The 72,089-nt window shown below is 46.0% G+C and overlaps 2 protein-coding genes across 2 annotated transcripts; both read right to left on the bottom strand.

The window, feature by feature from the left end:
- Window positions 1-39,430: 39,430 nt before the first annotated feature.
- On the bottom strand, window positions 39,431-41,461 carry LOC135391824 (uncharacterized). Its single transcript, XM_064622349.1, has one exon. The coding sequence runs from the start codon at window positions 41,459-41,461 to the stop codon at window positions 39,431-39,433; it is 2,031 nt and encodes a 676-aa protein (XP_064478419.1).
- Window positions 41,462-41,751: 290 nt separating this feature from the next.
- Window positions 41,752-45,529, bottom strand: LOC135391887 (uncharacterized). Its single transcript, XM_064622456.1, has 4 exons — window positions 44,693-45,529; window positions 43,511-44,525; window positions 42,342-43,451; window positions 41,752-42,257 (listed from the first exon to the last, which is right to left on the bottom strand). The coding sequence occupies exons 1-4, from the start codon at window positions 45,527-45,529 to the stop codon at window positions 41,752-41,754; spliced, it is 3,468 nt and encodes a 1,155-aa protein (XP_064478526.1).
- Window positions 45,530-72,089: the final 26,560 nt, after the last annotated feature.

A 72,089-nucleotide genomic window follows, 5' to 3' on the forward strand; every position in this document is an offset into this window, starting at 1 on the left:
ACACGGTGAATGTGTGATGTGTCCTGTGTGTGCCCCCGGTGATTCCGCCACTTTACTCTAACTTGGGCGCAGCCCTTGAACTTTTGACCTACATGTTGAACTCCATTATCATCTCTGTTCGTCTCTGGACATCATCCTTTTGCGTTTTCATCATCTCATCATCGGATTGAACTTTCTGTATTAAGTGTACTGGGGTAGCCAGTTTGACTTCGTCGAAACTTACATCCCCATTTTTTTTCTTTATTCACATCACATCACACCTATATCGTATAGGTTCAAAATGTGTGCATATTCGTTGCACAGCAATACACAGAGTTTGCGTGAAGCCGAGCAAATAACAACAACGATGTGCCTTCTTGACTATACTTCTGTAAGTCAAAGGGTACGTGGACGTGATAATCGAGCCAAAATCAAATGGTCAAATTTGGTCACCGATGTAGAGAAATTTGACAAGAAAAACTACAAGCGAAGAACCCACGACATCACACCTAGTAACTTGTCCAGGACACGAATGGATGCGAAGAAAGTGTAAATGCCGGCATCCTTCACTGAATCCCATCGTATTGGCACACAAAACGGAAAAGGCGTCGCCGTACGAGAGATTTCATTCTGCACTGTATGGTTCCCAAGTGGCATTGAAAAAGTTGTTCAATGCCCCTATACAGCATCGTAGGAGAAATAATCCTGTTTTCTAACCTTGAGCACACTCTCTGGAGGCATAATTTATCTGTGTTGTGTTTTATGACACTTCTGGGTCTATCCCTGTATAGCGAATGCGTAGCCGCAAACAAAAACAGCAATGTAAATATATCGACCCTGTGCGTAGAGTCGATATTCTTGAAATAGTCCCAGCAAAAGGGTATTGCGACTCCCAGTTTTATTCAATTGGTCAGGCTAGGACGCTATATTGATCTTCAGCATGTAAAGAGAGAAAGTGAGAGAGACAAAAAGGAGGAGGACTGACAGACACACTGGCAGACGCACAAAGAAGAAAGAAAAGAGCGAAGAGTGAATGTCTATGGAGAAGGCGCAGTGGAGCTTATTTTTGACTTATGCCTCGGAAATGCTTTCAGTCCTGCGTTTGGAACAAGCCGTCAATATTGACCGCCGTAGCTTCTATAAGGATGTTTAAATATTTTGCGTTATACTAGTAGATTTCTTCGTAACTTCGTTCTTGTTGCTGAAATGGCTTAAAGTCTTAGTCGGTTTCAGAATCGTTCAATATCCTTGGAACGGCGAGGTTCTTCCGATATTTGCACACATGCAAAAAAGCAGAATGAAAACAACACTGCAGATTTCTGGCATTTGAAGTCAGGTCATGCGAAAGTTGATTCAGGTCAGCGTTTGTGCTTGGAATTCACGCCTATAAGAGATCGATTCTGCTAGAAAAATAGCGTTGACTTCACGATAGTCTGCGGTGGTTAAATCATAAAGGAACGTAAACACTTGCAAGGGGTCAATCCCTACCGCCTATAGTATATTCTTTGCTCGAGGCGTTCCCAACATACTCTCAAAAGGTGATAGGCGATTCTATCTTTCAGCAATAGTGTCGACCCTGGCCGCTCAACAGTGGCGTCAAGAAATCACACAGTGGTCATTCCTCCGCGCGCTCCTTCAGTATGCCAAGCAAGCTTCCCCGTCACTTCACGTCCCTTGTGCGTCAAGTGCGGCTGAACGTCGCCTTTGTTCCGCTACAGGTTGGGCATCAGCAACTCAATGCTGTGCACAACGTGCGCTATCCCGGTCACCATTGAGCACATCTTCATGGCCTCCCGACGCTTCACGAATGAACGACAAACACTTATGCATCAACTCGAAACCATTGACAAAAGACCATTCAGTACATTCAAGATTCTTGAACCTTGCAGCAATCCCGCTCATCAGCGCCATCTCACAGCCGCCGGCCTACTGGACGAACTCTAGGCAGTTGCCTTGATACTTTCGTGGGCATGCCATCGTGACTAATCAAATCATATCAACCCACTTGCTCTGGGCTACAGTCCCGCAGCCTAAGTTGGGAAACATCCCATGACATCATCATTGTTGTTGTTTTGCTGGACAACCACCAACCAGCGAGAACTGCGTTGATTGGCGGAGCCGCGCGGGGATACGATACAGCCTTCGAGTCGACCCCGGACCACTACGGCGGTTGGAGTCCATTTCAGGGGGCGCTTCTAAAGAATTACGTTTTAATCTATGAAGGGCCTGTTTATAGAACGCCGTGTTTGTAAATTAAGCTTTCACTTACGGACGAGTCATATATGCGATCGTCGTGGAAGTGCACATCGTTGTCCCTGTAAAACACCATGTGTTCTACATTGGAAATGTTCACGGGCTGCAGCTATTATGCATTTTGAACTGAGCCCTTTGTTAAGTAATATCCGATTGCTCATGCTGTCTCGATTAATACTTTAATAAATATTATATATATTTAATTATGATGATGATGATGATTATTATTATTATTATTATTATTATTATTTAACTATTATTATTATTTAATTAATATTAATAATTAATATTTTGCCATGATAATGCGCAGTTTAGTAAATATTCGTGACTCTACGTCGCAAGACAACTATGATTATGAGTAGAGACCGGATTTATATGCGCTAAAAAGTAATGAAATGTGCATGCAACTATGCACTAAACCTGGTCACAACATGCAGTAAAAATGTGTCGTATATACGGTAAAAATTCGAGCTGTATATGAAGCGATCTCGCACACCGCCGCCGAGACGTGTGGTTTCTAAATGTAAATATCCTTTTTATTTAACCGGATATGTTGGGATTACAATGAAAGATAACGAACAGCGGGATATTCAGAAAAAAATAATACAAGGCCGTGTTTCAATGATTGGAATTGTTGAAGAAAACGTTTGCCACCAGATACCCTTCAATATTGTCTGGTGTGAAGTTATGGCGCCTGTCAGTCAAAACGTTCTTATAGTTCGAAAATGACCTCTGTACGTCGCACGTTGTGAGTGGAGCATACTTGAAGGCGGGAATTAGGTGTGCGGGCACAACCTCCGGTAGGGTGGCGTTAGGAACCGAAGCAGATAGCCCACTACTCGGAGGACGGCAAATTCAGGATTCTTTTGTAGCACGGCGTTAAATTGTCTAACAACCTTTGCGCCGACTGGACTGGTAATCTTTGCGAGCTCCTCGCGTACACCTTTCACCACATCCAAGTATTCCACGAGCAGGAGGCCTCCCGTTTCAAGCTATCGGATGGCTCGCGCGAGGAAGACGAAGTGCGTTTTCACTAACTATACCTCCACAGTTAGCACTGGGCTTTCAAAGGGCGCTTGTGCTTCTCTGACAGCGCTGCTGTCCTCGAAACTGAACGTGTTCACCACGTCCTTCAAGTCGTCGAAGTGAGTTGCATAGAAATCGACTGCCTACCCCATCTTGTGACAAGAGGTTCAGGGACAAGCGAACGTCTGGCATCATTGTTCAGCATGTTTCTCTTCGACTTGGCACCTTCACGAACATTTTCTTCACAGATAAAATGGTTAAAAAGCAAGCGAGCTGGTGGCTAAGATCCATGACGAAAACCCGAGACTGGGAAAAAGACGAAAAACAGACGACACAACACAAAGTCTCAAACACAGCTAAAGTTTAATGGACAACTGCACACTTTTAACACATCAGGTGGGGGAGGAGGGACAGTGCAAAAGGCTCGCCAAAGCACGGCCGAAGGTCACAGACGCTTTGCTGACACAGTTCCCAGCCCCCAAAATTGACAACGTTTCTCTCAAAAGCCTCCGACTGAGGTCGGACTCCCTGGCCTTGACAAAGGTCTCTTCCCATGTGGGAGAGGCTCCGGGAGCACGCTTCGAAGGTAAAAAATGAGGACCAGTCGTCGGAATTGGCAAAGCATCTCAAAGTTTGCTTTAATTGTTCTCCCACATGGGAAGAGACCTTTGTCAAGGCCAGGGAGTCCGACCTCAGTCGGAGGCTTTTGAGAGAAACGTTGTCAATTTTGGGGGCTGGGAACTGTGTCAGCAAAGCGTCTGTGACCTTCGGCCCTGCTTTGGCGAGCCTTTTGCACTGTCCCTCCTCCCCCACCTGATGTGTTAAAAGTGTGCAGTTGTCCATTAAACTTTAGCTGTGTTTGAGACTTTGTGTTGTGTCGTCTGTTTTTCGTCTTTTTCCCAGTCTCGGGTTTTCGTCATGGATTTTCTTCACGACTGACACCATCTTGTTGATGAGTGAGTAGAGCCCCCTAACTTCCTCTGCCACACGGTTGAGGCTGTGCGCCAAACACATTACGTGCACGAGGTTTGGATAGAGAAACTTCTGGGTGTCACAAGCCTTTATCATGTACGCAGCTGCATCTGTGTAAAATATCCTAAAGTTCTCTCCGCCCCCACCTGGCCAGAGTAGCTTGAGAGCATCGTTTACGAATCTAGCTACAGTGCCGTGGTTTGTTTTCTCAAGTGTTCGACTCGCAAGCAGATAAGGCCTGGACCTTTGATTTTCATCAAGTTTTCCAACAACAAGATGCGCTACGTAGCGACCGCAAGCGTCCGTCGTCTCATCTGCAGCAGCCCAGATTGGGCCGTTTCCAACAGATCCAACACATCCTCCATTTTGGAGAAATTTTAGTGTCATGGCGGTCCCCAAGGAAAGCGTCAACCAATGAAATGCGCCGAAGTTTGATTGACAGGCGGAGTCTCTTTTTTAGGTTCCTCCTAATGGCCAGACTCCCTTTCATTACACGGTGCTGTGGCAGCGCCTTCCCTCAGAGATTGTGCTGGAATAGTTGCTTCGTGCGCGACACTGCCGATTTCAGACAACCGTATTCCAAGGAGTACGAAGGTCTTACGACGCTTCCTGTGTCCACACGTTGTCGCAAATTTCTCACATGACACAGTTCAGTGAACTTTGTCGCAGAAGGCGATTTCTCATCCGACGCCTGGAGCTCGAACCACATAGCAGGCGGGCAGGTTGTCTAAACATTTGCGAGGGCCGTACTTTCGGAAATAATCACTATTTGCCACTCTGTAGTTGACGCGTGTCAACATTTCCATGACCAAGGAAATTTATTAGATCAAAATTTCGATGAAGAGATAAATAAGAATATCAGCAATGCCTTCAAACGTGCGTCACGGTAATACGTAGTGCACGAACGCATGCAGGGCTGATGACGACGTGGAATGTTGCCCATCGTTCGGATAGCCGTTGCCCCAACGCCATTGGACAGTGATGCGATGATTGTTGTAGATCCGGAGTACTACGACAGTCAACCTAGGTTGTTGTAGACGAGGTTTATTCTCTCTACGACCCGGTTACCTACGGATGCTACGGTAGTCACCGCACAGTCTGATACTTCAGTCTTTTTTTCTGACTATGACTACCGGGGTGGCCAACTCCCAATTTTGCGTCGGCTTCAGGACCCCCTGTGAGACAAGCTTCTCAATCCTGTTCTCTACGGCATCCTGGAGAGCGAAAGGGACGGGGGCGCTTTCGAGATGCATGGCGTGGCGCCCTCCTTGTAACTCCAGTGCAACGGGGGAACCATTGTGACCTCCGATTTGTTCTTTTAAGATGACTTGATACGCCTTGAGCAGAGTATGCACATCCCTGGCCTGCTGGACGTGATGTATACCGCTGATTGTAATGCTCAGTGCTTTGAACCAGTCGCTTCGTGTCCGTTAGTGTTACCATCTGCAATTTATGCACTATACCGTTTCTGTTTCCGTAAGCTTTACCGTTCCCTGATTGCAAGGCTATCTAAAGTTGGGCGCGTGACTTCTTTGCGTGATGTCACATGATGAACAGCATCACCTCCAGAGAACCTTAGAACTGTCCCCTAGAGGGATTTCCCTCTACACCCTCAAAACAGAATTTCACCACATGGCACGGTGGAGGGCAACCATTGCACAGAATGATACCTTTATCACTCCCGATTCGTGGAAAGCGCGTGGCGTACGGCTTCTTTGGAACTGCATAAGTGTTTCAAAAAAGCTTACGCCTCCCGTTTTTAACCAATCAGGGGGCAGAAGGACGTCATTCGGGAAGCTGATTGGCAAAGAGTGCCATTATCATACAGGGTGGTCCGCCAACCATGATAGAAATTCATAAGAAATAACGTAGGCAACGGAGAGACATGCGGTCAAAGGATTTTTTGCCAGGGACATTTGCCACATATTGGTATAATTTTTCTTTCATTTCAATTTCTGGAAATTTAATTTTTTGAATTGAACTCCAAAATTTCCCATGTAAACCTAACATTTTCTTTGCTGGAATGGGTTCCTCGTGGTATAGTGAGTACTCAGTATAGTGAGTATAGCACCTGTGACGCAACCACAATTGTTGAAATAAATTCGCCGAAAATCTGCCGAAATGAGCCCTTGGCTCCGCCTCTTTCTTGTCGGCTCTAGTTTGAGCGCCAAAAATTTATTTCCTTCCCTGCCTGTCAAAAAGTCGGGTGACCTCGTTTTTGATAAGATAGCGCCCAAAACCTAGGTAGTAGAAGGCCTGCGCACTGCCCAACTCACGGGGGCCTGCGTGAGCTTAGCGAGCTGCTTTGAGCTTTTCTCTTGTTCGCTCTTTCATTGACGTCATAGCAGCATCCACAGCAGGCCTTCCTGGTGTGACGCCGTGTCACGTGGGCGCAGGCCTTCTGCGATCTAGGAGGTGTTGACTCACCGCGCTTGTTTGTTCCGTGGGTTGGGAGGGATTCTAACCCTCTGCTCCTCGTATGACGTCGCAATGTACATTCTAATTAATTAATTTGTCGCACTTTGGCGATCAACCTGGAGCCGACAAAAAAGAGGGGGAGCCAAGGACTCACTTCCGCGGTTTTTCGGCGAATTCATTGCAGCAATTGTCGTTGCGTTACAGGTGCTATATGAGTAAGTGTTATTCAGTAAAATGACCACGACGAACCCATTTCCGCAAAGAAAGCGTTAGGGTGACTTGGACAAATTTCGAAGTTCAATTTAAGAAATTAAATTTCCGTCAGTTGAAATGAAATAAAAATGGTACCAATATGTTCCTGACAGAAATAAATCCCTTGAGCGCATGTCTCTCCGTTGCCTTCGTTATTCACTATGAATTTCTATCATGGTTGGTGGACCAACGTGTATATCATATATCCAAATTGTCTGAAAAAAAAAAGGCGTTCTCTCCCTCTCTCTTCGAATCAGAAATGATATCATCCCTGGCAATGGTTGGCACACAGCGTGCTATGCGGCGAAGTTGTTTTTAGAGTGTGGACCACTCACACTGATCTCGCACGTGTATCTACCTAACTGCAGCTAGCTGACTTCTTTAGCCCCCGCACCAATTTTAATGGAGGCTATGGTAATGCATAAAATGGGCGAACCATATATCGAATGCATGTGATAAGGTTTCGTCCTTTCATCTCGTCTCGCTGGTAAATGTACGTCGTTTTAGGCAGGGCATCGAACCGAATCCATTATCAATTTGTGCTCGCAGGATCTGTTCCCCGCAGCTTACCTTTGTTCCGGTTGCATTTTGGCTCGGATTAAGTTTCTGTTCTTGGCGTGGTTCAACAACAAGAACAACTATATTTTGACGATGAACTGGGGAGGTTTTCTACTCTTGGATGGAACGCTACCCCATAGCTACGGGGTCTAATGTGAGTGATGACGATGATGAGAGATGACGATGATGATCGGAGTGGCGATGGCGATCCTCATCGTGATGGTGGGAATGCCCGGCAGTTCCGAGTGGTACCTACCTCATATGACCATTTCGTACGTCTCATTGACCCCCTGCAGGACTTTGCTATTGACTGCCGTTGCAATAGAGCTGAAGGGTCACACCTCCATCGTCTTCGAATGAATGTTGCACGCACACCCTCACTCCTGTATAAAATGCTCCAGACGAACTCCCCTAATTGCCTGACTAACCTTGAAGGTTGAAGGGGCCGCTGCCAATGGTGGCAAGCTGTGATTGCAGTGTACGCCTCTCGGTGGTGTACATCCGACAGCGGAGGAGTATGTGCTCTACGTTGGCAAGTACACCACACTCGTTGCAAATTGGACTAGCCTCACAGCCTACACTCTAAAAACAGAACTTCATCGCATAGCACGCTGTGCGCCAACCATTGCCAAGAATGATAGAGTTATCGCTTCCGATTCGAAGAGAGACGGGGGCGTACGCCTTTTTATGGCAATTTTCATATATCCAAATTGCCACAAAAAGGCGTACACCCACCTCTCCCTTCGAATCAGAAGCGACAACCCTATCATTCGTGGCAATGGTTGGCTCACAGCGTGCTATGCGGTGAAGTTTTGTTTTTAGAGTGTAGGTGGTAGCGATAGAACGGGCTGAAGGCCACGTTCACACGTAGCCTGTGGATGAGCGACTTAAGGGGAGGAAGCAGGGACGATTTTGGCGTGGCTCAGTGCAATTGTCCGTTATTGCCGGTTTGTTGCGCTTCAAAGCGTATAAAATACTACACTTTTAAAAGAGAACTTCAGCGCATACCTCGCTGAAGGCCAACCATTGCACAGAACGCTACATTTATCACTCATGATTTGTGAAAAGTACGTCTTTTTATGGCAATTAACGTAACTGCAGGAGTGTCACAGTAGAGGCGTGCTCTTCGCATTTTCAACAAATCACGGGAGGAGAGAACGACGTCAGTCGGGATGACGGTTGGCAAGGCGTCTGTTACGGATGCAAATGCACAATGAGACTTCGCTGCTGCTACTGATGATGATGATCGGGGTTTCTGTGGCGCACTATCTGCGTCGGTCGGTTGACTTTGCAACCCGGCTTTATACTACACTCTTAAAAATGAACTTCACTGCATAGCACGCTCCTAGCCAACCGTCAACTCGAATGATATCATTATCTGCTCTGATTTGTTGAAGATGGGAGGAAGACGCTCAAGAAGTTCAAGACGCCTTTTTTTATGACACTTATGTTGTTCATAATTCTCACAAAAATGGCGTACGCCCTCCGTTTTCAGCAAATCAGGGGAATGGACGATGTCACTCGGGATGATGGTTGGCTAGGAGTGTGCCATGTGGTGAAATTCATTTTTAAGAGTGTACACTCTAAAAACAGAACTTCATCACATACTCTTAGAAATGAACTGCGCCGCATAACACGCTCCTAGCCAACCATCATCTGGAATGATGCCGTCCTCTGCTCTTATTTGCTGAAAACGGGAGGCGTACGCCTTTTTTGGGACAATTATGAACAGCATAAGTGTCACGAAAAGGCGCACGTCGCCCGTTTTCAACAGATCAATACAGATATCGATATCATTCTAGCTGATGGTTGGCTAGGGGCGTGCTATGCGGTGAAGTTCATTCTTAAGAGTGTAGCACGGTGAAGGCCAATCACTGCGCAGAATGACACCTTTATCACTCCCGATTTGGGGAAAGCGCGGGGCGTACGCCTTTTTTAGAACTCCATATGTGTTCCAGAAAGGCTTACGCCTCCCGTTTTTATCCAATCACGGGGCAAAACGACGTCATCCGTTATGATGATAGGCTAGCCATAATAAGGCTAATCCGTTATGGTGATAGGCTAGCGTGCTATGTGGTGAAGTTGTGTTTTTAGAGTGCACCGACTATTCAAACTTTAATTCTGAAGAAATTCAGAGCCTTATCTTTATCCAATGAATAACAAACACTCTGGCGTACCTAAAGCCTTCTTTTATGCACGGGAAGAGATGACGAAAAGGAGGAGGATAAGCATAGGTCCCGCAGGTTCAGGTGGGCAAGTCCCTTCCGGCTTGGTTCGGAAATGCTGAAATCGGGTGGTCATTGAGGAACAACACGGCCTAGCGCTTGGAAATTGCTATGTTGGCGCCCGCGCTGGATCATGTGACCGTTGACACCCGAACGTGAGTGCCAGGAATGTGGCGGTTTTCGCCTTGAGATCGAACAGCGTCGCCACCATGTGGCTGCTCCGTGAACTGCCTTTAGTGGGGATGCGCGGCTTGAGCCGGTGCTTTCGCTGTGGTCATCGCGCTCGAAAACGTGATTGGAAGGCTCAATTTCTGGAGATTTGTGCTTTTAAAATCGCTTCGAAATAAGTGAAAATGACTTGGTGGAAAACTTTTTTGAACTTTTCTAGTTCTCTTCACCAGCGTGCTTAGCAGGGAAGAAAACTACAGAACGTGCATCTGTTCCAGTATGCGGATTCCACTCGGCCTTTATTAAATTTGTCACTGCGGTTCTGTGTGTCAAACAAAGTGTACCATGACCTAAGGTCAATGTTGTAACAGTTTTTTTTTTAATTATAAGTATAGAACTATGCCACTGTTATTTATAGAATGGTTTCTGTGCTAGCTGTTCTAAGTTACTTCACAATGCTCAGTTAGGATATTCTGCACGCGCTAGACACAAGTTGTATCGAATGTATTAATATATGGAATATATGAATGCATGAATATATATATTTATTACACGGGTGTTTCTAAATGTGTGAATTTCAAGCTTTCATCTCATTTCATCTAACCGTATCTAACTAGATCTCTATCTAACTAGACTTTTATCATTCACATACGTAATCATTAGAACGCACGCATTCAAGGTAAAATGATATCACTACCCCTGAATGTAATATGTAAAACACGCGTGTTTTTTGGGGTATGAAGCACGTGTGCAACAACGTGTTTCAGAATATATACTTGCCGCTGGAACCAAAAACTTAGTTTATATGTAGTTATTACCTGACCGGTAGCACCCCAAAGTCAAGTCCACCACAAAGGTGTGGTCATCTCGTAACATATTTTAGCACCATTTAGTGAATGCCCGCCCAGGGACGAATCAAACCTCGAACCTCTCCTGTACTCGCTCGACGCAAAATTGCAAAAATTGTAGCGAGAGGCTTCAATACTTACTGGGCTATTCTGCCCTTATATTACATTCTTGCACATTTGTACAATTAGATTCATTCTTATTGTTGATTAGTACATTGTACATGTAGATCAGTGGAGACAGGAATTTTGAGTGAGTCTTTTTTTAAAATTCTTGTTGGGGGTCTCAACGTAAGATAAAAAGGTACAGGGAAAGACAGCAATACACAAGCGACGGATAAATATTCGAGCGAAATCAGCAAAAGACAAACAAAATCACGCTTGGAACAAAGGAGGCAGTGTTTTCCTTCAAAAGCACACAGGATATTTTCTTTTCACAACTTCGCGACTTGAGCGTTTCGCAGTGCAGCAATATTTGTCAACTTTCACACTTTATCAGCGTTCCAAGTATCGCATTTCAACACATCCGCAATATGTGAGACACTGACAGCAGCATTTCATCCAGAAACACTGCGATATCTACGTAGAAAAGCCAGAGCCTGCTGCGTCCGATCATGCCGTATCCCCACCAGGGCATCCGTCGCAGCGCCACCTACAGTTCGATCATCGGGGCATCGCAGTCGCCATGGGGACCGTCGCCACCCTCGCTGTGCGGACATGACGACACCGGATAAAGTTGGGCAATCCGCTGCCCTGTCGCTTCGAGGCCGGGAGGAAAAAGTGCTATCTGGCAAATTGCTGGCGCTCGGGAAATGCCACGAGAACACTCGAGATTGCTACGTTTTGACAAAGCGAACGCAGTTACTCGAAATCTGGCGAAAGAATCTGCCAGGAAATGACCACGGGAATTCGCCATAAGACACTCCATAATGAACTTGCCTGAGCAATGGGTAGAATACAGGGAAATCGCAATACGAAGCGCTCAAAAGTTCAGCGCTTCGTATTGCGTTTTTCCTGTCTTCTGCCCATTTCTCAGGCACCTTCAGGGACACCTCCTTTGATGGAGGTTCTGCCTGATAGCAGAAGAACATGTAGGAAAGCCAACTTGAAAGAAAAGTATGAGATGAGGGAGAAGGAAGATGGAAAGAGGCGTGGGCAGACGAGAAAGGGAACATCAGATATCGCGCGCGGAGCTTGGGTATCAGCAGCAATTTCTTAACGCAGAATGAAAACGTGATAATCAGTTCTGATAACTTTTGCCAATCCTTTCCTTGCTGTACTGCTGCTCAATTCTGGGCTGCTACTCGTAGCGTGTGGAACGGGATGATCGGCACTCGTAAGGCTGGTCAATATAAATTTTTGTTCTCTCTGTGGGAAATGGGGATGCCGTCGACGATAAGAAATGTGCGTCCTGGGGCGACTTCTAGGGGGCTGTGTCTGTGTATGTGTGACAGAGTCGGAAGAAAACTTCAGAAATTACCCTACATTATGATGAAAAAAAATATTCCATAGACTACTAAGACGAATTCAGTAACTGCACTTCACTTTGTTACTTGTACCTTGTTACTCTGTTATCACTGTATCATACACTTCAGTTTGTTCTCGGTCTTATCATGAGGACCTTTCAATGCTCAATTCCAAATTTTGCGTGTTACAGTCTCTTCCCGACACCATAAAGAAGGCTTGTCGGCTACCAACGCCCTCCCCTAAAAAATGAAAATAAATAAACAAACAAGAAAGGGGAAGAGTGCTTATTTTCAGAACATCTATAGGTGGCAGCAGAGTCACGTTCAACACAAAAAGTGATTGGTAAACCAACAGCTCCTAGATAGCGTCGGGCTGCGCGCTTACTTCACCTATGGAGGCCTTTCCTATACTTTGCGATCTGCTTCGAGCTTTCTTCTCGTTCGCTCTTTTATTTACTTCATAGCAGCATCCACAATAGTAACAGCGGGCCTTCCTGTGTGACGTAGGGCGCGGGGCTTCTCCTTATCTTGGAGGTGTTGGGTAAACAACAACAACAACTTTATTTTTTACCTTGGAGAGTGGGGAGTTTCATCGCCACAGGATAAACTATGGTCAAATAAGTACGAGAAACCGAGAAAAAGGAAGACAGGTGCAATCGCAAACTGTGGAGATAAGATGGTAGGGAGCAACGGACGTCATATCAAAGTTTCCTTTCGCCGCACCAAGAGTAGAGTCGCGCAAACTTCCGTGATGTTTCCCGCAGATAATCGCCATTCTTCTTGAATTTTTTGTGGGCGTCCTACTCACTTTATTGTGGAATGGGGTGAACATGGTAGAAAATTTTAGCAAACCGTTCATAACGTGCCTTGCCAGTGGATAAGACTCTGAGTCTTACATAACTGCAAATTGGCACCGACAAGCATGATAACCTTACAAACGGTCTGCTAAAACTGCATTTATGCGCTTGCTATTGATAACCATACGATGCTTCTGCCACACCCCTATTCAGCAAATACCGCATTCTGCCTGTCTTTCAGCTCTATGCCTATCGCCTCGCACTGTGCTACAAACAGTCACTCATAGCCGAGAACGATCTGTTAGATCTAGGACACGTCCGCGAAAACACAAGACCCTATCATACCCGATCCCCTGACCCTTTTTTGTACCCTTCTCCCACTCGGGATATGGAACCCAGAGACTGCAAGTCACCATACCGCGTCTACTAAATGTCCTTCATAATCATAATGTCAATGTGCGAACCACATCTTTTCGAAATCTTAAGAAGACGATGCGTGACAATACGTTCTGTATTGCTTGACCCTGAAGCTCGCATTCTCATCCCCAAGGCTGCGTTCGCTTTATCATATCTTTATGTGTCAACTTCTCTCCTATTCCTTTTCTTTCTTTCTTCCTTGTTGTTTGCCCTGTAAACATAAGAGTAGGCCTGCGTGAAGAACTACACATGTGCACTTATTTGTCTATATAATGTGTTGTGCAATTGAATGTACATGTAGTGAAATGTATGCGAATGTATATGTAGCCGCTGGTGCTGGGGGGCCGAGGTGCTCTTCAAGCCTGAAGGCTTTTTTAGCTCGGTCCCTTCACCCAGTAGGGTGCAAACAAGAAATAAATACATAAAAAATTACCTGAAATAAGAGACCTCAACGACAGTTATCGCCAGTCCCATATCAAGACACTTTATAATATGCGAGAAGCGGTAAGGAAAAACGCGGATTCAAGTACAAAGCGGTAACCGCATACGACGAATTCTCGACGGAAAAACGGCCAACTTCCCCACCGGCATGACAACTCGACGGAAAAACGGCGGGATCAACCGCATGCACAGATTTCCACTGCGGAGGACGGTGGCGTCCTAGCGGGCGTTTCGTTACTCCGTGTTAAATTTGGACTTCAAATTAATTGATACATGTTTTCCTACACATAGAAAAGTTATAGTGGCGCACAGAAGAAGTTCTTGCGGTCAAAGCATATTCGCGAAGCGAGCGCTACAAAAGCGCCCTTAGACAGCAGCGGGCGAGCGACAGCATGCTTCCCTACTTCCAAAGTTAGCCATACGGGCGTTCGAAATGCCCGCCACTGGTCCGGCACATCCGCTCGTGGAACGACAGCGCGTGGAGCGGTCCTATTGGCTGCCGTCGAGCGGCCGCTTCCACTCTTCGGCGAATTTTTCTGTCCACCGTTGTAGCGGTAACCGCATACGACGATTTCTCGACGAAAAAACGGCCAACTTCCCCACCGGCACGACAACTCGACGGAAAAACGGCGGGTTGAACCGCATGCACAGATTTCCACTGCGGTGGACGGTGGCTTTCCTAGCGGGCGTTTCGTTAGTCCGTGTTAAAGTTTGACTTCAAATTAACTGACAAATATTTTGCTACACATAGAAAAGTTATAGTGACACACAGAATAGTTCTTGCGGTCAATGCATACTCTCGAAGCAAGCGCTACAAAAGCGCCCTCAGACAGCAGCGAGCGGACGACAGCATCCTTCCCACTTTCCAGGTTAGCCATTTACGGGCATCCGAATTGCCCGCCACTGGTCCGGCACATCCGCTCGTGGAACGACAGCGCGTGGAGCGATCCTATTGGCTGCCGTCGAGCGGCCGCTTCCGCTCTTCGCCGATTTTTTCTGTCCACCGCTGTCGTCGAGAAATCGGTGAAGTTCCCATTGCTCGCGTCGGCTCACCGGAAAAACGGTGACGGTGGCCGTTTTTCCGTCGAGAATTCGTCGTATGCGGTTAGCGCTCAAGTCTTCTCACCCGTCGGGAGCACTGTAATGCTTAATCCGCATTCTCCGTGGGACGCGCATGACTTGACATGACAGTTTGATTAAAATGCATGGGAAGCCTTGTGAGTGCGCACGAGAGCACATTGTTGAGGGTGAACATATACAATTTAAAAAGAGAAACAAGAATTTCGACCCCTCGCGCCTTGCTGTTGTAACGATGGCGGTTAAATGTGCTCTGTCTGCTGCTGTTCTGAAATGTTAAGACCTTGGCATTCTGCAGAGGGGGGGTGGGGGTGGATATACGTTTATTTCGGAAAGGTCAGCCTGACCGAAGGTCGGCTTGTTATTCCTAAAACAAAAATATAGCACAATGATGGAGCAAAACCGAATATAAGATAACGAAGGTGGGTGAAGTGTAGATGACATGAAATGTCAACTCATAATTTCTTCGTGAGGGGACTTCCTATAACGATGTACAGTCGACCGTACAGGCGTTTATCCGGACTTCGTTTATCCGGATTCTGCGCTATCTGGACAAAAAGCATGGGGACAGATTTCTCCCCATGTATTTCGCCTTGGTTTATCCGGACTTCAGCTTCCGGACTCGGAGTAGAATTCCAGGGAACAGAAGTGACTACTACCCAACAAACGGCTTCAGTTTTCCGGTCATTGTCCAGGAAGGACACTTGGCCCACACTTAGTCAAGTGAGGTCGAGGACCTGGCCTCCTTTTTACTGACACAAAGAGGGTGTTGCTATGAAGAATTTTCTCCCTTTCCGACTTTGCACGTTACACAAAAGTAATCAACTGAGCAGTCTGGTTATTGCAGACTGAGAAGGTCCGCAACGAGGACCCCTGCGCTGCAATCACAGATGACAACATCGTCGGTGTCGTCGCTTCCGATTGTGTTCAAGAAGAATCTGATGATGAAAGTGGGGATGGAGGGGGGGGGGGGGGGCACCAGCTGTGACGATAGAAAATCCGCGGGCGGCACTGAGAACAGCGCTAGTATTTTCCGAGCAACAAAACAATATTTCGCAAGTAGTACCTGTAGTAGTAAGTAGTTCCCGCTCGTCGCCAAAATATGGTGTGGTGTCTTACACCGAATGTACAGGGCAGAGCCCAGTTACGCAGCCTGACTCCATCGTTCCATTCCCAAACCTTTTATTGCACGCGCCTCGAGCCATCATGACGATGCCTCGCCGATACCACATAGTACCCTTGTCACACAGGGAGCCTTCAATGATCATTGATACCAATCGTCATTGAAAATGCGCGTAGCACCACCTAGCGTGTAACGAGTCAACCTGTCGGGGAACACTGAATCCAATACTCTTTAAGAAGTTGACACGTTACACGGTTGGTGTCACACACATTTTCAATGGTCATTGGTTTCAATGATCATTGAAGACTGCCCGTGTGACAAGGGTATTAATGCCATTAGCAGAGGTTTGCAAGAACTGAATGCGTGTATTAGAATGAAACAGATGACAATGGATAGTTTTCTGTGTAATGGTCAATAAAGATGTGTCAATGGTGAATGTCCTTGTAGGATCACTCTGGATTTTCGTGTTTCACTTATCCGGTTCCCCCAGAATCCGGACATTTTCACAGGAAACGAGGCCGTCCGGATAAACGCGGGTCGACTGTAGTAGGTTCGGATGCAATGAAAAGTGGTCTACCTTTCACATACTAGTCATGTTATGTCATAGTGCCTAATCATAGGACATCCATGATAAAAATTGCGATGATCTTGCCTTGCCGTAATCATAAAACTCTCTTTATAAAAAGAAGAAAGACATGACCCTCAGATCGAACCAGGGAACATGAAAGCTAGAATCAACTTCTGCATCATTAACCACCAGCCCAGAATGTTGTCATCGTGAGAGACCAAGACGCAACCGCTTTGGAACGCACCCTCAGCAGCCGTTACTTCTTTCATCGTGTATATAATAATAATAATAATAATAATAATAATAATATCTTAATTTTTTTAATTTTTGTTCGGGTACCCAAAAACAAGCACAAGGGTAAAAAAAGAAAGGGTGAAAAAAGACAAAAATTACGTTTATAATGAATCTTCACAATTCCTGAAAACAAGTTGAACGCGCAATTCTAGCTTTGTAGAGCACAAACCTGAGAAGTCTAGTCAGCAACTGTAGTATTTTTCTGTGTCTTTAAAGAATATGCGAAAATGTCCTATCGTTGAGCGTTGGGCGAGTTCGGCTGGTGCTTTTTCCTGTCGTTCTCTCACTGTCAACCTTTGACAACACTGACATCACAAAACATGGGGCACCCCCGCTTCCTAGCTTCCTGGTCGATATCGTCGTTTTTCTTTTCTTGCAGAACGTACACACAGTTATTGAGTAGCAGAATCGGTTTTTTTGTTGTTGTTGTTATCTCTGTGGTACATTGGTAGTTTTATTGCGTGACAGTTGTCACATCAAATCGCGAACTGCCTTGGAAGGTGCTGAGCAGACCAAAGGAGATAATGACGGAAAGAACATTAAACACGGCACGTTTTATGATAATGTAGACTAAGAAATGGCATCACTAATTCCCCTCACGCTTACTTCTGGGGACAAAGCGGGCTGTGTCATGATTGCAGGAACAACCTGATGTCAGTTGAAAAGGGGTGACACTGAGACAGGGAGAGGGGAAATTGGCCGCAAAACCCGCACAATGCTCAATTATTTTGTATTTTCGCCCATTTTTAATAGAGCACAAAAAGGCGCTGTCGTGTCGGTTCTTGTGGGGTAGACACTCCAGAGTTGTACTCTACATCTTTGCAATCACGCAGTCAACGTAGTTTCATTAATTACAAAGATTAATTACGAAAGTTAATTAACGGCTGCGCTATTTACTGATACATCACCAGCATTGAGTAGATCCCGTCGGGAATAGATATATTCAACGACTTTGGCGAAAAAAAAAAGTAAATCGCAAATTTAATAAAATTTAGTCGGTCTTACATATAATGACAATAAGTACGCATGTATTTTTAACATATTCATTATTTGGTACCTAGAACGAGTTAACCCGTAAGGAGATTACGGCCTTGCGCAATGCTGAGAACGAAAGTTTTGGCGAGTTGGGAAATAAAGCAAGTTTAAGCCACATGTCCGAAATGTATGCTAAATGATTGACATGTATTAACAATGCAAGAGATACGCGTGGTACTTTGTTCATCTTAATTCCCTTTACCGTCAGAAGGCGTCAAAGTTGACTCGCATAATTGGTTCCGTCGTCACATCGATCTCGATTGAAACTTTGATGAATTGCTCCTTCACAGACAACAAAGGACGTTTAAGCCACAAGTTTGAAATTCATGTTAGAGGATTGACAATCATGTACATTATAACAAAATCGCACAGCACTGTGCAAAACGGAGATTCCTGTAACGGTGAAGTAAGTCAAAACGAACAGCATGCAGTATGACATAGACCCAGTACGGCATTATTAAGCCAAAACTCTGACGCTCTCACTCTGCCATTACTCTCATAACTCCCTCTACAAAAGATAAAAATAGAAAAAACATGAATAGAATACTAATTAAAAAAAAAACACCAAGCAGGCCGCGGATCGAACCACGGCCCTCGAAAGCTACAACCAAAATCGTCACCAGTGGCCCAACACCGCCCGTTGCTGTCACCTTCAGGAATGAAGATACAGACGCTTCGCAGGCCACACTGAGCTTGTCAACGCTTCTTTTCTCGTGGGAACAACATTGGAGCGGGCCACAGTTGCGCACACGGTAACATCTCATTACGTAAGTCTTATTACGGCCGAAGCCTCAATACGGCCGAAAGTCTCATTACGGCCAAAAAGAAAAAAAGAAGCATCCACCATATTAGCCATCGCTGTGTTTTATGCTTACCCAAATGTGTCCGAGGCGGTGTGGCCCCACGGCTTGTGTCACAGACAATGGTTCATGCACACAATACTGCGACACAGTTGCATGCATCCCTCGTGAAAAATGTTTTTTATTCCCATATGTATCTGTTACGCCATTTTCTCTTAGTATTCGAGCAACAATCTACTCATTGGTTCTGCGAGCAAACTGTCTGTGTGTGTCCTGAAAAGGTTACTCCACACTCTTAAAAATGAACTTCACCGCATAGCACGCTCCTAGCCAACCATAATCTCGAATGATATCGTTATCTGCCCTGATTTGTTGAAAACGGGAGGCGTACGCCTTTTCTGTGACAATTATGAACAGCATAAATGTCACAGAAAAGGCGTACACCTCCCGTTTTCAACAAATCAGGGCAGACAACGATATCATTTGAGATGATGGTTGGCTAGGAACGTGCTATGCGGTGAAGTTCATTTTGAAGAGTGCACAAGGGCATGTACCAGGAGCCACATGACCTATGACCATGATCTTTCCCCCACTAGCTGCCTTCTACAATGTACGTCCACCTGAAATTTAAAAAAAAGTACATAAGGTGCTGAACAAAACGACATATGCTCTTGTTTGATGCCGATCATAAGACATATGTTGTCAACCAGACTCTTTTTTTCATATATTCGAAACATATTCAAGAAACCACTGTAAACAATGACAATTATGTCATCATGATGCAGTTGCATAGTCAGAAAAATATTTCAGAAGGTGTTTTATGAGGCTTTACATGGGGTGGAAGAGTCCCCCTCGTTCATCTTTGAGGGGCACTGCATTAGTGCTTATGCCACTGCACTGATGTCACAATGTTATAAGCGTGTGTCACCCTGGGCATTCGGAATTCCTCTAAGCTAGAATATGTAAATTCAGAATCAATATATCGGAAGGGTAAGCAGCAAATGTTACCTGCAGGCTTCACGCTGAAACGTTTGTGCGCAAAACATTTCCGCAGTGGTGGGCGACGTCGTTAGTTTAATCATACACGCAGGACAATTGCGGGCACATTGAGCAGTGGTAGCCACCTGAAAACGGTACATTTTCTCGTTATATATGAGAAATCAAAAATATACCTTCCCACATGTTTGGTTTTGTTGTTTGTAGGAAGCGCTAGTAGGGGAACAGTTTTTGGTTGGTCACATGCAAGCTATAACACGCGAGGTGCCGATATTTCGATTACGCGATCAAAAATAAAATGTCTATGCTGGGGAAATATTTGCATGGGGAAGTGTGCATGGTGTGCATGGTTCTATAGAACCATGCACACCATGCACACTTTCCCATGCAAATATTTCCCCAGCATCGCGAGACACCGTACCCATGTATTCACGTAAATCAGGTGCACGAATGAAAAAGATGCCAACATACCTGTAATCCAGTGTCCCATAAGATTGATTCGATTTTCTGGCAGCTACCATGAAGAGCAAATGCACGATTCAAGTTTCGTTTCGCCATTTTCATTGCTGTACATTTCGCAAGCGTCAAGCAATCCCACGTGACCTCCTTTGGATCAGTGAAAAATGAAAATTACTCGCGTCATGAACATATATGTTCATCTCAGCGCAAATCACGTTTTGCATGCTATAGAAGGAGGGGGGATCAATACTCTTCCTTTCGTGTTTTGATATCTTGTTGTTTTGCTACTCTCACTTCGGAGTTCGGATGGTGTCTAGCAATGTTGGGTATCTCATTTCATGTGTGAGCGAGTGGTTGCTGTTTACGACTTGTTCACATATCGATTTGTAGTGCTGTAATGTGCAAATTAGCGAACTTTATAGCGGCTCTCTATTTTCCGTCGTTGTCTTTCGAGCAGCGCCTGTTGTTCCGGTGAAAATCGAGTTGAATGAATCGCCACAGTCCCAACGTATATCGCGCAGTGTTGACCAAGACCAAGTCAAGCAGGTGAGTTATGCTTTCGTAGACTGTCTGGCTTAGTAGTGTGCTGTCCACACATAGTTGCATTCTCATACGAGTTATTTAAATGAATCAAAACAGCCGAAGTGCCTGTAATAGATGTAACTCGGTATCTGTTCGTAGGTTTGCGCCGTTTCTAGTTGGTTGCGCGTTTAGGAACAACACATTTATTTGAAGACGATAAGATACCGATAATGCATCACCGTACAGCAGCATTTACTCGTATCATTGTGAGCCATATTTCATTTGTTAAAATTTGTCGTCGTATTTGTTCAAAAATAAACGCGCAAGTCGGCGTACTTGAATTGATCTCCTTGAACTGCTTACGTCGAACGTCTGCAAATGTTGTACTTATGTGCCTTCGTGCACCATACTAGGGACAAAAGCATATCTGATTAGAATAAATACTTCAAGAGGAAGTCATTCAAATACATTGTTATTTATAGCTGGTTTTTCATTCCAGGATTGGTATGTGGCTGCACGGAGGATTCCGAAAAATAAAAACAACAACATGGCTAATAGGATGTTGAGTCCTGGCCGAAGAGGTGAGCTGTTAAGATCATCATACGGTTCTGTTGTGAAGTGAGAAATTTTGTAGTAGTGCACGAATGTTAAGTGCACGAAAGTTTAGTGCACGAATTAACGAATGTTAATTCGTGCACTACTTTTAAAAGAAACCAGAAATGGAAAGGTATGCATGCATCATTTCATGAATTGTAATGTATCACTATTTGATATTCACATGTTTCCATTAAGGGAATGAACGAATGAACCTAAATTCATCTCATGGTCATGCTCTGTCTTTACCTGGAAGTCCCATTTTTAAGGCTTGTCATTCTTTTGTCTAGATGAAGATTTATGTTAACCTTGTATGAATTAAAGAGACATATATGGGGGGGGGGGACACGTGTGCAGCTTGTGCACATTAAAGGTCAGCTATGCCGATATCCCAAATAGTCGAAACGGTTGTGATATTCTGAAAGCCCACATCCAGCTCTCCCCAAAATACACCTTCATTCTCTCAGTTCGGTACAGTAACATGTCAAAAAAATAGGTAATTCATTCCGAAACACACATGGGCGCAGCCATTTTTATGACGTAAATGCGCCCGAACGGGCATTGTGACGTGTACGCGCCTTCGTACTTGTCAGTGGATTTCAGCTACGGCTTCTCGCGGCTTCACGTATCTGTGCTTGAAGATGGCGGCCAGCCGGGTTCCACCGTTCCGCGATAAGTAAACAGTGCAGCAGCTGCGAACTCATTCGCGAACCAACCTCTGTGCGATGTTGTGACTGGAATTCGTCGTTTGTGTTTTGTGAGCATGTACAATTTGTATCAAGTCGCGTCTGCGTTAGCCCCTTTACAGCACTTGCCCATTGTAGAGGTTGACGTTTCGACAGCCGTGTCAGCAAGAAAATGCCGACAGCGTTTTATTACTGCAGGAAAATTGTGCTATGTATTTGAGAAACCGCATACTGCTATGGGACAAGTTTTACGTACGATTTATCAATGTGCAACAGCGTCGACGACGGTATGTAACGATGAAAGACGTAAAACGAAATACAAATCACATTTTAAACTTTTTGTGAGATTCTGTGCATTTTCCAGAAGCTTTCTTTGAATCGCGCACTCCCATGTCACGCTGCGTTGTGTGGTACGCTACAAACTACTGCATTTTATGTCTAACATCTGGATATTGTTTGTAATGAACACCGTCGCACAAAAACATGCACACGAAAGCTCCAGTAGCCATGTGGTTGCACACTATGCAGACGCAAAAGAAGTACCAGAGCACATATTGTCACTTAGAAATGTGGTGCCTGAAGAGTTAGGGCATAGCGTAGATCCTAGAAATCAGGTGCACCTTATCCTTCTGTAGAATGCTCTTTCAATTCACAACTCAGCCCATGGGGTGTAAAAGTATTAAAGGCAATTATGTGACTTGTCGTCGTGGGTGACATCACTGGCCAGCCTCGGGATTAATTCCGTGCTCAGGAATTATTGTACAAATCACTTTGTATGTAGGACGTGATAAGCAATATGTAAGTTGCAACCTTGTCTGCAGCATTCTCAATGGCCTCTTACCTTTACAGTGAGAGACACGTTACCAAACCATTTAAAAAGGGCCGTGTAACTTGAGTTTTTAATTTATAAAAATATAAGTATACAATATGTAATATGAAATTTATATAAAATAAAAAATAACATTTATAAAAATAATTTATAAAAATAAATAAAAAGTCTTCATGGAAGCAATCCGTTAGCATACCCATTGCACATGAAGCACAATTATATATGCTTGGACATCATCTAATTAATCTTCTGAACCATATGTGTGGCTGCATACGAAATTTTTTATGCGCATCCTCTACCTTCCTATTCCTACATGTGCACACGAATAACAGTGCATATATGTGAAGTGGCAAAAAGCAACGCTAGACTCTACCATCATTGTGCCCCTTTAACTTTTCCACATTTATGTCTGGTGAACAGGGAATATCTCACTAGAAAAGAAGACATTTGTGCATTGTTTGGCAAGCAAATAAATATATTTATTTACATTTTCCATAAATCAACAATGTTGTGACCTGGTGCAAATATTAATGTCAACAAGTAAAGTACTTACAAATTATTCCTGTGTGCTCAAATGCAGATATGACAATTCTGTTTTTGTACCTCAGCACAGTACAGTTTCAAAATTAACAAACTGCACAGCATCAGCAATCCTGAAGAGGGGAATCACATAAAGCTCCAATAATAGACTGTGCAAACAAAGCTAAGAGAAAAAAAAGTACTTCAAGAAAAATCTGAATAATCGGTTGCCGTTGTGATATGTACTACTATGCACAGTTCATTAATGGAACATGTTACCTCATTGCATTGCCTCCATGTCAGCTCTAGAACAGGCAGCTTTTTAGGTCGCTCTTTTCGTGTTTTTCTATTGTCTTTTTTTCTTTTCTGTTTTTGCATTAGCAAGCATGGCCATAGTGAATCAATACACATGAATGACCAATATACATATGCTGCTAAGAAAATGACAATTTAACCAATAGAATAACAGACAAGAAAAAGGGTTATATATCTTCCCCTCTCCTCATTCTATTTCACACGCAGCCCTAGTATCATTCTGAGTGTGTCCGTGCGTTCTCTTTGAGATAACGTATCTCTGACAGAAGCAAATCCAACAGCGGACTGCTTACGGATGCAACTATCTTGGATTTCTCTAACCACTTGTTATTTAACCGCTGCCTTGAGCTGTGTGTTCTGGAAATTTAGGCAGCATCCAGAGTCCCTGCTGTGTTGCCATGTTTCTCGAGGGCCTGTGTTTCACTATGGCTCTCAGATACAAACTACCCCATTTCAACACAGTAGAAAACACAGATTTGTAAATAGCATCTGTTGATTGCACTGTACATACCCCCCACATAAAGGATCATAGTGGATACTACATCTTGTGCGATAATGTCAGGAACACAAAAAATATAGATTTTAAACCACTCTTACGTCGTAGTAGTAGTATTTGTGTGAAGCTGCGCAATTCCTGTCCTGCAAATAATTTCAACCATATGTTTCATCTGCCAGCGTGATGATCCCCTGAAAAGCAATTCACACTTGGCGGGAACTACCGGTTCTGAAACCTATCCCTGACATGTGTAGCCATCAGGGAGGAAACCCAAGGGCTGCGGTGGAAAAGACAAACACACACGGGCTATGTTCTCTCTGTGTATCAGCTGCTCTGGCTAGGTTTCTATTCACGCTTAATGGCCTGTATCAGTAATGCATGAAGACGACTGCTAAGTTGTGTTGAGAAACACCACTTTATGTTTGCCATGTCTAAATGAAACGTACCTGACCTGATCCAAATTAACCGTTCTGAGTCTGGAACACACAAAGAGAAAAACGCAGCACATGCCACAACATTAACAGATAGCAAATGAGCTGTAGCGAGCTCCACCTTGGGACAAAGTCAACAAGTAATTCACCAAAAGTCAATGAGCGCCTGAAATGTAACATCTCCAGTGGCGTAGCCCGACCTCAAAGGTAGGGGGGGCTCGATACGAAAACTCCCCCCCCCCCCCCCCGCTGATCCTGTGTCGACAACACACACATACTTGTGCACACTTCAAACTGAGGATTAAAAAAGGGAACGAAATAGTTCATTTAGACGTTCACAGTACGATTACATGTATAGGCTGTCATGACCAATGAAGTGGTGTCACGAGATTGGAAGTATTTTGAAAAGCTCATACTTTGAAAACCATTCAAGAATGCTTCTTAGATAGACGCCATGAACTGCAAGAACTTTCGTGATAGTCACACTGGTCCCCCCCCCCATATATTATGTTCTCGGATTTGCACGATTTGTGTGGGTCGGTCCGTGGCAGGTAGGGGGGGGCTCGAGCCCCCCCTAGCCCCGCCGTGGCTACACCACTGAACATCTCTGACTGGTAGCAGGATGGCCCACGTTCAATTCCTGGTGCTAGCACTGACTGGCCTTTTCATGAATTATTTGTTTGAAGTTTCGATGTGCTTGAGAACCATTCGTCAACCATTGTATCCTCATGAGGTGATGAGGGTTTGTCTTCCCAAAGAGACTCCCTTTCTAGCATGTGTCCTTATGGATGCTCATCACTGCAGAAAAAAAGAAAGAAAGAAAGGGAAAGCATTTAATGACAAGAAATGGATAGTCGCATTTACTGCATAATGATTGTGCACAACAGAAAGAATACTTTTGCACAGAAGGCTGTACTTCTTGATGTCTAACATCAAGTTACAAAATTCCAGAATATATGACATGTTGTAAGGTAGAGAATAAGTAGAGTTATTGAGTTGTCGAGTTGAGTTGAGGGGGCAGTTGTACCCCCTTTTTATTTTATTATATATGATTATATAATTATCTTTATGTCTGTACCACCCCTCGCTCTCTACATTACAACATGTTTTATATATTCTGGGATTTTGTAACTTCATGTTATACATTAACAAGAGCAGCCTTGTGCACGAAAGTCTCGTCTCATTAAAATTTAGATGCTCTCAACAGTCTTCTTTCTGTTGTGAATCTCTATCGCAGCATACCTGCACATTGCTGTTCTACGTACTGTGACTTTGCAGTAAGAGTATGGACTTTGGGTAAAAAGACTACACAGCACTGCTCAGGTATTTTTGCCTATCGAACAGTATGTATGTATGCAGTATGCACACAGTATTGTGCACCGGACCCACTAAAAATGTAGTGAATGTGGCATTGCCCACGGTAATGCACCAAGTTGAACACAATTATTGTAGAATCCAGGTATTTTAGCTTACATGTCAAGCCAGTACCACACCAGTATCCAGTGTGAAGTTGTGACCAAATAAATAGTTTCCATTTTTCTTAGCTCCCAGAAAACAGACAGTGAATTAATAAGAGTAGACAATGTTAACATGAATTCTGGGCTATTCTTCAGTTGAAGATTCACAGATAGTAAAGGCACCTTCCTCAGTGGACGTTGATGACACTGAAAATTCTAAAATGTTATCAGAGGCGACATCAGCTTCGGTGTGTCAAAGGATTGTATGTCCAACAGTAATCCAGCTAACAGTAACAAAAATGTGCAAAAGACAAATTAAATGAACTAATGTAACGTACCTTCTATATCAGACAGTAAAGCTTGTAACACCCCATCCACAGGAACCAGTGTCCAGACACAAAAGTGTTTGAACTGGGAGATAGCAGCTAATCGGAATGGCGATCTTTGTTTTCCACCCTCGAAGCACAGGTTGTAACTTTGAGGGCAGATTTAAAAGTGGTGTCAAAATGTCTGCATGCGAATGCACATGAAAAGTTGAACATAGATGAATACTCAAATTATAACATCACATTGTCATACCTGTTGGTGGAGGTGGACTGCAACTAACGTGTCAGCAATTTCTTCATGACCAGATGCAAGCCAGATCATGCTTCATTTCCGCCTTCAGCGTGCACCTGTGATAATTCAGAAGTTAGATTATCAATAGTACTATTGTGTTGTTAATCGTGGTTATATCAGAGTAAGCGCAGTAGGACAGCTGCACAATCGATTCATTAAGCTTGCTATTTTTTATATCTGAACCTCGACTTGCCATTCTTTGCTCTCGTTTTTTGCCTTGATCCTCCGTGGCACGTTCAAAATGTTATGCGTCGGGCACCTCGGATTTTCATCAGACGATTTCGTGCCGAGATTCCAAATTGCCTCTGGAGTCGCGCGTAACCTATGATAACATTCGTGGACGAAATCCTTGCAGTGGAAATTAGCAGGCACCACTGTCAGCCAAGAGCTTCGCACTGCTTGGTCTTTTGGCAGCTTATAATAGGTAACACTTGAATGCACCGATGAATTGTTCTAACAGCGTAGCACTCTCGCATCTTCGACAACTTCGCCGTGGCATATTTACGAATCATATCGCTCCAGCCCATAAAAGGCAAGGTCAGAACAAGGAAGTGCACTTTCCAAACGACGCTGTGCCAAAAAAAAACATTCACATGCTTTGTTTCCGGCTTAGCAACAACATAACAGCTGTTCGCTTATGTACATACGATGCACAGAGGAGGAAACGAAAGAAGCCAAGCAGCCAAGCCAAGAGTCCATGCCAAGCCAAAGACAGATAAACCGAGAGCAGTGACGTCGGTGCGCCCGTGCGCAGGGTTTGCCGACGGTCTGACGGCCGGGCGTGGGAACTAAAAAAACTGTTTTCTAAAAAACTACTAACAGTGTGAGCAAGATATTTCGCACACATATTCAGTGTTCGGTAATGAACACACAGCGCGAGTATCGCTCAGTTCTGCGGCACTTCAAAATCGGCATATCTGACCTTTAAAACCAGTCATGTAGAGACACATGCTTGTTGTTGTTTTTTTAAAATATTCTAGCCTATTCATGGTTGCTCTTCGCTTCTTGCAGCTTTACTCATTCCAGAAGCAAGAATTGTACCATTGTAAGGCGAATGGAGATAAACTGACATCGACTGAGATAGGTGTTCCTTCTTGGCCAGTGACTGTAGGATGACTCCAAAAGCGTCACAACAAAGCCAATATTCATCTAGCTCTCCACGAGTAGCTAACTCCACTTCTTCTTCACAGCCACATCAACACTACCTTGTGGGAGTACACATTACACAATATGTTGCACTGTGCTGTGGTATGATAACATACCGTTTGTCTCGCAGTATGTGTATACAGGGTGTCCACGCTAAGTGTGAACAGATTTTTTTTAAGTATATCAATCACTTTTTCCGAGATGAAATCAATTGCAATATAGCATATGCTGAAGGGCACTCCCTAGGGGGGCATTAACAGACTCCTAAGGCAATGTCTTAATTAACTTTCAATAATTAACATTTTAATTATAAAAGCTACGAAGTTGCTCCAATGAGAACAACTGATCTCTTCGGTCACCAGATACCAAAACCGTTTTCAGAAAAAAAATCCGTTCGGTAGATCGTCCGCAAAAAATTCGTGAAGGAACGCCATTTTTTTTCTTTATTTGGTTTATTGCGCATCTTCAAAGAAGCGGCTTTCCTTTACCCCCAGTGTGAGAGAGTGAAAGAGCACAGTGCCGCCTCATGCGTCGAAGATTAGCGTTAACTTGCGGAAACAAAACAAAAACACAAGTCTATCGGGTGACTCATCGCGACTGCCCTTATCTTGGGCTGCATTTTCTGTTTTCTTTTAATCTTTTTCCAGGACGCAAGAGGCGATAGTGTGTTCATTCTTCCTCTCGTATTGGGGGCGAAGGAAAGACGCGTCTCTAGAGATGCGCAATGAATAAAATAAAGAAAAAAATGGCGTTCCTTCACGAATTTTTTGCGGACGATCTATCGAACGGATTTTTGTTCTGAAAACGGCTTTGGTATCTGGTGACCGAAGAGATCAGATGTTCTCATTGGAGCAACTTCGTAGCTTTTATAATTAAAAAGTTAATTATTGAAAGTTAATTAAGACATTGCCTTATGAGTCTGTTAATGCCCCCTAGGGAGTGCCCTTCAGCATATGCTATATTGCAATTGATTTCATCTCGGAAAAAGTGATTGATATATTTTTAAAAAATCTGTTCACACTTAGCGTGGACACCCTGTATAAATATGATAAGGGCCCTAAGGGCACAGTGCATGGCTTATATCCTGCTGAATATATATCCATACCTGGCTGCGACATTGCATATCAATGCAGGTTACAATACACATTTTCACATTTGGCCGTTATGAGACATCTTCGGCCGTAATGAGACTGCCTTCGGCCGTATTGAGACTTGGCCGTAATGAGACATTTGGGGATTAAAGGATTATCGGCCGTATTGAGATTTTCGGCCGTATTGAGACATCGGCCGTAATGAGGTACAATCGCGCACACAGTTGCAAAGCGTAACAGACAACTTCACCTTTCATGTCCGACATGGGCATTTTCTGCAGAACCCATTGTTTTGGCCAAGTACGAGAAAAATAGCACACCAATGCATTCTGCCACGAAGCCAACACGGCGAAAATAAGTCCTCCAGGAACAAAACTGTGACGTTCTTGCGCTTCTATTCCACCTGTACGCCATCGAAGGGCCTCTCACAACAACACCCATGTGTGGGCATTTCTTTCTAAAGCTCAGGGTCAACAGATATTCTAACAAAACCAGATGGGATGCATTGCTTCAATGAAGGGCAGCGAGTACGCCCGTCAAGCCAACTTAAAGAAAGCTGTGTCCCGCACTTCTGGGAATGCTTTGGGAAGTTATTATCAGTGTGTGCAATATAATTACGTGAACATGCACTGTTGTGTTGTCAGATATTCATAAAACCAAACGGCAATTGATGATAAACAAAAAGTATACTGCTAAAATTTTCTCAAATACGTACGTTAACACAAACGAATTCATCGAACAGCGACATCTTAATAATTAATATGACAAGAGATAACGCTTCAAAATTCGTGTTCCACCTGCGGGCGCATAATGTACCTACCATGCTGTCAAAACTGTATCTAACTCAAGAAATGAGGTCAAAAGCAGTTACTAAATCTAAATAAGCCGAGAAAAGTTCCACTGACTCATAAAAGTAACTTCCCTGCTACACACCCCTGAAACGCGGAGAAGAACTGTTTCCGAATTTTAGCACTTGGGCCAAGTTTGCCGTGCAGGGGAACCGCAGACGATTGAGTGACTCTGAAACTTCTTCTAAATGTTGAATCTAGAGGTACCCTACAACGCATATCCACGGGAATATTACAGTGCATCATACATTGCCAGAGATATTAAGCCATGAAATCCTTTCCTGCGTGAAAATCCCCATACCTCCCATGTACTCACGGTCCGAAAAGCGGGATGTCTGGGGAGCCAAATGTATTTCATGTATAGCAATATTTTGCGTTTCTATAAGCTTAGAATAGATGTCTGAACGTCTATCCTCGGGAATATTACGATACCTCGGATAGAACAGCTGCTACAGCACTTTTCTATTGTCTTGGCGTCAAGTTTCACTCAATGGTCGCGAGAGGGCGCAAGGCGTCGCTGTCCACGAAAGCTGGGAATGCCTTCATTATGGAGTTCATCCACCAGCTAGCCTGTATCTACGCCATTTTATCGTTGAGTGAGACACTGCAGTCGAAACACGTTAATATGACCACGGCCGTTCTCGCAGAGTTTGGTCATAAAGCGAATTGTCATATTAAAGAACCCCACGTGTTACGAGTCGTAATATACCCTTTACTTAAGCTAAAAAAAAGTTGACAATTACGTGAGCTGGTAAGAGAATACGAATAATGACGTATTTTAAAATGAACGCTTTATTTTTCAAAGTGTCTGAGTCTGCGAGATCCTGGTGGGTGCATGGTCGCTCCTTGAATCTGACGCATATCCGGTTCTTCTTTCCACCAGTCAGCGCTGTTCGTTTGCGCTTCTGAGACATGGGCGATGAATGCCGTATGACTGCAGCAGGTCACTACGACCATATGACCAAGGACACTGATCTTGTAAGCACGTCAGAGAGGGGCATCATGAGCCACTTTGAAAGCGGGGCCCTCATTTTGGCAGGATTTGGTCAGGGCAACCGCCGGTTCTGTGACCAAAGGTCATAGTAACGAGGGCAAAGTACACGTGTTAGCCCCTAGTTGTACGGAAAATACCAGCCATTGTCGTATAAACGAAATGTCGTATTAACGAACAAGATATTACATGCGAAGGCCATTGGGAGGGAACGGTTCCCGAGACAGAGAGTCATAAAGCGGGGATGTCGTATTAACGAGTGTCATATTAACGAGGTGGAAACGGGATATCACGACCAATTGGTGTGGCAGCCTGGCAGGTCGATATGAATATCCCATCCTACGGTTCGCAATAAAAAAGGCGTATTATGTAAAGCAGTAATGACATCACTCAGTGCTCTCATTTAAAGAGTAATTCACATAATTCACGCACGTGGATAAACTGCATACTAAAAATAATATTAAGCCTCAGTGGGGCAGCAAAGAATTAGAGAACAGACTGAAGTCTGACAGATGAGCTCTTGTTGTGTCGTCATATTTGTTGCCCGCGCTTAGACTTCTTCCGCCAGGGGGTTCAATACAGGTTGCATTATGCGTGACAGCGAGTCGCAAAAGCCTTCGTAATGCCGCCTGGATTGGTATGTAGCTTGGTGGATGACGCTGAAATTCGCCAACGGTTTCGGTTGCTGTGTACGTCCCAACGCGCGCAGTGCCCCAGAATAAGCATGTATTATGCAACATGTATCGGTCCTGCAAGGAGTGCATTGGCTTCACATATTTACCGTGCCCAAATAGGGCTTATAAGAAGCTAACTTAAAAAGAAATACCAGCGCTACATACGAGTAGTGCTGGGTACTTTGGAGGAAGTTGAGCAGCGCCGGAAAACTGGCACTGCATGTGTATTCTGTGCTAGGATGTGCAATGCTCAAAGCTTCTCATTTACTCCAGTACTTTTGCTTTAACGCAGCAACCGGGGACTGGAATCTACGTTCTTGCATTTATACGCTATAAGGGGAAAAAAAGGAGAGGACAACTACAAATGTAATTTGAGGCATAAGTATACATAATAATAATGGTACTGTGATGTTACACGTAAGGGCTTGTCTGCGCAGTGTGGCGACATGTTGCACGTGCCGCAAGGTAGAACTGCGGATAATTTGTACCACCTGCGGTTCTTTTGACGTGCGCCACAAATCTCCGCCACACGGTGCTGGAGCATACAAGTATATAATGCGGCTACGTGTTAGAACATCCGAACATCACTGAATCTGAAACCGCCGTTTTAATGTGGCCCGAAAGAGTCGCGACTGTAGAGCCACTGTTGGAGATATATGCGTCTACACAAGGCACGCGCTGACTTGAGATGTTGTAAAGAAAACCTCGTTATAAAGTAGATAAATCAATCGAACTAGCGGCATACAAATTGTTAATTAGTCCTTGCTCAGAATATGCGAACACTGCTATATCATGGGACTCGTACGTGATGCGCTGTCGAAAGAAAACGCATAAAATACGTCACAGAAGGACATACTATAGAGTTTAGACCGATTTGCATTGTCGGAATACACACTCTTAAAAATGAACTTCACCGCATAGCACGGTCTTAGCCAACCATCATCTCAAATGATATCGTTATCTGCCCTGATTTGTTAAAAACGGGAAGCGTACGCCTTTTTTGTGACAATTATGAACAGCGTAAGTGTCACAAAAAGGCGGACGCCTCCCGTTTTCAACGAATCAGGGCAGATAACGGTATCATTCGAGATGATGGTTGGCTAAGACCGTGCTATGCGGTGAAGTTCATTTTTAAGAGTGCAGAAACACAGTGGCGCAGCCAGAAAAATATTTCGGGAGGGGTTCCCATGGTGACTTTACATGGGGGAGGAGGATTTCACCATCGTTTCTCATCTCCGAAATGCACTGCTAACGGTACGATTTCAGGGGGAGGGGGTTTTAACCACCGAAACTCCCCCTCTGACTACGCCACTGCAGAAAGACCAGTTCGGTAGCTGGTACGTCCCAAGAAATTCGGTTTCGATGTACTTAGACGCCGACGTAGGCTAAATTCGCTGAAAATATTATGTATATTTTTGCATGTAATTAGGCATGTCAGACATCAGAGCTGGTGAATAGAACATGAAAATTCGTTCCTAATACCACAGGGGTGACACAAACCCGCCATTGCTGTAACTACCCCCAAGCGGGTGCTTTTCACAAACCGCCATCTTGTCGTGGTCACACGCCATACGCCACGTCATTTTGAGGTCATGCGGACTTTGTTTATACATGTCGTTTTAGCGCTTGCCGACATATTCCCGTTAGCATAAAGTCAAGAGATGAACGTACTTTGCCAGTGTAAACGATACGATGCTTCTTCCGTATCCATAGCCGTATCTATAGCCGTAGTCGACGTGGTTTGGACAACGTGGTTTGGACGCTGCGAAAGTCTCGGCTCTTCGTGAATGTCAGTGTTGACAGCATGTGGTTGGTGGCTCGGTTCAACGATTTCAAGCGTCTTGTATCGATTCGAAATGGAAACACCGATGAAGAAACGCTGCGAAACGCAATTGCAGCAACGTTTCCTGAAATACCTCACGTGAGCTCCTCCCTAACCTATAGGTAAGCTTTTCGAAACTACTAGCTATTCTTCTTATTATTAATCGTCGTCAACGATGTTTAGCTGAGCTATATACAGGGTGTTTCACCTAAAGTGATATGAAATTCTAACGGGCGACGTTCTCGCCGGAGGATTGTGGAACTTTCGGCAATTCGCTCCGAGATCGAGCAGTGTCGGCGCGCTGTGGAGAAACGATGAGCTACCATTGTGTGGACGGGTCGTCTGATTTTACATGTTTATTCAGTGTTTACTGCAGTAGGTGGAGCATTGGAGAACCGGACAGTATAGTACCAGTGATCTTCCGGTGAATATATACCAGCATTGCCGAAAAGAACTATCACCTCCGAACATCTACCCACGTGTTATCCACACTAGAAGGGTGACAGTTCCACCCCCTATAGGTCGATCTCGCAGCGAATAGACCTCTACCGAAGAAACGTCACCGTGACGTAATCATAACGTTGGTAGACAGTGACAGTTGGTGACAGTTGGTAGTTGGTGACTGTTTTCTTCCTATAAAACTGTTAAGTAGGCCAAGAAGATGCACCATGCGAAGTAAATCACGCCACAGAGTCATAATTATCGCAGAAATTGAATTTAAAATACGCCGCAAAAAGCGACCGTACGCAACGGTGGTGAAAAGCAGTACCAGCCTGTGATCTGCCTGGAACCTCGCGCTGACGTTATAAGGAGAACGCTCGCTGATTGGCCTAGAGAAATGTTGTCTGTTACTCCGCTGTCGTCTGCTACTCGGCTGTTCGGGGTTCTGAAAAAGCCTTTCTCCTGGCTCGGTAATGATTCGGCCGCCCCTTCTATCCCCAATTCTCCGGGAGAACTGGCAAAACTGGTTTACGGCGGCAAAGGGACAAGGCGCTGACCCCCCCAGTGGCCGGCGAACCAGAACGGGTTCTCCTTATAACGTCATCGGTGACGTGGTATCATACCTCCACATCCTCGTTATACCTGGAGTGGCGAGTTAAGGGTGAACGCGCGGAGCCATGTTTATGTGAGTTTTTTTTTTTTTTTTCTGGGAAACAAATTGCACACATCAAAACCTTTCTCGCTACTCGGTATAATGACAAGTTCTGGACACGTTAGAGCAAACACCCTGTATATACTTCTGATGGGAGGTATACTTAATTCCAGCATGTGGCAACATTGCACAGGGCACAACTTTACACCCATCATCATATAGGAGCAACCTTGCAACCTTTTGGGCACATCATAGGTGATGGTAAGCTGTTTTCCCCAAAAAGGTGTAACCACTCCACCTTTCTTCTTCTTCTTTTTTTTTTTTTTTTTGAGTGACCACTTTACACCCTTCTATAGGTGGTATAGTCCTGCTGCATGTCGTGACTTTACAAACTTATGGCAATAACATCTGTAGCAGGCCAGTTACCCCCCAAAAGGTGTAACGACCCTACCCTTTCTTCTGAGAGTGTATAACCGTATAGAAATCACCTCACAAACGTTCTTCACCTCTTGCGCGAGGTGGATTCCCATGTTTTGCTGGATCACACCGTAATCTTCACGACAGTACAACAGCTGCTGACAAAATTCCACTCCCTACGAAATACTAACTCAAATTACTGCTGGTCATCAGATGGTAACAGCTGCAATGACTCGTTGCCATGGCACTTGGTGTGCTATCTATATATTGCATAGCAGAAAATACATGCAAAAGAAAAGGATGATGCTAAGTGCCAATGAGTCAATAAATTTAAATATAATCCATTTCAAATTATTTATTTTCCACACGGTCGTTCTTACTAGAAAAGTCGAGTCCCACATTACTACCGAAGTAATTTCATTAACGCAAATGTTGCCTCGTTGGACTGCTGTCGGAAAGCATCAATGCCAGTGCCTCTCATTGAGAGCGTGATCGAAGTGAGAGTCAAGGGCGTTACTGCGCGCCATCGTTAGCTCAATACTTGCACGACTCAGACTAATGGAACGGAGGGCGATTCAGCTGTTTCCAAAGTGGGAACTGGACGACGTAATCCACACCGGATCTCTTTTATGCGCCGTAGTAAAACACGGTAGAGAGGCTCATCGTTCTGGAGCTATGCCAGTCGCATACTGGTGGGTTCAAGGGTTTCGTATAGGGCCTGATCGAGGGTTTCATTCTAGCAGACCCAATGTTACGCGAGTCTATTTTGCGCATGTTGCCCTCAACCGTTAATTTGATTGTTGATTGCTTATGAAGGCGCAGGGACAACGACACACACCCTCGAACGTGCACTGTAGCCGACCCCAGTACAGCGTTGAGAGCAGACATTTGATTCCCGTGTGGCACCGGCATCGTTAGTGCTCCTACGAGACGCACGGGTTTAGCCCGCGTGAATAAAGGACTAGTTGGCAACAGGTTTTCAACCTCATTCCCCCTTACTGCAAGTGGTGACCTGAAGGCTGCCCCATGTGTTCCATTGTCCCCCACCCGTGCTGCATCATGTCTGTGGGCGACAACACTACTCCTACTGATCACTTTTCCGCTTCAGCCCGTCACCGCTGTTGTCGTTAAGTTGCTACCGCTTTGGGACCGAAACCCTGCCACGTGGTTCGCTCAGGCCGATGCCCAAGTCCACCTGTCTGGCATAATCTCCCAAATGATCAAATTCTACCACGTTATGTTGGTCCTTGCTCCATCCGTTGGTGAAGAAGTCCATTATGGTATAACCAACACTGATGTAAAATCATGTCGAACGGACGCCAAAGCTGTATCTTAGAATCGTTGCTGGCCCACCTGGATAACCACCTTTTCAGCACCGAAAAAGTTCTTGGATGCTGGCCTGTGCGTCGCCAAGTGCCAGCCATACACGCAGTTGTGCAAATTTTGAACTAATGTGACCTTCTCGAAATTTCTGAAGTCTTCGTTGCTCGGCTATACTGTTCCAAGGACAGAGTACACTGTTCAGTGCGTTGGGTGCCATTGGTGTATATGGTCTACGTACTTTTGAACTGTTGTTTCATTAACTGGACTCATTCATTAGTTGGCCTTGTTCATTTTTTGTTATGTCTCTTGGAGAACTTGGGGTTGCATAATTGTCACAGAAAAGGCGTACGCCTCCCGTTTTGAACAAATCAGGACAGATAACGATATCATTCGAGATGATGGTTGGCTAGGAGAGTGCTATGCGGTGAAGTTCATTTTTAAGAGTGTATCGACAAGCATTCCCTCATCACGGACCTCGAACGAAGGACACATACCTCCCTAGGGCGCCTGGATAGTGGGCTCGCCACCAGCTCTCTGGCCAACTTTGGGGCTCTACTTCGGCTCCCAGCTAGTCCACCTACGCCGCCATGGGGTGAGTTTGTGCCCGCAACAACGCTTCACATCCCAGGTTTGCGGAAGAAGAGTGAGTCCAGCCCCCTGGTGGCCAGAATGGTGGCTGAGAACCTGATAAGCGATGTCTATCACTCGCATACTCTGGTGTTCACATATGGCTCCATTGACGACCGTGCTACGGTGCCGTGTATGCAAAAGGCCATTAGGAGGAGCCTAAAAAAGAGGCTCGACCTGTCAATCAAACTTAGTCGCATTTCATTGGCTACCAAATTTTCCCCAAGCTGGAGGATGGTGCTTGGAACGGCGAAGCGGAGGTTTCGCGACAAAAAATTTTCAGACTACTTTAATTTCATACTGAGAGTATATATCCTCATGTACGCATCTGCAGAATCAGCTTCAACTTTCACTTCACCATCGTTATTTTTGGCGAAAATGGGATGTTTCGTCGCAAACGTTAGGCCTAGTCAAGACCGTGATACCAAGAAAATAGCAAGAAGGACGACCCTTATACGTAGGATTTTGCATTGTATAATTGCATTTTATATATACATACCTCTTTGCTCATTTTTTATTCGATCTACTTACATTACGTGATTTAAAACTTCATACCGGCAGCCGTCTGCTACGAAGAAGCGGTTGTACCGTTCTCCTGGCCAATCACTTCTGCCAGCAACCATTTCTTGAATTCTCAGCCATCCCAACACGCCGCTCTCCATGCAGATGGCGCTGATAAAAGTGGGCGCAAAATCCGTCGTTTTGGTCTGTCACCAGTGATATCCGTTTCAATCCGAATCAATCGAGTCTCTCCAAAATGGTGGCACCCAGTAAGTAAGGGTGAGGTATAAGTACTGGATGGATGTAATAATAGACAACTGTATTTAGACCTGTGACCGGCTATATACCTCAAAAGGTGGGTGGAGCCTCAGGTATATGCAGGTCCCATTAATGGCAGACTCCCTTTGGCATAAACGGCACTGCCGTGCTGGAGGCGCTACCAGTGCGTACTACCAGGGGTGTTCAAGTCAAACCGGGACTTTCTGTCTCCTGAGTGAACAAATGGCTCGCTCTACTTCTTTTTCGTCATTTTCACACGCGACAGGCCTGTGCGTTCACCGCGTGGTGTTCCAAAGTTTGTACAAAACAGCAGACACGTGCTGGACAAGATGGCCGACAACGAGGTGAGCGCGCACATCGAACAGCGAATTGGCATGAAGTTTCTCGTGAATGAAGGCGTAAAGTCATCTGAAATTCACAGAAGACTTCAGGCTCAGTATGGCCACGATACACTACACTTAGCCGCAGCAAAGCGTTTGAGTGGTGCAAACGGTTCCGAGACGGCCGTACATCAGTGCAGGACGATCCCAACCGGGGCGGCTCAGAGCCCAGTGTCAGAGTCCCTGAGAACATCCAACTTGTGGAGCGCCTGATCCTTAAGGACCGACAGATAACATGTCTCGAACTGGCTCGAAAGACTGACCTTTCTGTGGGAACGTTGAACACTATCATTCATGAATACCTCCAGTTTCAGAAAGTTAGTGCCCGTTGGGTCCCGAGGCAGCTCTCCGTGTTTGACCGGCAGAGAAGACTGGAAATCTCCCAAGAGCTAAGGTACCCTTTCGACACTGAAGGACAGCCGTTCCTTGATCGGATCATCACGTGCGATGAAACGTGGGTGCACCATTTCACTCCTGAGTCTAAGCGCGCATCAAAACAGTGGAAGCATCCGGGCTCGCCAGCCCCCAAGAAGTTCCGAAGCTCCCCGTCTGCGGGTAAGGTCATGGCCATGGTTTTTGGGACGAGGTGGCGTTGCTCATGTTGATTTTCTGCCCAGTGTTACCACCATCAATAGTGCATATTACTGCCAGATTCTCAGGGATGTGCATAAGGCGCTGAAGCTAAAGCGGCCGGGCCTCATCACCAAAGGAGTCATCCTCCTACAAGACAATGCACGCCCGCATACCGCGCATCTCACGACACGCACCTTACAGGAACTTGGCTGGGAGTTGCTGCCACATCCCCCTTACAGTCCAGACCTCGCCCCCAGCGATTTCCATCTCTTCGGGCCACTGAAGGCGTTCCTTGGGGGCCGCCACTTCAGCTGCGACGACGAGGTCAAGAATGCGGTCCGATCATGGCTGCTACGTGGCGGTAAGGATTTCTACGTTGCTGGCATCCAAGCCGTCCTGAAACGCTGGGACAAGCCGACCTCCGTCTGGCTGACCTTTCCTTTCTGTTTTTATTCTGACCTCATCAGAATGATTAAGAAAACTGACTCGTCAGATAGATAAACCTCGTGGAGAGGTGAAAAAACGTTCCTGTATTTCACCTTGAGTTACATGTTCAGACAGACGAGAGCGAGAGCTCAACAGTTGGTCTACATAAGACACAAGGGAGAGAAGAAAGGTCACGTGGTACAGAGATCCAAAGCGTTGTACACAAACGGAAAGAAAAGAAAACGGAGCGAAGCACAAACACACCGAAGCCACCCACCTCGTCCAGCCAGACCGCTGTAACGCAACCGAGTTAAACCCGACACTTGTTGTGGTTATGGCCTGTGGAGTCGGACAGGGGTTCTTCGAATTGTATCAACACCGGGGATCCCGCCTCGAGATGGGTGGCATGTTATGGTTCCCTCCAATCTGCCCCTCCGTGTATACTTCGACTGATATCATTTGGTTTGAGTACAAGAAATTCACACGCTAAGAATACAGAGCAAAGAAACGAAACCCGTGCCTTGTAAGTGGCAGCACACTCCCCCGGCTGGTGTCCCGTAGGATACCAGATACTATCATGCACTATCATGCACACAAACGAGTTCAGTCACTTTGATCCGGCGAGAACAGAAGAACCATCTCGGAGACTGGTCGTTCAAAGGTTTTCTTCTTGCCGTCTTTAACTGTCTGGAGTTGCACCTTGCGCACCTTACCGTCATTCCCTCGCCGCACAGCGGTGATTCGTCCCATTGGCCACTCGTTGCGTCTAGCGCCCACGTCTTTCAGCAGCACAAGATCGCCAACTTGAAGGTTAGGTCGATCGGTTTTCCACTTGCGATGGCGTTGAAGGGTGGGCAGGAACTGTGTTCTCCAGCGATGCCAGAAGCTGTTGGCAAGAGCTTGAACTTGTTTCCACTGCTTCACATGAAGACTTTTAAAATCTCCTGGAGGTGCTGTTGACGACGTAGGTTTCTGCGTCAGGATCATTGCAGGGGAGAGCACTGAGGGACATTCGGGATCCGAGGAGACTGGAACCAATGGTCTTCCGTTTATAATGGCGGTCACTTCTGCTAGGAATGTGGTCAAGACCTCATGGGAGAAGCGAGGAGAGCCGTCGTTCAGAAGCATCGAATCCAGGATCCGGCGAGCCATGCCTATCATGCGTTCCCACACGCCACCCATGTGGGAGGAATGAGATGTATTGAAAATCCAGGTGCAGCCTTGCTCGCTCAAGAAGCGTTGAACTTTACGAAGTTCGAAGCCAACAGCCGACATCTTGAGCTCAGAGCAGGCACCAACGAAGTTCGTGCCCCTGTCTGAACGGAGCTGTTTCACTGGGCCTCTGAGCGCAAGGAATCTTCGCAGGGCGTTAATGAAGCTTGACGTATCCATTGACTCGATGACCTCTATGTGCACTGCACGAATGGCCATGCACGTGAATAAGACTGCCCACCTTTTGTTGTGGGCGAGACCGCCCCTTGTGCGACGTGAGGCAACCATCCAAGGGCCGAAAACGTCCAGTCCCACGTAGGTGAACGGAGGGTCCGCGCTTAGCCTATCTTCAGGCAAGTCAGCCATCTTCTGATGCTCCAATTTTCTTCGAAGTTTGCGGCATGTGATACAATGATGAATCATGGCGCCGATGCATCTTTTTCCGCCGATAATCGAAAACCCGGCAGCTCTAATAGCTCCTTCGGTGAAGTGTCGCCCTTGATGTTTAACTTTTCCATGATAGTGCCGTATCAGCAATAAGCCTACATGATGGCGACCCGGAACGATGACTGGATGCTTTTCCGCTTCGTCGAGGTCGGAGTTCCGTAGGCGTCCACCAACTCTCAACAGGCCCTGATTGTCGACGAACGGGTCGAGCTCACACAAAGGGTTGCTGGACGAAATGCGACTTTGTTGAGCTGCGTCCGTACGGGGACATGTGACGGCTTCTGGAAATTCTTCGTGTTGGACGTAACGAAGGATTACTTTCTTCGCCTCGTTCAGCTCATCCGCGCTTCGAGGTTTGCTGCAGTAATGCCATCCGTGACAATCAGCCAAAGGGTTATGAAAGGAACGAGCGATATGCACCAGGCATGCCACGGCCCGCAGTAAGGATGTCCATGTCGAAAAGCGCTCGAAGCGATGAGCCCCCAGTTGTTGATTTCCTACGCCAGTTGCCGAGACAGCCACTTGAGGACGGATTTCCTTGTCCTGATCTGGTTCAAAAAGCGGGAAGGCTGTGCGCTCTCTCTGCGCGTCCGTACATTCCCGGAGAAATTTCGGTCCTGTCAGCCAAGTCGTGCCAGCCAAAGCATCTGCAGCCACAGGTCTAGTGGCGTGATCTGCAGGGTTCTTACCGGTGGGAACGTAATGCCATTGCTCGGGCTTCGTAGATCTTCGTATGCGGTTCACACGGTTGCTGACATAGACGTAGAAACGCCTCGATTGATTGAAGATGTATCCGAGCACAACTTTGCTGTCCGTGTAGAATTTAATGTCATCGATGTGAGCATCGATCTCGCTGACGACTAACTCTGCGATATCGACAGCGAGCACTGCGGCACATAGCTCAAGTCTTGGAATGGTCTGTTCGGGGCGCGGCGCTAGCTTTGCTTTTCCAAACACAAAACCCACGTGTTGCATTCCATCAGCATCTGTGACTCTGATGTACGCCACAGCGCCGATCGCCTTTTCTGAGGCATCGCAGAATACACAGATTTCCCGTCGACGGGCGTCGGAGAGAGAGATTGCAGTGTACTGGCGTGGTATCTTGAGCCGTTCAAGATGATGTAAGGAGTATCGCCACGTTAGCCAGTTGTCATTCAGGTCGAGAGGGGCATCCCAATCTGACGTTTCTGAAGAAATATCTCTCAGCAACAGCCTACCTTGTACTGTCACTGGGGCTGTGAATCCTAGGGGGTCGTATAGGCTGTTCACAGTGGATAGTACGCCGCGTCGTGTATTGGGGGGTATTTTACGGGCACTTTGAAGGTGAACGTATCTCCCTTTAGGTCCCAGTTTAGTCCAAGGCTCCGTTGCATCGGTACGTGACCTCTGTCGAAGTCCATGTCTTTAAGGCCCCTGGCGTAGTCATCGGATGGGAAGGCGCCCATGACCTCCACAGAGTTAGAGGCTATCTTGTGAAGCCGCAGGTTTGCTCCTTTCAGCATGTGTTGTGTCCTTTTGAGTAAATCAATAGCCTCCTCTTCGGTCGGTAAGGACTTGAGGCCGTCGTCGACGTAGAAGTCTCTTTCGATAAAGTGTCGAACGTCCGCACCAAAGTCCTGCTCTCCCTCCTGTGCGGTGCGCCTTAAGCCGTAGGTCGCGATAGCGGGAGAGCATGTGTTGCCAAACGCATGTACACACATCCTGTATTCAATGACATCTCTGCTGGTGTCGTTGTCTCGGAACCACAAGAAGCGCAGGTAGTCTCTGTCTTCTTAACGTACGAAGAAGGAATAAAACATTCGCTGGATGTCAGCCGTTACCGCCACAGCCTCTTTTCTAAAACGGAGCAGCACACCGATCAGGCTATTTGTCATGTCCGGTCCCGAAAGGAGCAAGTCGTTGAGCGAAACACCTTGGTACTTGGTACTTGAATCGAAAACTACCCGGATTTGGCCCGGTTTCTGCGGGTGGTAAATACCGAAGCTGGGGAGGTACCAATATTCGTTGGCTTCCTTTCTTGGCGGTGCTGGCTCAGCGTGGCCATTTTCGAGCATATCCTGCATGAAGGCAACGAAGTGCTTCTTCATTTCCGCATTCCTTTCCAGAGTGCGACGTAACGAAGCGAACCGAGGAAACGCCTCTTCTCGGTTGTCAGGGAGTTCACGTCGGGGCATACGAAAAGGCAAAGGGGCTACCCAGTTGTTTAACGTGTCCCTGTGGAACTCTCCGTCCATCAAGCTCAGGAATTCTTTATCTTCCATTGACGGAGCAAGCTTCTCGTCATCTCTTGTGATCTGGAATAGGGGATCCGTAAGGTCGTTGCTTAGCGGCGGGGGAGACTGGACGACTTCTTTTGCAGAATGCTCAAAGCAGGGCTTTTCTTTCACAATCATGTGGTTGGGGCAGGGCGTGAAGTAGGAAGGACGGCCGTTTTGCAACACGGTTGTGGCGAAGGTACAGACCTGTGGAGTGCGCAATCGTTCGATACAGACGTCCCCAACTATGACCCACCCGAGGTCCAGCTTCTGGGCGAAAGGAGCGTGGTTGGGACCGTTGCGCTGCTGACGCACTTTGTGCGCCTGAACGAGATCCCTTCCTAAGAGCAGTAGGATTTGTGCATTGGGGTCGAGTGGCGGAATGACATTTGCCAGTGCCTTGAGATGAGGATGTCTGCGAGCAGCGTCCGGTGTTGGAATCTCATTCCTGTCATTAGGAATCTGGTCGCACTCCGTCAACGTTGGTAGAGGCAGACGTATGCCACTGTCGATGCCCTCAACAACATAGCCGGTAGCTCGTCGTCCCAACGTCTCAACCACCCCGGCGCACGTCCTTAGCGTGTATGGATACTCGCACCCGTGAATGTTGAAGCATTCGAAGAATTCGGGTCTGGCCAATGACTTATTGCTTTGGTCGTCAATGACCGCATACATCCGAACTGCTTGTTCTGGCTGAGCTTCTGGGTACACTTTGACGAGACATATTTTTTAGCAGGATACTCTCCTCTTGCTGACGCTCGGCTGAAACCGTCTTCCTCAGCCGACGGGACTCCCACGGTGCGTCGAGCTTGCGAGGTAACGTTCTCTGGATGAAGTGCCGTAATGTGGTGGTCGCTATTGCACTCAGTGCAATGTATCGTTGAGTCGCAGCTCTTCGCGTTGTGCGTCATCGCACAGCATTTGAAGCATGCGCCGAATTCTGACAGCAAGCGCTTTCGCTCGGCGAGAGGTTTCTGACGGAATGCCCTACACTTGCTAAGTATATGTGGCTTCTTGTGCAAGGGGCACATTCCTTCCGGGTTCTTTGGAGTTCTTTCCACTTGACTCGCTGAGCTGTCTTCTTGAGAGGCAATCGCGGTCCTGTGCACCGATACAGACGATTTCTTAGAGGATTGCGTTGTCGACGAGGATGTCTTGTCCTTCTTGCCTGTGTTATCGCTTGAGGGCCCGATTATGAAACTTTGATCATTCTTTGTCTTCGCCGTGGTTCGGACGAAGTCTGAGAAGACAGAGAATGGTGGGAAAGACACACGGTGTTCCCGCTTGTATTTCGATCCTAGAGCGATCCATTTTTCTTGCAAATGTAGAGGAAGTTTCGCTGCAATGGGGTTGACCCCACGTGACGTGTCCAGGTAGGAGAGCCCAGGCAAGTGTGGATCTGCCTTTGCTGACTCGAGTTCTTGGAGTAAATCTCCCAGCTCCCTCAGTTTCTCGCGGTCACTACCTAGTATCCTCGGAAACCTTTCAAGCCTGTCTATTAGCGCGTTTTCGATTGCCTCCGGGCTACCGTAGGCCTCTTCTAACCGTTCCCAGATCGCCCAAAGACCCATATCCGGGTTTCCGATGTGTACAGCTCTTAGCCTTCTAGCGTACACGGACGATTCGGTTCCCAGCCACCTCACCAGGAGATCCATCTCTTCTGTGGCTGATATTCCAAGGTCTTTAGTAGCGTTACGAAATGCCGATTTCCACGACCTATAGTCTTCCGGACGGTCGCTGAACTTCGAGAGGCCCGTAGTAACAGCTCCCGGCGAAGTAAGTACCTGGCGACGTCACCCATAATGGGTAGGGGGTTCTGGAGTGTAGTTGGTTCTGATTCTCCCCCCAGACCAATTGTACGCCTTCCGGAAAGTCTTCCACCGGCAGCGCGAGAGACGTTGTCACCTTGTGACGCGCCAGGTGCTGCAGCAGCCGTCTGTTCACCGCTTACAGTGTGGCATCGATGACTGTCTCCCGTAAACGCGTGCGTGCTCTGGGGTACTCCGTGTCGTAGAACGTACTCCCTAGTCCTTTCCGACGTGTCGACGAATTTGACTTCTGTAAGCCGTGGGTCGTATTGTTCAAGTGCCGCCTCTAGAACCTTGGCTTGCGCTTCCGCGACAGCAGCTTCTTTCTCTCTTTGAAGTGCTTCTAGGTTGGCCTCTATACGAGCTTTCTCCAGTTTCGTGGCAGTCTCCTGTTGACTGTAAGACGTGAGAGCGCGAGCTGCTTCGGCATCGGCTCTAGCTCTAGTCGCTGCGGAGCTTACTGATGAATCCAAACTGGAATGGGTGGAACGTCGTGACGACAAGGACGAATGAACAGAACCATCGGAGCGCCGAGAGCCCGTCTCTCGCTGGCCGTCGAGACGGTGTTCAATTTCGGTGATTATACCTCGCACAAGATCGTCCCGATCCATGTCGATTGCTTTCTGAACGTCTCGTTCCGTTAAACTCTGTTCTACATTCGTCCTTGTTAGGAAGGAGGAGAACCTTTCAGCGTGAAGCTTGTACCGTTTGTAGGAGGTACTCAGTCTCCCGACTTCTTGATACGACGCCTCTGGTATACAGATCTTCTCCAGCTCGAGCGCTGTTTCTTCCCAAGCTTTATCTAGTTTCGCACGATGCTCATCTCTTTCGAGCTCGTAGTTCTGCTGAGCCTTTTGCGAGAGGGCTACTCTACGTTTCGGCTTAGCGCCCTGTTCATCTACGGACGGCGCCGCAGCCGCTATGTCCGAATTATCTCCCTCTTTGATTGCAAAGTGCTCACCTGTGTCCTTCCCGGCCATGGGGATGTAGGCCGTCGTTCACGTAGTTCCTCGAACGCCGTTCACGGAGTGGAAGGACAGGTGCCGGAGACGTCGAAGCTTCTCGATGTATCCTATATCTGCCGTTGTTGCTTGTAGGCGAGATGCGGTGTATCCGACGCTGCTTCGAGACGGCGCACGGTCTTCCGGCGACAGTGTCAAGCGTGAAGTCTCATCCAAGGACGGTGTGGCTTGAGGCTGGTGCTGACGCATATGTCCGCATGGTAGACGTCCATCAGCAAGCGTATATCCAACAATCCTTGGAAGGCGTTTTTTCACTATTCTGGCCTCATCAGAATGATTAAGAAAACTGACTCGTCAGATAGATAAACCTCGTGGAGAGGTGAAAAAACGTTCCTGTATTTCACCTTGAGTTACATGTTCAGACAGACGAGAGCGAGAGCTCAACAGTTGGTCTACATAAGACACAAGGGAGAGAAGAAAGGTCACGTGGTACAGAGATCCAAAGCGTTGTACACAAACGGAAAGAAAAGAAAACGGAGCGAACCACAAACACACCGAAGCCACCCACCTCGTCCAGCCAGACCGCTGTAACGCAACCGAGTTAAACCCGACACTTGTTGTGGTTATGGCCTGTGGAGTCGGACAGGGGTTCTTCGAATTGTATCAACACCGGGGATCCCGCCTCGAGATGGGTGGCATGTTATGGTTCCCTCCAATCTGCCCCTCCGTGTATACTTCGACTGATATCATTTGGTTTGAGTACAAGAAATTCACACGCTAAGAATACAGAGCAAAGAAACGAAACCCGTGCCTTGTAAGTGGCAGCACAGTTTTCTTGATAAACATACCCCCCCCCCCCCCCTGGGACAAGTGCATTAGTGCACGGAGCTGGAGGTTACGTTGAAAAATAACACTAATTTCTCGCCTGTAAGTTCATCTTACTTTTGCGAGAAATGAACAATCCCGGTTTGACTTGACATCTCATCCCATGATCGTACATCCCATCAATGAACGTGGCCTGCCAAGGGAAATCAACTCGTTACCCTATATTATCCACAACGGCGGAACTCCTGACCTGCTGCGGTCCAAGTGACTGGAACAGTTGAGACCGTTTTGCTTACGGACTCCAGAAGTGCCCTCTGTAACGTGATGAACCCCATGTGTGGTAGCATCCTAGCCCGCTGTGTAAGGAGGTCGTGTGCCCAGCATAAGCTAATCGGAGGTGATCTTGCTCTCCAATGGATCCTGTCTCATATCAGCGTCAGAGGCAACGAACGAGCGGACCGGCTAGCATCCTCAGCACACCATAGCTGTAACCCATCCTTATCAGTTCCGGCCGACACCAACAGGCACATGGCCGTTAAACAACTAGTTGAAGTGAGTCATCCTGGCATACAGGACATCATGCAAAATCATCGACCCTCTCTTCCCATGAAAGACCTTCCCCGACTCATGCAGACAATGCTCCATCGGCTACGCACGGGATCTGCGTTCATGAACTTGCAACTGTTCAAGATCGGCTCCAGGGAGGATTCCAGTCGCGGTCACTGTCATTATCCGAAAACTATCGAGGATATCCTGACAGAATGCCGCGCATACCATACTATGCGGGAAACTCACCTTTCACACTCCAGGCCTAGTGACGGACGTCCTCTTCCCCGAAGGTTCTTATGCAGAACGAATTAACCTCGTGCGCTTTCTTCAAGAAACGGGCCTCGCGGAAAGACCGCTTTAGTGCACCTCATATTCACAGTGCACCTCCGTCCCATCAGTGTAATTCATCCTGCCTATGCCTCACTTTCAACTCATCAACCCTCTTGTCCCCTTTTTCTTTTTTTTTTCTGGCTATAATCGTGACGATGCCCACTCGTGTGCGGCCATCAACGGCAAGCTACTTCGACCCCCCCCCCCTCTGTTTCTTTAGTGTGTACGAGACGCACGGGTTTGGCCCACGCGAATAAAGCTCTAGCGGGAAACAGGCTTGCAACCAGAACATGCCTCGACTGATCCTTATGCCTATCCAACACCCTGATGTGATGTGATAAAGAAAAAGATGGGGTATCCAAAACCCTTCTGGTACCTAATTTGCTTCGTTGCTAAGCTTGCTTCGATCTCATGGAGCACGATAGACGCAACACGCAAACAAGAGAGTGAAAAATGCCTGACGGCCATACTTCTAACCGCACTTTACCAGAATCTTTTATGTCAGGCACGTGGGCTGGCACCACCCATTACATTCATCTATTTGACAAATTAGGGATGGACACCTTGAGTTATTGCACGCCACAGGATGAGAACATTCTTACGTGGCATTCTATACACACTGCAATACAGCCAAAACCGGAGCAACCACTATCTGCAGGGGCGGGTGTATTCCCGCGTACAGGAGCCGGGAGAATTTTGCCAAGGCAAATTATAAAGGTCATTGCCTGACATATGCGAATAGAAAATGGTTTGCGGTGAAACCGAAGCAAGAACTGGGGGGGGGGGGGGGCGATACCCGATGCCCGCGAGATACCACAGATCGTGTGTCGCTCGTATATATTATTCTGATTGTAGACTTTCCAAATCCATTTCTTTTACCTTTTACCCCCATAAGATACTCAGGTTTTCATCTGTTTTTGTGTTAGTACTTGTTGCAAACATCGTCCTTTAATATGTGTTCTAGCAAGGACAAACTTTTTCCATCAAGAAACGGTTGCTGTAATGGTTGATAGTCAATAGTGAGTGTTCCAAGAGGGAAGCAAGACCCGGTGACCGCTCGTCTCAATACCCGTTGAAAGAATATTTTATTCTGCAGCGGCAGGTCTAAGTACCCTAGAGGGGGGGGGGGGGGACGTCATAACTTCACTGAGGCACCCCAAGAGATTCCAAGGGCCTCGTGTGTCGCGGCAGTCATCGTAAGGACGGCGAAGTTACGTCACATCACTTCAGTGTTGTTGTTCAACACAGCTTTAGAAGCCACGAAAATTCAGTGCTTCATCGTGCAGCTTCCACTGCGTTGAGAGGGGGGGGGACCTCGATATTCCCGGTTGCGAAGCCCCCGATCTCGAAATTCGTATTGCCAACTGTAGGAAATTCACGTTCTCGAAACCAGGAAAATCAGGGAGAATGCTCGATTGCTTCGTAAGATGATATGACATTAAAAACACGACATCACTATTTAACCACTCAAATTCACGGGTATTCGATGTCTGTCCTAGCCATATTAGCAAACGAAAGCCATATTTTTACAGCCGTTAGGCTTAGCAGGGCGGTCACGACGGAGCGACTTGTTGGTTGGTTTTTATTAGGTTAGTCCAAGTTCGGTGTTTGCATTTTTATGTTTAGGTTAGTCTGTGTTCGCCGTTGGCAGTTTCCCTTGCGCGACTGTGCATTGTATAGTAACAACAACAGCAACAGACAACAACAACAACATAGATGAATGGATGATGATGATGATGTGGGATGTTTCCCTGCGTTGAGTGCAGGACCCTACCCCATTCCAAAAAGGTTTACATGAAAGGATGACGAGGGAAGGAAATCCCAACAGTTCGTGAAGGAGGCCGGTGTCCCTCAGAAAGGAAAGAAAAGCGCCAAAGTGCACGGCACTGATGTCCAGGGTTACTCCATGGGCCGAGAACTTTGCAGATGTTGAATGGCCTCTGATCCAGCATTTCAAGTTGACATTTAAAGGCCCGTCGCTCGCGTACGTACTGGCTGCAGTCTTCGAGAATGTGTCGGATTGTTGCCGGGAAACCACAAGTTGTACACAGCGCCGTGTTGCTGTGGCCCGGCCTATACCGGAGTGCAGGGGTGAATGCGACGCTAAGTCGTAAACGACGCACGAGAGTCGTAAAGAGGCGAGGGAAACCGCCTGGCATTTCAAATAGAAGCGTTGGGTCAACAGCATACAGAAGCGACCACCGGGTGATGTCATGACACCATTCCTGGTGGGCCCAGGCGACGTCAACGCGGACAAGAGGGAGCGCCTATCCCCATTTGAAAGTATGATGGGGACTGCTGAGCGGCGATGGTGAGCCGCAGCAGCTGCCTGATCCGTTACTTCATTGACACTTATTCCAATGTGGCTAGGGACCCATTGGAGGGTGAGCCGGTGGCCCCTGTCCTCTAAAACCTTGAGCGTCGTCAGGATGTTCACTACCACCGGAGCCAAGGAGCCACGGATGCCCATGTTGTCTATGCACTGCAGCGCTGCCCGCGAATCTGTGTGAACCACCCACGCAACAGACAAATTAATGATGATAAATGGAGAAATTCGCCAGATGAGGTGCGGCCCACTACCCCAAGACACAATGGGCAGGATGAGATGTGTCCTGATGATGAGGTAAGAAACGACGCTGAATAGGGGTCGATAGTCAGTGGAGTCAGTGAAAGAGTAGTAAGATAACATTCATTCACAGTAGTTTATTTTGCAACGGGGATTTCGGTCACTTTATTTCGAGGTACACCCCGTTGAGAGCTACAAGCACAGGCTGTATCTTCTGCGCTCTCACAGCTTCACCAAGTGAACCATAGTCGCTGAGCTCTGTTGGCAGTGTTATGGTCGTCTGTTCGCTTTTTGACGTGCCAAGGGCTCGCATTGCGCGGTCACGATGAGGACGAGGGTAACTCGATGAAACTTTTGATATTACGCGAAGCCGATGTACCAGGTCTAGGGGCATGGCTCACCAAAACAGGTTACGCGTAAATTTCCCCGGAAGTGCAGAACGAAATTCTAAAGCTAATTACCCACAGCATGCTTCATTCCCTAACGAGAGATGTACAGGATGCAGTGTTTTATGCGGTGATTGCTAACGAGACTTCCGACATAAGCACGCCGGGACAGCTATCCTTTTGTCTCAGGTACGTTAAACAAGCTCTGGCACTGTAGGAGGTATTTGTTGGATTTTATGTGACCGCCACACCAGTGCCAGTGCCCTGTTCTCGATTCTGAAAGATGTGCTTTGTCTAAAACTGCAGTGGGTAGCGCTATGACTGAGCTGCAAATGTTCCCGGCAAAAGCGGTGGGCTTCAGGCCCTAGTGCAATACATTTAACCAAGTGCGAGGTACGTCCACTGCCTTGCACACACACTGGACCTGGTGTTGCAACATCTGTGCGCATGTAAACGCATGAAAACTGATGTGTGTCGGGACTTTGTAAGCTTGTATACACAGGCCTGCACAGTAAATTTTTTTACGCCTTTCCCGGTGTGAAAAAGGTGTACTATGAGGACACACCTGAATTACACTTATACTACACTCAACTAAGCACCCGTGTTGGTGTAAAAGGGGAGTAATGTACCAGTACACCCCGATCACGCGTATGTTACACACCATGCTAAATTTTGGCACACTCATATCAGTGCAACAGGGGTGCATGCCGCACAATGCTCAAAGTTCCTGTAGTTTTCTTTTTCATTATGGGAATATTTGCAATATATATATAACTTCTTATGTGTGTGTATAGATAGCTTGGTACATACAGATGGATGCGAAAAGATATAGACCATAAGTAACGGAGAGACTTGGGAAGCTGTATAAGGATTAACAACAATTGCTACTTTTATTGCATTAACAAAATTAAATGGGAATTATGGGAATTACTCGAAACAGCTAGATTTACAGTCGTATTGCCAACTGTAGGACATCTGTAGTCAAAATTAGGGGTCGACGTTTTGACAGTCACCGCTGCCTTCAGCAGGACTAAACTTGAAAATAGGTGACAGGGGCTTGACCCCCTAGCTGGAAGGTTTACTGGCGCGGGTGACATTGAAATTAAAATACATATGTGTATGTAATTAAAGGGCTAATTACTGTGAGTGACTGTGAAATTAATATACGAAAAGAAAAAGTAGAAGCAACCAAAGATTACGAACAGTTAGGAACAAACAAGGGAAGTTCGACAGCAGCAGCCTCTTCAACTGGGCTTGCAAATGTCGAAGGCAGGCTGGTGTTGAAGTGTCGACTTGGTTAAAGCGGAAGCACTTGGCTTAGCTTGCAAAGCCTTTCTAAGCTCTTGGAGTGCAGAGCTAGCTAAACCCTAAGAGACCACTTCCCGTGGCATAGGGGTTAAGATCATCGCTTTCCACGCCGGTGACACGGGTTCGAATCCTGTCACCGTCTGGGTTTTCCGAAGGCTTTCCCAATGAATGTCAGCTCTCCCTGAAGTCGGCCGAGGACGCAGACTAACCCCCCTGTTCCCCACTCCTTCCTACTGTCCTCTGTCCACGCCTGTACGCCACTCATGGCCACAGTTGTTTCGCGACGGAATTAAGAATGCTCTAAGAGTCTAGATAGTTAAGATGTTCACACTTGCAAATGCAGGTTGCACTGCATCAGTGGAACTAGTGTGCCGTGAGTTTCGGAAGCAAACTTTCTTTTTTCGTTTTTTTTGGGTCAATACACCCAATAAACACCCTTCTTTTGGGTGCAATATGTCACACCCCCGTCACACCCATTATTGAGGTGTAGCATTTACACCCAGAAGGGTGTGAGTTATCTAACACTCATTTTACACTCATAGGGGCGTAAACAAATTTACCGTGTGGTAAATTTTGTTAAAACTTCTCCAAAGCGCCTCAGCTGGTTCGAACAGTTTCGAAAGAAAAGAATATGTGCCCTCACACAATTCTGCAAAAACAAGATGGACGCTGAACGCATCCTCACTTTGGTCGGTGTCAAGTAACCGCTTGACACGGACCGAGCTGCTATTCCGAGCTTGTCAAATTTCTTTTCCGCTGTCATCGGATGAAAGAATGACGCAGGGGCAGACTGGTGGGCACGCAAAGGCGCTCAAGAAATTCGATGGCTATATTTCGTCCTTAGGCTCATGATTCTTGTTTTTGAAAGGTTGGAAAGTTTCTGCTTCTGCAAATTCTGCTCTTCAGAGGAAGAGCCTGCAGCTCACCCACGCGGAGCTGATAGTGAAGGCCGTTAAATAGTGCGTTGCTGAACTACGCGACCGATTCTCTTTCTTTTGGAGCGACGTGTTAGCTAAGGCTGGTAAATGCTGGGAGTCCAGGCGTTCCGAAAATGCAGCGGCAAACACTACGTAGTTATGACGAAGGATCGCAAGCATACGAGTTAAGACTCTCTCTAAGTTTACACTACACTCTCTCTAACCTTTGGAGACTGAGTACTCCGAAAACAACGTACCAGCAACCGTGGGACAACTATCCAACTTAAACTGTTAAATAATGCTATAAAAGAACTGTATACTTTGATTGGTCAAGTGTCTGACCGTTCCCAGAACCCTCGTGTTCGCAACTGCAGCTGGGTTAATTAGTACGTGACCGATTCCCGGGGCACGGTAAAACGTCGCACGTTCAGGGAAATGCTGCCTCCGCATAATGATTTGTGCGTGTCCTCTGTCTTCGCCGCTCCCCTTCTTTATTACGTTTCTCCCCTTCTTTTCTTTTACAGAAGTGGTCAGTTCTCTTTGAGCGTGGATGCTTTTCTTTTCCGAATTCCTCCCTTCAGCAGAACACAGCTGCAACGACCCAAATTCCGGAAAACGACAGCCGTAAAAAGGACAGAACACACGTAAATGTCTGTCGTACTGGGACAGCGCAGCGGCATGTGCCGGTGACCAGTGGCAACCCCCTTGTCCATTTTGTTTTTGAGTGACATAAGGACACCGTCAAGTGGGGTTCAGTTAGACAGGATCTTTCGAGCCGTCTACATTGACAGATTGCAGCATGGAGCCTATACCAAGCAGCCGCCTTTACTTCCTTGGCGATATCTGAGACCGTATTTTGAACGGGTTTCCCAGTCTGAAAACAACGTTCTAGTGCAACAGCAACAACAACAACAACTACATTTTGACGAGGAAGTGGGGAGGTTTTCCACTCTAGGATGGAACGCTACCCCATAGCTAGGGGTTCTAATATGAGTGATGATGATGATGAGAGATGACGATGATGATCGGAGTGGCGATGGCGATCCTGATCGTGATGCTGGGAATGCCCGAGGGCGCTGTCGGGGTCACAATGAGTGCATTAGGCCAGTTGCAGTTGCAGTGCATGGTGTGGCTAACTGGTGTTCGAGAATCTGTTGTGGTTGTTTGTGTGTTCCTAGCTGTGTCTCGGGATTACTTTTCGTTAAGATTCTGTCGGCTGGGAAAATGTCGAACCCTGGCTTGAGAGAGCACATTAAGGTATATGGAAATTCAAGCTTATATTTCGTCACTACGGGTCGTTCTTGAAGCTTTGTGCATTCCATATCATTTATTTATTTATACGTGCCCACTAACAGCACATGCCTAGGCAGTGGTGCACTACACACAGAAGGCATAACAGTAAACACGGAATAGTTAAACCTATACAAACATATTACAAATATACTAACATAGTAATGCATACAAACATATTAATTGCTACAAGGAAGATAATTGGAAGATAAGACTAACAAAGCATGGAAAGTAAGCGAGTGAAGGAATGATAATCGCAAAAAAATGTCTACTTCTCTATATATTTCAAATCATTATAAAGGCACTGCATGCGGACTATAGGTGAGATACGTGCAGATAAGCCTGTAGAAGATGGATAGAACGTACACGGAAATCTAGAACGAGTAGATGGAAACTAAAACATGAAAAGTAATAGTAGATAACAAATAAGATGCATCAACAATGCCATGTATGATCTTATGAAAGAAGGTCATGTCGCGTAGGTCCCGGCGCTTGCTTAGGCATAGCATAGCAAGTTTTGACAGAAGATGGTAATATTCATAGTACCACAACCTATGTGCAAACCTATCATAAATAATTTTAACAAGTTTCCTTTGTACATTTTCGAGATAATCAGACTGAGTACCAGAAATACAGTTCCACACAACGGAGGCAAACTCCAACTTACTACTGATAAGTTTATAATACAGACAAATTAGAGATTTTGCATGAGAAAAGTTTCGAGAAACACGATTTATAAGGCCTAGCGTCTTCATACAAGTGCAATAAAGATAAGAAACATGGTGATCAAATTTGAGTTTTTTATCAAAAAACACACCTAGGTCACGCATCGCCTCTACTCGTCTATAGTCACACCGTCCAGTAAATAGTCATATAACAATGTTGTCTGCTTTCTTGTGAAAGACAGAATTTTAGTTTTTGCGACATTCAAGGAGAGATCATTTAATTTGCACCAGACATCTATTGCTGCGACGTCCTCCTGCAGTAAGACATAGTCGGACACGGAAGACACAGAACCAAAAATCGTGACATCATCAGCGTATAATAATTTTTTACAGTGTTTCACAAGATTAACACTATCGTTGATAAAGATCAGGAATAAGAGTGGTCCCAAGTTACTGCCTTGTGGCACACCCGACTTAGCGGAAAACGGAATGGAAAGTTTACCTTCAACTCTACATAATTATTTCTGTCAGCAAGATAACTTCTCAACGAGATACAATAATTGTCAGATAATCCATAATAACTGACTTTCGAAAGAAGCAGGTCGTGACGAACGCGGTCGAATGCTTTAGTAAGGTCAAAATAAACGGTATCGACCTGCTGACGGTCACAAACAAAAGTACCAGTATAGTTTAAAAAAGTACATAGGTTAGGTTCAAAGGACCTGTTCCTAACGAAACCACATTACTCAGAGCAGATACTAGTACACGTGTAATTATAAAACCGAGCATAGTTGACCATCTCAAACACCTTCGAAAAAGCACACAACAGGGAAGTTGGACGATAATTATTGACAACACAAGGATCACCTGATTTACCTGAACCTGATCACCTGAACAATAATAGCTGATTTCCAGCTGCTGGGATATACGCCGGTACTCAAAGATAAAAATGTTGTAAGAGGCTTAACTAAAAGCCCAGCACAACCATTAACAACAAAACTGGGAATCCCATCAATACCACATGTGGTCTTTGACATACCATATGCATCCAACTGTACTGTGATGAGAACTCCTCTTCGCCTGGCTGTAGCATCCCATACATCCCAAGTATGTTCAATTCATCTTAATACTGTTTGGAGTATTGGGTCCTCTATCTTAAATACTTTTGTTTCAAGTATTTTGAGCTGTATTTTAATTACAATCGGCTCTCGGTATTTGGTATCTTATTTTAAATATTTTTATGGGGTATTTTGTACATTTCTGGTTGTGATGTTCACAGCACTGCACCTTGGCCTATTTTAGCCAGTTCGCAATCTTGCCGGAACGATGAATTGGCAGGCCTCAACATGCTCTTCCTCTTCGTTTGGTCATGCATACAGCGCCCGTGTGTTGTTTGTGTATAAGAGGCTGCATATGTACGTATGTATGTGCATATTAGTCTCCGTAAATAGCTAAAAGGCGTGGCACGATGAAAACAGAATGTTGTATTTGACTGTTAGGTTCCTTAAGTTAGGTTAAGAAGCATTCCTTCGTCAGAATGATAAGCTAGGAGCGAATGGTACCGTACGAGCTTGCCAACAGGTGACTGGGTTACTTATAGGCCCATGTCCGTAAGTATACGTACGCTCACATTCGCTAGTGTTGCACCCTGAGGAAGGAATGAGCCGGAGCGTGTTCCGTACACTTTTGTACAGCACTGTACTTAAAGGGACCGAAAAGTGAATATAAACCTATCGAAACTTTATGTTCAGCGAAAAGCCTGAACCTTCAAAAGTTGAAATATCAAAGAACTCCGCTGAAATCGCTTAGTTTTTCTGTAATCGAATTTTCCATAATTGCATGTCCAGGGACCGAGTAGGAAACCGGGCAGTCTGTCAACAATTGCATGACCCCGCGCCATCTGTCGAGGACGCATGTAATACGCGCACTTCCGGGCACTAATCCGGCGAAAACGAAAATGGCAGTGGGCACAAGGTATATTTAAACAGGTAGCGCAACTCCCATAGGCCCCTGTGTCTTCAGAATGACGCCATGATAGAGACGGTCAGCGCCATCCATCCGTTGCGCGGACTACTACGATTGTAAATAAATGACGTCAGAGACGACGTCACTAGTATGAATAATAAGTAGTGCATAATTAGCCACGTTTATACTGGCCCACTTCGCTTGCCTTGTATTCCCTTTTCCGCGCCCAGTCAACAATACCAGACGAGAACACAGAAAAATAAAGCATATCATATTTAATGAATCATATCAATTCCAAATACATACAGTTATCACAGATTTTGACAACTCCAAACAGAAAGGCGTCGTGATGACCACAAAGAAATTAGAAAGGCTCACAAAAGGCCCATTTCTCACCTAGAGCTATACGTACATCTAGTGATTAGACGTTTGCATTTATTCAATGAGTGGCCGTTATAGGTCCATTGCAACAAAACACAACATCGTTGGTGCACAGTTGGTTCCTGCTAACACTCACACCATCATGGCCGCTCGTCTCATGACGAAATCTTTTTTTCGCGGGCCCAGCAACAGGAGATGCATTGTTGCATTCATCTGTTCACACCTGTTAATCTTGGTCTACAGCACGGAGATGTGAAGGTCGCTTCCTGTTTAACCCAAAGAGTGTACGAACTCCGTATTACAATGCACGGACACACGGTACGGATACAGAGACACACGGATAAACACCCCCCAACTGTGTCACATGCGCAAAGGAGCAGGATACGGAAATGTACTGGAGCTGTGGTAGATGATCTCGTATATGTGCACGAGCGGGGCAACAGAAAGCTTTTTCTACATTGAAATTAAGAATAACCTATTAGTACACACACAAGCCAGGCCCGGCCATGTTGTAAAGTTTTTCTGTTTACAACCGTACTTCTACTGTCAGCACCCAGGATCGCTCGCGCCTCATGCTGGTGGCCTTGCCGATGGGTCTGATTTGGTATTTTCGCTAGTTTTCGCTACCAGTTTAGATATACCTTGGTGGGCATTTGTGACCAATTTCTACGTCGAGAACGTCGAGCCTTTTGAACACGAGTGCGCTGGAATTCCGCATTCGAGAACTGTCGCTCACATAGAACTGTGGTTCGTGCGTTAGCGTGCTGGAAAGTGTGTTCTTCGCAGCAGAAGATTCCTCGTCCAGAGATTAATCGGAGTCACATTCGTCCTCAGCAGTAGCTCACCGTGCCATGAACATGGACTGCTTTGAGAAATTTCCGTGTATCAGGGAGAAGCACTTGTGTAAGCCTTAACAAGCGCTGTGTCGTGCAGGTGTTCATGTGTGAAATGCAAACCGACGGATACTACGGATGGATACTACGGTTTTTGCTGCCGAGAGGTAGAGAATGCGTGTGAAAAGCAGACAGACAATTGCACCAGAACTACCGTATATTTCGAAATACTGTGCCTTGACACCGAAGTGTGTCAAACAAGTGTCATTTACATACATCCGAGAAACCGAAGAGCATGGCAACATACACGGCAGCGCCGTGTGGTCTTTACGCGCTACTTGAACGGCAAACTGGACGGAAAACCCTTATTTCTGCAGGAAATTCCGTTATACCACCTGTCGACCATTCACAACATGGATATGTGGTGCTCCGAGAAAATACAATAGAAAGTACTCCACTGGATGTCAATCTGCGTCATGCATGCTATTAGGGATGCTTTCCCATCAGTGCGCTGACTTTTCTCATTGCTTTTTCTTTGCTGTCACAGCATATTATAATTACTAGTTTGTTCCTGGAGGGTTAAGTAACCTGTGGGCATAGATGTATTTGTAGGTTATACTCAAGTCTCAATTGTATATGTGAGGAGTAAGTAAGATAATTTTCATCAGTGTCATTCAGCTGAACTGTGTTCATAACCTTTTAGTATATTCTTAATGTGTCTTCTTTCTTTAGTGTATTCTTAGTGACTACGTTTCCAAATGTCAATTAATATTTAAACCAAGATTGGGATTTAACACTTAATTAACTCTGTTTTGATAAACGGAGTAACTGATTCATTATAACGTCACCAACTAACATTTGTAAAGGAGGACTTGAGGGCTGACTTCAAGTATTATTAACCCTTGATCTCGGTTCAAAGTTACCCATACACCATTGGTGTGCATGTGGTGCAAGTTCTCTGTTACTGTAATTGAGATGTACTTTTGTAAAGTTCTTTTGACAGCCATGCGAATTGAAACTGACTTCAGTGTACACTGCAAATGCATCGCAACATTTAATTGAAATATAATATAAGAGTAGAAGCAACATTTTGTCACAACTCAAACTATATCTCTCTTTTTGATTGTCCAGGGATTTAGGAAACAGAGTAGGACTTCCTGCCCTCTGATGTTTTGACGTACTTGATAGAGTTGTAAAACCTCCAACAAAATAAACAAGAGAAGTATAAACAGTTTCGTCTTTCCCTTTTGAATTTAACAAGCTAGTTATATTTTACCATTTGTGCACTTTTGTATTCTCTGTTGGTGAAAAGATTACAGGGACAATAATGCTGCAGATCCAACAGTGACTACACAGCAGATCCTACAAATTTAGGACCAATATGATGTGGTAACCTTGCATGGCTCACTACAGCAGTGACACACACTGAACAATTCCAGTAGTGGGGCTTAAAAGACAATGAACTTTCACTGTTTCAATGGTCATTCAAGTGTAGAGGATGCATATCTAGAAAATTAATTCGCGTTCCTTAGTCATATAACTACACTTCTTCACACAGGAAGTATTCTTCTACCATTCAAACAAGCTAGCAGTTCTCATCGGTTTCTTCTCCTACTGTTGACATCCTACTAATGTTCTGCACCTGTCCAAAGACTCCATAAATGTCACAAAGTCTGCAACACCTAATAAATCTACTGCTTCCATATCTGGACTTTGCATACCTGCTTTCAGCTATTTATGTCATGTCAACTTGAGTGCCTGGATCACGCAATACGTAGTAGTCTGGCGCCACTTCAACAGTGGAAGGCCCCTGAAATTAAATTTGTTGATGTTGACAATATTGAGTACGGGACAAGTAGGATAACATAAGTTAAATGGAATACGTCATGGTTATATTATAATTTATACATGTGTGACGTCTGTACATACCTACGAGTTGTGTTGAACTCGTCACTTCGGTGAAGCAAAATCACTGGTTACTGAACGGCAGTTTGCTTCGGGCGCCTTCGCAATTCGCCGTCTACGGCATCTTCTTCGTAGTCATCGGCAGCAAAATAAGCTCAGCACACACGACACGACTACTGTGTCTAATAGCCGAGTGTTTCGAACCACATTCTTTCTCGCGCTCACTCCTCTTGTGGCAGAAAACGAAGATGAACGAACGAACATGATTTTAGCCTCCCCGAACACCAAAACCACACCAGGCAGATGTAGGTATCCTGAATACGTGACACAGCAGCCACGAACATGTCATCCACTTCCACTTACTATTTCGCGAGACCTACATGACCACCAACGACGTAAACAATAAACGCGATAACACAGACGGCCTTGCAGATGGCGCGGTGGATCGTAGCCCGTAGCCGCGAAGTAGCTGAATGCTTTATTAACGTAGAAACTATGGAAGTGAGCGTCATTTTTAAAATGTCGTTTAGCTGTAGGATCCTGTGCGTCAACTTTGTTCTCTATAAAATTAGGTCTCATGTGGTAAGGATTGACCAATCCCTGGGAGCCCTGGACCGGAAACCGCCGAAACCCAAGTTTCTCTTTTTCGCCGTTTGTTGGCAGCACCATCCATGTTCCGGCAATGTTCAAAATATTTATACGTAAAAAATATGCCGAATTCAGAAGTAATGCTTTCTGTGTCTTATCAAACAGTGATGTTGTGCACGACAGTGGGCAAAAATATGGGGGTTATTTTTCACTTTTCGGTCCCTTTAAAAAGCTACTTTAAAAACATTTCTCACTACCCTGTACTACACATAAAGTATTTACTGTAAGTATACTGTAAAGTATTTAAGTACTTTTCCTGGTACTTTGCCCGTCACACCAAAAGTGTACCAACCATGCGAAGATACAGGTGGCACTTGGCTCAAGCAGTACTGATTTCGCTCCTACCTCATACTTCACGAACGGTTACGCGTCCATCTTGGATGCGTTACAGCTGTATCAAACCCCCCCCCCCCTTTCCCTCCCCTTGGAAGATGGAGGCGCTACGCCTCTGACTGTACAGGTACTGAGGTTCGTTAACTTTTACTTGTGTTTGCGGCAACACGTAACATTTCCTTTGTTTCGACATCACACCTAGTGGAAAGTTGTTTGACAGTGTGCGTCCCCCAAGGAAACGAAGCACAGTGAGCGAGTTAGGCCTATACTCCACCTTTTGTTTTGTTCTTGAACTTCGTTAGCACGCTCGCTGACTTCATGAATATGCGTCCGAATACCTGAAGGGATTTCTACGAACGCGGGCGCTCGTTATTTCACACGCCAGTAGCTTAGCCACACCAACTGGATTGCGTAAGTTTTGAGGCACACAGGACGACCGACTACGACAGGGACGACGACGACGAAAGACGAGGATAGGGTTGGAAGTTGGCCTGCAGTTCTTAGCAATGAGTTCTTGTAAAGGAATAATTTGAATTATTAGGAGTGAAAGTCCCTGTCCCTTCTATGTGTTCCCGCCTCAGAACATCAGTTCTCTCATGTTGAATTATTACTTCGCAAGAGCTTATTAGTCACTGTGAAAGACTTGGCGCTGTAACAGGTGGCATTTTGTTTACCACTCCCGATGATAAGCTAATATGTATTCCGTTTTTGCAGACCATTGATAACGTAAAGGTATCGTACCTACCGGAACCAATCGCAGCGTTTCTTGACTCAGAATCTTCCTTTCGCCATCGTGACTTCCGAGAGTTTTATAGAAATCACCTACCGCTCCACCCAGCCCAGCTGGGTGATCTGTTACCGTTTAGTAGAGTGTATAATTTTATTGGGCACACTGTTTTTTTAAACGCCTTGTAATTTTAGGGAAACCGTTTGAAAACACAATACTTGAGTTAATTTGTATCATGCAATGTTCTAAACCTTATCATTCCATTTTAACTAGTGACAGTTTTAACAATGTTTTGGCGCATTATAGCCTTTGTCGCTGCTGCGCCATGAAAATACCAATCATCATCATCGTCGTCATCATCAGAATCTTCCTTCTATTGTACTCTAAAAACAGAACTTCACCCCATAGCACGCTGTGCGCCAAACATTGCAACGAACACAGGGGTGACATAAATCCGCCATTTTGCACTACCCTCAAGCGGGTGCTTCTTGCTGAACCGCTACCTTTTCCTGATCACACGTCATAGAAAACGTCATGTTGAGGTCATGTGACTTTGTTTGCATATCATTTTACCGCTTGCCGACATATTCCCGTCACCAGCGGCATGGCCGAGTGGGCTAAGGCGTCTCGCTCTTTGGTGTCGTGCTGACTGTGAGGTGGTGGGTTCGAATTCTACCACCGGCTGTGCTGTCTGAGATTTTCCTTGGGTTTTCCGAAGACTTTCCAGACGAATGTCGGCACCGTTCACCCTGAAGTCTGCCCAGGACGCATACTAACCCCCCTGTCCCCCACTCCTTCTTGCTGTCATTTCTCCATCTGTCCTCATCTGTACGCCGCCCATAGCCACAGTTGCTTTGCGGCGCTAACACGAAAGTAAAAAAAAACACATTCCCGTCGGCACAAAGGCAAGTGATGAACGTATTTTGCCAGCGTAAACTATTCCGTGCTTCCTCTGCGACATGTTGGCTCATTCTCCTTAGTTTAAGTACATCGCATCGCCTTAGTGTCTTAACGCGCGGTCGTCATCACATCTTTGGAAGTCGTGAACAGTACGAGGCCTTATGTACGAAACTGCGCGTTTTACTGAGAGATTAACGGATAATATTAATTACTGTGGTCGAAACAGGTTCAAAACGTCGCGTAGAAACAATAAACGCGTTGTTTACAGACGGTGTGGCAGCCGATCAAGGGCACGGCCATCTTTAAGGACACGTGTGCGTTGACGTTTGCTGTGACGTGCGACCAGGACCTGTCCAGGATGCATTGCGTTCGCCCTGCACGCTTTCGTCTACGGAGCAATACATTGGATGCCACCGCTGTGGCAACAAATCATAGGGTTATCGCTTTTGATTTAAGGCGAGAGGTGGGCGTACGCCTTTTTGTGTCATTTGGATATATTTATAACTGACACAAAAAGGCGTGCGCTCCACTCTCTCTTCGAATCAGAAGCGATAACCCAATCATTACTGACCAAGGTTGGCGCACAGCCTGCACTCTTAAAATTTAACTTCACCGCATAGCACGCTCTTAGCCAACCACCATCCCGAATGATATGGTTCTGTCCCCCTATACACTGGCTAAAAACGGGAGGCGCACGCCTTTTTGTGATGCTTCTGCAGTTATGTTAAAGGTACTGTAAAGCAGCAGGCATACAATTTTATACTGCTGGCTCATTTGACAGCGCCTGGGTGCTCAGTATACAAACGCCACAAATTTCGTTCAAACACCTCGTAGTTTATTAGAAAATTCAGATTTAATATTACGGGCAACCCTGTGTCTAAGACCCGACACGAACTGCACAGTTCCCACCTTGTAGGGCGGCGATAATAAACGATGGATGGATGGATGTATACTGTGGCCTTTCCCTTTGGAGCGGGCGGTAGCTTGCGCCACCTAGCCTAGAATTGACACATTACTGAGATGAAATTACTTCGGATGATCACAATTAGTTCACACTGCCGGTGTTTGCATTGGAGACAACTACATTATTCCTATGCCACCAATCATTTAGTCGGTCCCTTGTACTTTATACTGATTTGAGGTTAACTTCGCCCCTATCGTTTCGGAAACCTAGTGCTTCCCATAAGGTCACATCGCCCTGCGTCGGCTGAATACCTTTGCATGCCGGTATGACGTGCTCCGCAGTCTCCTCTTCTTGTCCACATATACCGCATGTTTTATCTGAGACCTCTGTATATTTTGCGACATGAGTTTTTGTTCGTAACATCCCTGTCCTTGCCTCAAACAGCAGCGCGCTTGCTCTAGAGTTGTCGGAAATTCCCTCTGACCGTATTTCCCTTTTATATTCCCTGTACACCTCAAGTGACGGTTTCGCCTGCATCTTACTTGTCCACTGTATAGTTTCCGATTCCCTTACCCTAGCCTTTATGCTTTTCTTCTTACTTTCCTCGTCCCAAGTCAAATATTTAGCAGACAGACGCCTAGTTCTTTTCCGCCATGTCGTGTCTACGTTGTTTAGGTAAATGTATGATAATACCTTCCTGGCCCACATCTTTTCGTCTAATTTCCTGAGACGCGCCTCGTACCTGATCTTACTTTTTGCCTCCCGGCCCTCAAAGGAGGACCATCCCATATCGCCCATAACCCCCTCGTTCGGTGTATTTCCATGTGCTCCTAGCAGTGGCGTAGCCAGACCTCCAAGGTAGGGGGGGGGAGGGCTCGATACGAAAATCCCCCCCCCCCGCTGATCCTGTGTCGACAACACACACATACTTGTGCACACTGCAAACTGAGGATTAAAAAAAGGAACGAAAATAGTTGATTTAGACGTTCATAGTACGATTACATGTATAGGCTGTCACGACCAATGAGGTGGTGTCACGAGATTGGAAGTATTTTGAAAAGCTCATACTTTGAAAACCATTCAAGAGTGCTTCTTAGATAGACGCCATGAACTGCAAGAACTTTCGCGATCGTCACACTGGTCCCCCCCCCCCCACACACATATATTATGTTCTCGGATTTGCACGATTTGTGTGGGTCGGTCCGTGGTAGGTAAGGGGGGGCTCGAGCCCCCCTAGCCCCCCCCCCCCCCCCCATGGCTACGTCACTGGCTCCTAGTGCCAATCTCCCTACTCTCCTCTGGCGTGTTTCCATAAAGGACTGTATTCCCGGATTTGGGCAAAGTAATGCGTTTCCAAATGTCAACCCTGGTACCATCACCTCCTTCCAAATCATACGGATTACTTCGTACCTGCTATAAGCCCATAGACCCCTGTTTTTAATTATTGCCGAATTTTGCTTTGCCTTTTTCATCAACAAGTTTTCCTGTTCTTTTAAATAGTTACTGCCCGTATTTACCCAGACTCCTCAATACTTGTACTTAGTGACATTTTGGACTGTTTTCTCCTGTATGGTCAAAGGTCCTTCCTGGGCACACTATATCGTCCGCATATATTTGGCCTGGAATTTGCTGCTTATGTTCTAGGCCATCCGTCTTCACAGACAAGTCGAAACCCACCCCTGCCTTTTGGAGTGCTTCCTCTAGTTTCCGTACGTAGAGCATGAACAAAATGGGTGGTGACAGTGGACACCCCTGACGGAGCCCCTTTTCTATCATTATCTTTCCGGTTGCTCGCCCTTCCCATGTCACTACAACTTCATTGTCTTTATATATTTCCTTTAATATGCCAATCATTGCCCTGTCCATACCTGCGTTTTCCAACTCCTTCTATAATATGTTGTGGTCCACCGAATCATACGCACCCTTAATATCCAGAAAACCCAACCACAGGGGGCGTTTTTCCTTCTCTGCTATTTCTATAATCTGTGTCAGTACAAAGAGGTTGTCATCCAGCCGCCTCCCTTTTCGAAAACCATTCTGTAGTTCGTCCAGGCCAACCCTCCATCCAGTTTTGTATTCTTTCTTTTAGCACCTGCATTGCCGTTCTATAGATTACCGGTGTGACAGTAATTGGTCGATATGCCCCAATAGAACTTTTATCCCATTTGCCCTTATATATCATGCTGACTCTACTTTTTCTCCATTGTGTTGGAATGTCATCAGTGATGAGCACTCTACTAACTATTGTCCGTAAGAGACGCATACTTCGTAGTGCCCGTATCAGCGATATCGGTATTCCATCTAATCCCGTAGCCGTGTTCGTGGGTATCCTTTTCATCGCCCTGTCCCATTCCCCATCAGATACGGCGTATTCCTCTGACCCCACGGGATACTCTATGTCTGGCATGTTTCCCCGTCGTTGAAACGCTTTTTCCATTCTGTCCTTAAGGTAACCCACCGCCTGCTCCTCACTAAGTTTGATTCCTTCGTCCGTAATCAAGTATTGTTGCGTCATTTCTGTCTGCTTTCCCAGCTGTTGTACATGAGCCCAAAACTTCCGCAGTCCCGATCTATCCTTCCCATTTATGTCTTTGAGCCAATCGCATCCCTCCTTTTGGATTTTATCTTGTACTAGTTTGGCAGCTCGCCTTTTGAGTTCTAGGTATTCTTTCCACTTTATTTCACTGTGGGAGCGTACAGCGACATCTGTGGACCGCTACCATCACCACGTCGGCTTGCCGGACGTGGTGCATTTTTGCGTGGGTGACTCTCATGGTGTTTCTGCTGACAGTTCCCAATGTTACCGTTATGTTACCGTTATGTTACTCTACATAACATACATATGTAACCTACTACATACACATGTTATGTTACCCTATGTTACAGTTACCAAGTTTCTTGCATTTTGAGATAATATATGGCAGGAACTATCTCGTTTGAACAAACTTTTGAAAGAAAGTTCATGAAGCCAGCTACTTAGCCCATGACTTAGCCGATAGAGGGTTGGAGACATGTAACACTGTTGCTCGACGAATAGGCAATTGTTTCCCACCAGGCGTCGCCCCGCGTCTTTTCACCGCAATTTCAGTCGTAATTAAAAAAAAATATTTAGAGTTTTCTGTCGCACATAAAATTTGCAGCGTGGATTTCTTGCGGATAAGCTTTCAAATGCCGCTGCCAATATTAGCAGCTTGCCTGCTGCATTACAGTACCTTTAATTTGCACAAAAAGGCGTACGCCCAGTACTTGCCACAAATCAGGGGTGATAACGATATCACTCTGTGCAATGGTGGGCCTTCACCGTGCTATCTGGTGAAGTTCTGTTTTTAGGCTGCGTACCCGCACGCGTGGCAACGCGTATGCCGGGCGGAAAATTCTTGCCGTGGTGCGGGAGGAGCCGCCTCCGCGTTCCGCTTTTCCTCGACCGCGTAATGCTCGATTTTTAGCGGTATGCCGCGCATGTTCGTCCAATCAGGTAGTTAACGGAGACTGCATCACGCTCTTGTTTTCTTCCGGCGAGCCACGCAGTCTGTACTTTGCAGCACGTTGACAGCATCGTCAGCGTCGACATCTTGAGAGCCGCGGAAACCGCAGGCGATAGCGGCTGTTGGGAGGCAAGTACTCTTTCTTCCCGTTCAGCGGCAGCCCGCAGGGGGTTTCCGCACATGTGTACAGTTTGGGACAAAAGTTTACGGAACACACTTGCGGCATATTTTTTCTTCGGTGCGACACCTTAGCGGCTGGCGGAAGAGGGTGAGTTCACTGTTTTGGAGGGGTGGAAGGGTGCGCTGTTAGCGACACACAGCTGTAGCTTCCACTTCCCTGACCCACCCAAACGACACCGGAACTACCACTGTGTGTCTCTAACAGTGCACGCTTCCACCCCTCCGAAGTAGTAAATTCACCTGCTACCGCCGGCCGCTCGGGTGTCCCACAGAAGAAAAAGTACGCCGCTCACGTGTTCCGTAAACTTTTGTCCCAACCTGTACTGCATGTGGGTACGGGCCCTTAGAGTGTGCTTGCGGTCAGTGTTGCACGGCCTGTCATGTGCATTTACGAGGCGCTACTATTAGCGCCGCTACCGTATTCGCCAGTTTTTTTCAGTAGTGGAGTAGCGATCGATCGGCTATAGTATCCATTACTCACTCTGTGTGTCCACTCCTGTTCGCTGCTGGTGTCGCCCCAATGGAGAAATGCCACACCCCCGTGTTCCGTGAACTTTTGTCCCAAGCTATACAAATGGCACAAAGGCAATACAGGGTATGCAAATAATATTACAAAATAATATAACAAATATCAACAAAATATATCAACAAAAATATGCAAACAAGATAAAATCATATGCACACACACACACAAAAAAAGATATTGATATTGGTCTCCATGGTAATTTCACGGGAAAACTTTTCTATGTGTATTTTTCTTTTTTGGTAGGATGTGATGGGTGAAGCATTTCTGTCGAGGTTGAATAATTTTAGCTGGCATTGGTCGTCGAATGGGATTCCATTATTGTTTCGCATGAGACATGTAAAATATCTTTAGAGCACAAAACCGACTGGTAGAACGAAATTCTTAAGAAATTTTTGTGTGGCAGACGATGGCATAAATGCAAATGACACGCAGTTCTCGAATTGGGTACGCGCGTGCTTTAGGAAAGAAAGGAAATAAGGAATCACCATTGCGAATTGTGCATTGCGTTCGAGTTCTGGGCATGTGCAGTGAGTAGTACCCTCTTATTGCTTTGGGGCTTCAAAGAGCAAGGGTACCCTCAATTCTAAAGCTGCCCAATATTAATGTCGGAAACGACACCAATTATTTTGGCGGGAACTTGTTCTCAATTTTATGCTGCATGCTGACTAACAGGAGAGATTTAAACAGCCCACTGTCACTAGATCCATTGGACAACGATGTGCCTGAATGCCGAGAATAAGTAGCGGGAAAATAGCGGAAAAGTATTTGCGTTACTTTTCATGGGTGGCAGTATTCCGTTATATTTTCGAATTTGTAGCGACGCTAGTATTGCACTACTTCCGTGCGGGCACAACACTGGTTGCGATAAATGCGGTTCTTCGAAGTCCACGTTATTAGCGGTTCGCTAAAACGTTTCAATTGTGGCATGCACAAAGCTTTAGAACACATTGCGAAGTACATGCAGACAGGTAGCCAAACTCCCATCGGCCCTGCGTCTTCAGAGGGGCACCATAAAGACCGTCAGCTCATCCATCCGTTCGGTGGACCACTAGTATTGTAAACAAATAATAGTAATAATAATAATAATAATTAGAGCGAGGATAAATATGCACTAAAAACTCCCGAAATATGCCATGCAACTATGCACTGAAAATCTTCTAAATATGGAGTAAAAAGCCTCAATGTAATGCTATTCATTCTTCTTGGTACTAAAGAAATGCACGAAATGCCTACTTAAAAAAAAGTGAGTATTTCATTAGCTGATCACACGGTAAAATAAAGCCGCCTTCGTTCTGCAGCACACAACAAAGAATACTTGCGCCACAGGTATAAATCACGGAGCTAAAGGCTTTTCGTTCGTGATTGATAAAATAGCGTAACCGCAGGCTAGCTGGTGGACGAAACTCATGGCGAAACAAGCCTGAGCATGGATAACATGAAAAACACTAACATCCACGTATATGTTCGTCTTTTTCGTGTTGCCCATGCTCAGGCTTGTTTCGTCATGGCTTTGCGTTCGGCATTGCATCATGCTGATTTAGGGAGCCTACATAAGCGACTCTGTCAGGGTGGTGCCACCAGTCCTCCTCAGGTACCCGAGGACGCGGCTGTAGAGTATGTACCACTGCGCCCATACACCATGTTGCAAGCCCATTGGCCTAGACTGCGCGCGCGCTCCGATTGGTCGAGAACGTTTTGAAACCGCATTTTGTAGCGCGCATGTGCGTACAGCGTCCCGGCCGTTTCAGCATAGTTTCGAAATAGCGTGGCCGGCATGTCGTCCTCCTGTGTTCGGTGGTGTCAATCGACAGAACAGTTTGCAGAAATATGTTCGCGGGTTTATTGGTTCGTCCTTGTGAGTCTACGCGTGTTGTGCTGTTTCTGGACACAACTGTTATCCCACGAACAATTTGTCAACTGCGGTACCGGAGTGCTTCATGAGTTGGAGCGTGAAGAACAAGGTCGAGCGCCGTTGGACTTCGAGGACTGTCAACAAAGACAGCATTACGTGCCACACAAGCGCTTTTCGCTTCGCTATAATGGATGCACCGCAGGCAGCGAAAGAAGATGCTCATCATGAAATGGTACGCGCTCATGAGACTGGCTCGGTATTAGGAGTTGAACGGTGTGTTCGTTCTGCTTCATGTTCCAACTTTGTCCCAGTGTGTCAGCAACGCAGTGGGCTTTGTACGCACAGTGCACCCATATATCAGATCTTTGAATTAGTGCTTTGTATCAAATAAATCTTTATTTTACCTTAAAATCGCTTTAGTTATTTTGAATACCGAGTAACGGCGGCAGGCCTAAAATCCAGTAGAAGTCGATGGTAGCCAGGACCGACCGAAAAGCCAGCCAGACATGGAGGCTCCTGATTAGCCGACTGGTTGTGCATAATATCCACCACGTCGCAATTTGATTGGTCGTGTGCCCAGTGTTGTGTGAATTATCTCAAACTATGGGCTGTATGGGGAGCTGTTGGAGCCTGGTGCCACCACTTGCCGCCGGCCGCCATCTTGGTCCCCGTTCCCTAGACGGCGTGGTATTGGCGGCGAGCGCGACCTGCAGGGGGCGCTCTAAAAGTCACGTGATCCGCCGGTGGTGTGGAAACACCGGGATCCGTATCTGCGGTAGTGGCCGTGTTTGATCGTGATTATGCGGTATTGCGCTGTTTTTAACTGCAGGTCGTCATCAGCTACGCTTGGAATCAACTTCCCGAACTATGGCCGAAACACGAAAAGTTTCTAACATCTGGATAATCAAGTTGCGAAACGGAAAGCAAGCGCCAGAAGCACTATGGGGCGTGTTCGTAGCATTTCCCGAAGCGTACATAGGAATGAAATAAAAGGGTAAAGTTCTACTTGGTGGACAGAGAACTTCAACAATATGCAGCTCTTGGTTTCCCGTCCAGATCCGAAACGTGGTTTTCTGAAACGAAATATTGTGCCGTTAAGAAATGTACCCACGCGAATGCTTGACAAGCCTCCATCAAAAAGCCAGCCTGAGAGGAGAAATCGTCATTGTGCTGCACTGTCAGATATGTTTTTGAGCGGTTTTGTTTATTCTGCTATCAATCTTCCTATATGGTGCTTTGCCGTTATCCCACGATACAGCTTACGTGTTACACCCGAAGAAAACTGGTGTCACACCCGTCACACACTCTTAACTCGGTACCCTTTAGTAAAGGGTAAAAAGTCGCAATATTTTACCCTCTATTTCAGAAGCTACCAGGTAACCTCTGAGCAATACGTTTTATAAAAGTTACAAGGAATCCCGCTAATTAGAGGTTACGGCCTTCAATCCAGCACCTGCCCGTAAAGGTTACGCCAACGTGCGGCTTTTTATACAGGATGTTCATTTTTATTCGCAACAGAGTAGCGCTCATTTGGCAGGTGGGTTATGTGAATTTTTGCTGATTAATCGATCCGTAGTTACAAACACATGCGTCAGGAAATGTCGGAAATGTTTGGAACTACGGATGGGTTAATTTGCGAAAATTAACATAACCCACCTGTCAAATGAGCGCTGGTGTGATGCGAATAAAAACAAACGCCCTGTGCGTGGGATATGGACAGACATTTACAGAACACACCAAGGTACCAAAATGAACCAGCAGAAAAGGAGATCTTGAACATATGTATATTACAAAAACAGAAGTCTGTCGAGAGGTGACACATTGTGCACAAGTGCGATTCTGATGTGAGGAGAAACCATGGTCGCTTTACCACGTATGTGGAAAAAAGAACTATCTTCTAAGTGAGAAGCAATGCATAAAAGTGCGAGGAAGCCAGCGAATCAAAACAACTGACCTATGTTTGCTAAGCTGAACAGACCCAACGAAATGGAGAATTGCAGCAGAAAAAAATTTATTCCGCATTCGTGTTGCAGAGGCGAGCGCAAATGGCAATACAGTATTACATAAAACGCACACAACCTTGAGGAATATGAGTGTACAGTAACGCAGGAGACACTACATTACTGGGTTATCAGCGTTGGAGGCGCTCTGGGACGAGTTTGTGAGGTACTTCATTTCGCTGGTGACGGTATGTGAACCTGCATGTGGGATCCTGGGAACAAAAGTTTGGGCAATGAGAGTAACATTTACGGAACCATTCAAATCCGTACAAAGCACAAGGTACAAAGCAGCATAAATGCGGGAAGGCGTTCACTCCGCGATTGAGTCTTAGAATATCGTAAGAATACAAAAAGTAGGAAGCTGCGAATTATATATCTCGATGCACATATCCGCAGCTCGCAAAATGCACACCGGTGTATTGACTTGGCGACCAAGTAAGAGCAGAAAAGTAGCAAGCGTAAGTGGCGTTCATATGCAGGACCGCAAAACGCTTGCCATAATCTCAACAAACATGCGCTAAGAGCTCTTGCTATCAAAATAACGCACGTACCTAGCACAAAATGTACACTTACCCAGTGTATGAAGTGTGTGAATTAGGGCTGCGGTGGTGACGTTCGTTTTCGGTTATATATTCTTTGCAACCTTCGCACTCACTACACTTTCCCCTGAGAACACCGAAAATATCCTTGTTTGCTAGCGACATCTAGCTTTTCCGTTGTTCCTGACGATACTATGATAAACGCGAGGAAAACCACTGATTAAAACAGATTACACTTGTTAACGGACGGACGACGAGCGTTAAGCGTCTCAAGGAAACCGCTCTCTGTGTGGATAGACCTAGACCAGGCTCGGCTACGCAGCGAAATCGGAAATCTTGGTGGTTGCGGCATTGACAATGGTTTTCCACCCTTTAGAAAGAAACATACTACCAGTATTCCAGACTGCGAACTTATAATCTCTGTTCATACAGCATTGATAACATGTAGTCGACGTATAGATGACGCTGAAACAGATAAAAAATAACAGCGTAGGTTCGCAACTGTCGTCTCGAATGGGAGGCTGAAACGCGGCATTATGCTGAAAAACAGAAGGAAAACAAGCG

The sequence above is a fragment of the Ornithodoros turicata genome, chromosome 1 (genome assembly GCF_037126465.1).
Source record: "Ornithodoros turicata isolate Travis chromosome 1, ASM3712646v1, whole genome shotgun sequence".
In the NCBI taxonomy this organism is placed as follows: Eukaryota; Metazoa; Arthropoda; class Arachnida; order Ixodida; family Argasidae; genus Ornithodoros; species Ornithodoros turicata.

Excerpts from the sequence above, each read along its gene's own strand:
- LOC135391887 (XM_064622456.1), bottom strand. The coding sequence starts at position 45,529 with ATGGCCGGGAAGGACACAGGTGAGCACTTTGCAATCAAAGAGGGAGAT. Across the intron at positions 43,452-43,510 it reads CCCGTCGGCTGAGGAAGACG|TGTACCCAGAAGCTCAGCCA; the intron begins GTTTCAGCCGAG and ends GTCTCGTCAAAG. Across the intron at positions 42,258-42,341 it reads CATGACAAATAGCCTGATCG|AAGACAGAGACTACCTGCGC; the intron begins GTGTGCTGCTCC and ends TCGTACGTTAAG.
- LOC135391824 (XM_064622349.1), bottom strand. The coding sequence starts at position 41,461 with ATGCAACACGTGGGTTTTGTGTTTGGAAAAGCAAAGCTAGCGCCGCGC.